Consider the following 71,738-nt stretch of genomic DNA (forward strand, 5'->3'; position numbering starts at 1 on the left):
TGTCTTCAATCTCTCCTCCATTTATTAAAGAAAAAAAAATGTAAAACTTCAATTAAAGTCAATCGCACCAAGGAAAACTATGTTTATAGTCTTGACGCAAATATTTCTAATAGACTTGTCAATTCTTTATTTTCCTCCTCGGTGCGTTGAGATTTATTTATTTTCTGTGATACCTCCATTCTTTTTTGAATCTCACTGGTTTCCATATTTTTATATTTATTCATTCTCTCTATTTCCTCCCTCTCCCTCTCCTCTTTCTCTCTCTTCTCCCTTGCCTCCTTCTCTCTCTTTCCTCCTCTCTCTTCTTGCTCTCCTCCTTCTCTCTCTTCCCCTTCTCCTCCTTTGCCTCAGTTTCTTCAACTACTTCCTCGTCCCTTACTATCGTTGAATCACTGACACCCCATAGAATATCATACATATATTCATCAGCATTTCTTGTTATTCCTTGACCCAAAATATTTTTTTTTACAACAGGAAACCAATAAAATTTATTCTGAATTTCTAAAAGAGCCTTGCGTTTTCTTAACTTTATAATTTTTTCATTATTTAATCAATTAAATCCAAAGTTGTTGGTTTATTAACTAGAGTATAAAGCCAATCTTTTATTGAAAATACCTCATTCTTATGTTGCAGAACATATTTATTAAAATACCTAATACCCTTTTCCTGAAGGTATGCTTGGACACAGAAATGATTATTTTCTTGAAGCTTTCTTGCTGTCATTTATGTATTAGAAATATATGACAGATTAATATAATGACAGGAAACACCTCCCCATCTTCCCATAGTTAAATCATTTTGTATTTCCTTACTTATTATATATAATTCTGTTCTTTGTGTTTTCATGAAATAAACTATGGCAAAACCATTATTGATTTTACCCTTATTAAATTCTTTTATTTGTTGTTTGCTAATCGTGCTTCCAGAAAACTCATTCTCGGCATCAAGTGGATAATATTCTTCCTCACGAGACTGATTTAATTGTTCCAGGTCCTCTCGGTTAATTTTAAATGACCAATTATACCCTAAATCATTCATATCATATCCCCATTCTTCTATTCTCATACAAACGATACGCCCTTCTTTATAAAAATTTATTTTAATTGGAACTGTGAATTCTGTATGACCCGGAGATAACATCAACACTTCTGTATCTTTGGAATACACAGCCGTTTTATTTAAGGATATATATATATATATATATATATATATATATATATATATTGTGATCAATCACTTAATCTCACCAAGTCATTCACGTCAATCAGGCTTGGATAATTAATTAATTTATAAGCATTTTTCATATTAATATTTTTTGGTATACTATATTTCTGTCGTTCAGCCTGTGCCTTTGTGTAAAAACTTGATAAATCAATATCCATTTATTGGGATACATGAAAGACAGAACCATCTTTACCAACATAAGTCATTTATATTTGACGAGTGCGTGCCCGTACGTGCGTGCCCGTACGTGCGTGCCTGTACGTGCGTGGCTGTACATGCAAAAAACAAACAAACTTAAAAACAGCGTGCCAGAAACAACAACCACATAGGCCGTTCCTTTGCTCTCGCGTGCCCATACGTGCCTGGCCATAAGTGCGTGGCCGTACGTGCAAAAAAAAAAAAAACACTTTCAAACAACCATACAGGCCGTTCCTTTGCTCTCGTAAACGACGACTGGATTGGGGCATTGTGTTTATCTATAAATGCGCACAAGAAATCGAGAAATTATTAGAATACAGTCAGTCATCACTATCCGGAAGTCCGTACATTGTAACCCGTAATGGGTAACGCGCTCTAACTTGGCCATAACTTGCGAACCACTTGTCCGATTAATTTCAACCTTTTGAAAGGCAAACAAACAGAGATTGCTGGAATTATAGATAGATAGAAGATAGATACTGTGGGTGCAAAACGCCAAGCAACGTGTCCTGTCATTGGTAACTAAGGCGCCCTTTCCCTGTCGGCCACGCCGACACAGCAACGTGTCCTGTCATTGGTTTGGTAAATAAATGGCCATAACTTGGGAACCACTTGGCCGATTAATATCAAACCTTGAAAAGGCACATACTCAGGTCCCCAGCAATATACCCGGCAAGTTTCAATTAGATCGGACCAGTGGTTGGCGAGAAACAGCGGTCACAGACAGACAGACAGACACACAGAGATTGCTGGAATTATAGATAGATAAAAATAATGTCATTAAAAAATTTGTTTTTGTTGAGTTGAAATAACACATATAGACATAATTGACCACAACACATGGAATTTAATTATTGGACTTGAAATGTTTTATAAACACCATTCTGAAAGAATTTTATTACTTCAACAGGTGGTGGAAGACCAAAACTCTCAAATAATATTTGTCTTGACTATTAAAAATACAAACCAAATGAGAACCATTCCCATTATTATCTTCTAAGTTCATAATAATATTCTTTGTATGTTGAGGAAAGTTTGTTAATTCATCTCATACAAATAACCACATTATTAATTTTTAATTTCTTACAATATTTGATAAGTTCTAAATTTGATGTTGTATTCTTTCCAAATTATTTCAACCACTCATCAATGCTCATTTATTTATTAGAAAAATATAATCTATTACCCCTTTCAGTTAATTTTACACCTGCTTGTGCGATAGAAGAAAGCATATCTCCAACGAACAATCTCGCTTTATCAGGCAGACTTTCAAATTTTTCAGCAAAATCTACAATTACACCACTTCCACTAATTTGTTTCTCCAACTCTTTGTTACGTCTTTCCAATTATTTTTGAGGCCAGAGTTGAGCCTTCCATTCTTTGGCAGTTTTCACCGCTGCTAAAATACCACCCGTTAATGTTCCAGCTGCACTGAAACCAGCAAAGAAAGGAATTAGAAATGGGGGAAATCCTCCACTCGTCTCTCTTATTGAATATTTCTTCAACATTGGTTTTGACATTTTAATTTTAAGTGAGCCAGTATCGTTCAAGATTTTCACCTGTTCTCTTGTGAGCAAAACATCAATTCTTACTGCTCCTTTTCTCTGAAATGTATTAATGCTAATCAGTCAAGGCTTTTGATTTTGAATACAAGATGATAGTTCATGAAGATTGATTTGATTAACATATACCCCAGTTGGTACTTTACTACTCATTTATTTATCAAAAAGTTATGTGAGACTAATCATAACACCATTATCTCTATTAATCTGTAATTCTGTTTCTTCCAAAAGCAAACAATATGTATCAACTTCTTAACTCTCTCCTCTTTCAATGAAAAGGGAAGTATCCACTCGATTAGACTTTATAGTTTCCTTTTGAGCACTCAGGTCAATCCCATGGATTGTTTACAGACTTTTAAATGCTGTCATATCCAAAATAGGTTCTTTATTTCCATTGCTTTCACACACCTTTTGGTAAGACTTGTATGCTTCAGCATATTCATTTTTTTCCCAATTCATTTCCAATCTATCTCGTGGATAAAACGTTCCATCTCGAGAAACGCGAAGTTGTTTCACCTTCTCATTATCACTCAATGCATTATTCTTATCAGAAGCATTATCACCATCTGGTTTTAAAAAAAAAATGAGCCACAGATATCATGGCTTTCCTTCCAGAACACCCAAATTCCATGTGTAAGTGGTGAGGATCAGTTTACCGTGTTGACATCTTCTTTTAAGGTATGATACATTGAGTGGCTTCTTTGAGTTGTCTTCTATTCAACATCTCTTTTCTTTTAAGATGAGGAGTATATTCACTAATATACCAACTAATTTCATCAACAACAAATTTATTCTGAGCAGCAAAAGTATTAGCCACACCAAAAAGCAATCTATTTTCATTGTCATTCCTTTGCAGTTGAAATCTAATTTTAAGACCATGCAGAACTTTATCATGATCACAAAATCCAAATATACCTTGAGGAGGAACTGCCACAGTAAAACTATTATCTGCTTTTGTATCATCATTATACATTCCTTTGACTATATCCAGGGTATGTGTTTGTTCCTGTTGACATATCAGGAATATAACCTTCAACAGCCCCCTTTCCCATTCTATCACGAAATGAAAATAGTGTAAATTTCATCATTTCAGATGTAGCAAAGACATAATCAACCGCTTCAACTTCTTGAGTTCCAATGTACAAATGAACACAATCAAACATTTTCCAGAAGAAATCATTTACGAGTGTCGCGTTTGTGTTAGTCGCAGCCTTAATGAATGCTCTTCTGCTCTTGCTCACCCTCTCTCTGTTCTATTCACCCTCTCATTTGCTCAAGGTCATCTGCCATCTGCTTGGAAATCAGAAAACATTACTCCCCTGCATAAAAAGGTGCAAAAACAGATCCCTGCAGCTTCAGACCAATCAGCCTTCTCCCAATCATCAGCAAGGTTATGGAATCCATCATTGGTTCAGACATTAAATCCTTCCTCTTCTCCAATGGCTTGATTTCCGATCATCAATTTGGTTTCAGACCAGGTCACTCTCCCCTGGATATACTGCTTCTGCTCTCCCAACTATGGATGGAGGTCCTCAATGCCAGACAGGAAATCCGAGTCGTATCCCTGGACATATCATGTGCGTTTGACACGGTCTGGCACCCTGCCCTGCTCACCAAACTCTCTTCCTATTGTATCCAAGGCCATCTCAACTCATGGCTCGCAGACTTCTTCTCCTGTCACAGTCAACGTGTGGCCCTAAATGGAGTTTTTTTCAATCCCTCTTCCTGTCCAGGCTGGAGTTCCTCGAGGTAGTGTTCTGGGCCCTGTTCTTTTTCTGGTTTTCATCAATGATCTCTCCGACTCTCTGCAAAATCCTCTATATCTCTTTGCTGATGACTCCATCCTCTGCCGTCCTATCGGTCATCCCTCAGACCGGCAAGCAGCAGCTTCCTTGCTCACTGCAGATCTGGATAAAATCACAAACTGGTCCAACACGTAGAACATGTCTTTCAATCCGGACAAATCTCACACTCTCACTTTGTCTCTCCGAAAGGACCGTTTAGAAAACCCCCCCATCCACTTTCTCAACAATCCTCTGGAAGAAGTCCATTCTTTCAAGCTTCTGGGTCTCACTATCTGCCATGACCTTTCCGGGGAAAGCCACATTTCAAACCTCGCCTCCAAAGCCGTCGCCGACTGGGAATCCTCCATCGTGTAAAGTCCTTCCTCTGCCCATCTGAACTCCTGACCACTTACAAAGCTTTCGTCCACAGCCTGATGGAGTACTGCTCTCCCCTCTCGGCTGGTGCTTCTGCCTCTCACCTTTCTCGGCTTCACGCTGTGGAAACCAAGGCATTTCGGATCATTGGCATCTCTCGCAATGAGGCCGAGTCTTTGGCCTCTCTCTCTCCCTCTCTCTCACCGCAGGCTGGTCGGTGGTGTTTTTGTCTTCTACCGTCTCCTCTCCAGTCTCTCCCCTCCTGCTCTCTCTGCGATTTGTCCCAACCACATTTCCGTAGGGCTCTCAAGGTCCACCAACAACCCCCTTCTGGTAAAACTACCAAAATCACGAATCACTGTTCACCTTCACTCTTTCATTCCTCTTTTTTCCCACCTTTGAAATAAACTCCCTCACTCGATTCAATCCCATTCTTCCCTCCAGACCTTCAAAACAGCTGTTCACCACCACCTCTCATCATCCCCCATCCAAATCCTCGATCTTTTCGACCCCCAATAATCCACCCAGCCCACCTCCCTCAAATTCCCTGCTTTCCTTCCTGAAAGTCCCTTTTATGTCCATCTTGTATTCCCCATGTTCCCCGCCCCGTCCCTCTCCCTTCCACACATCTCCGAATCTCTCTGTTCCCCACTGTTTTGTCCTTCCCACTCCCGCGCCTCTTGTCTCATGCCCTCCTTCCTGTGTGTCGTGTGTTTGCTCTCACACGAGCCTTGACAAGGTCGACAAAAAAAAGAAAAAAAGAAGATGAAACTTTCGGCTAGATTCAAATAAGTTTGTTGATTATTTATTTCAAAACTTTTTGTTCCATTTGCATTGCAGTCTGTTCCAGTTATTGCATTTACCTTGAAGTAGTCTTCTTTTTTAGTATAGTTTGAGATGACAATTGTATCATCCAAATCATCGATACTATCAATTGCTTCCATACTTGTATTTATTTTGGAAAAAAGATGTTAACTTTTGAAACCCTGATCCAAGTGTTTGAAATCTTTTCTGTCGTTCTTGGGGAGACAACTGAGTTTTGTCTTTCTTAATTTCTTTTATTGCTTGTAATTTATGAGATTCCTTTTGGGTATCTTTTATACTCTTGAAAGCACCCGATACATTTCCCACAGCAGAAGCAGTTGAACCAATTAGGTCTTTATGTTTAAGAATAGTTAAACCTCTACCCATTGGAGTATCAATTATCCCATCTCCTTTTTTTCTAAATTGATGTCCCACACCCCTTTGTCTCTTAGGTTTATAGTATCCTCTACCAAGATACATACCCTCACCCTTGTAGTATGGGGAAAGGAATATCCCATCCCCTATAATTATTTTATATTTTCTCAACTCGTGTTTCCTCACAATAACCATCATATTTATTTATTTATTGGAAAAACTTCACGTCGGTGAATTCTGATGGATATAACTTCTCCATTGAAATAAATCATACGATTATCTTGGTCGGTTATCATAAAATTTACTCTGTATATGGTTTTTCCTGACACAGGGAGATAAACCAGATTTTTGGGTTCCATATTGAATTTATAACCAATTGGGGTTGAGTATGCGCTGAATGAAAATATTGTATTTGTTCTTATTCCATCATTCTAAGCGCCATCAATCAAATCACAGTGAATTAATCCCGAATTTATTCCTGAGGATATTTGAATGACATTATCACTGTAAAACGTCCCATTAGTTTCAATCTTTTTTGAGGAGAAACCCAATCACTCTCTAAATGAATCATCAATTGTGAAATCAACCTTGTCGTTATTATTAAGTGTAATCGTTGATTTTGAAGTATGTTTTTGAATGTCGATAACAATTTTTTTGGTTCATCGCCCTGTTCTTTCATTAGACGAGCAATTTCGTAAGATATTTGAGAAATCTCATATGCTCCGGGTGAAACTGTTATCGTTTTGTATCCACTTCCCGGATTATAACTAAACTTGTCATTTTTCTCGGTGATATTAAACAAGGTATTATCAGTTTCCATGGACAATAAAGAAGCTTCATATTCTTTTGTTGCGTCAGGTTGTAGTGGGGATGGAAATGAAGATGTGTGGTCACTTGTTGTGAAATTAAAACTCAGGATTGTGCTTCTCATCTTATTTAATATGAGATAAAATGTCTTTGTATTGACATTTATTAATTATTTTCATGTTCATTAACTGGTCTGAAATGGCTGATGCTTCATCAAAACAATTGTTATTTCCAGCCTTCTTACTACCTAACCGCAATAACAGTCTATAACCTAATTGTGAAGGGTCATTTGGAAGAAAACTAACACCTGAACCAAGGATACTTAAAGCCTGAATAATGTGTTTCTCCTTCTCATTCTTCCTACTTTTACCAGACAGACTAACCCTATAATTAAGAGAGTTCAGCAGATCAATATATACTCCATCATCATTATTTTTCATATCCAATGTTTTTTCAAAATACTTCGATTCATCCCTCACAGTTGAACGTTGTCTTCCATCTTTTGTGAGAAGAAACATTAATCTGGGGGTTAATTTACCAGGGGGTTGAGCAGAACTCAAGAACCTTAATTCATCATTAAATATCAATACCTTTTCTTGAACAAGATGAAATATTGCTGGTTGTTCGGTTGGAATGAGTCCTGCTATGGTTTTTGAATCCGCTGAATATTCATTGTTTTGAAGAGCATTCACAACATAATCAGGGGGTTGATTAATCTCTTCCAGTTGTTGAAATAATCCTTCATCATCATATTCTAATTCTCCTATATGCTCTAATTCTTCCTCCTTCTTTTGACTGAAATATTTTAACATTTTAAGTTTTTTTCAGAGTATATTTTATTGTGGGAACTGTGGAAGCATCTATAATTTTTTCTTGGGAAGTTTTTAAAAGTGGTTTAAAAATTTTCTCTTGTTTTCTTTCAAGTGTTTCTTCACCCGTTAGTTTCTGTCTGCGTTTCTTCTTTCTGTCTTCCTGTTGTTTTACAACTTTTGAAACCAACTATTGATGTTCCTTAAATCTTCTTGCTCTTTCTTTCGCATCCAGTTATTTATTGGAAAATATCATTTCATGAATTGTAAAGATCAACAGGGAAATTTTCCTTTTCTTCATTATTAAAGTAGATGTGTTCAAATAAATCCTTTTCTTTAAATATTTCATCAAATTCTTTATTAACATTAATACAAGTTGTAATTTCTTCTTCACTAATATTTGTTATCTCTGCTTTTCATACGTTTGCGTTGAGTTTCTTCATCAACATCAAAACCGAATGATAAAATTTTAACCCCATTACCACTCAGATGTTTAATAATTTGTCTCATTCCTTCAGGATTAGTTTCTAATATCCCAGGACCACCAGATTTTAGTTTCTTTTACTCACTCTTACAATGTGAATATTTTGTTGTACCAAGAGAAACCTCCTCAAATATTTGACCTTCATTCCTCAATCGCATATGTTCCTCCACTGAAATATAGTTATAATCTTCACCTTCTACTTCTCCAGGTCTTATTGCTTTAGTTGTTGTAGATATAATGTGTATCACGGGGTGTTTTTAAGCAGATTTAAAATAGTCTCATTTGTACTCGACAAGAACCTTGATTTCTGAAAGTTTTTTTCCAGAAGCAGATTTACCCACAAGATTTATAATAATAGTTGTCATTTATATATGTAATTGTTTATAAAATAAAATAAATATATCCCTTAATTTCTCATCTTGTTTCACAACAATATATTTATATTTTTGAGTCGTGTGCTTTCTATAATCCCCAGATTCCTTTTTACTACATGATGTAGAAAAATTGTCTCTCCAAAAATTGTTTATATCTATTGAATTTGTCATCATCATTTATTTAAGTCAGTATTATCCCCCTTACGGGGGGTTGCTGACTTTCACTCCTTCCATGTCATTACTCCAGCTCTCCACCTTCTTCTATCTTCTGTGTCTTCCACTCCCAATCCTAATATCTGACTTGCTTTCATAACGAACTCCTTCCAACTCAACTTTGGCCTTCCTCTTCCCCTTTTCCACTCCACTTCCAAATTCCATACTCTTTTAACTCCCTCATTGTCTCTCTTTCTTAGCACGTGACCCAACCATCTCAAGCCACTCCTTACCACCTCCACTATTGTATCTTTCAGACCAATCCTTTCCATCAACTCCTTCGTGTTCTTTCTGTCTACCAACTGCACTCCACACATCTTTCTAATCATTGCTCTTTCTGTTCTTCTCAAGAGACCTTCTTCTACCAATCTCACAGTCCATGCCTCTGAACCATAAACCATTACTGCTCTCACACAGGTGGTATAGATTTCCCCTTTCAACTTCAAAGGCACTCTTTTACCACATAACACGAATGCAAGCTCGTTGAACTTCATCCAACCCAATGTTCTTCTTCTTGTAACTGCAAGCTCGCTGCCTCCACTACTGTTGATGGTGTCACCCAGATAACAAAATCTACTTACTCTCTCAAGATCTTTCAATCTTTGCTCTGAATCCGGATTCTGATCCGAGTGGCTTAAATTTCTTCTTCTGATGCAAGCTTTTCAATCAAAACTACCATCCATTCTTTGTATCACTCTTTTCACATTTGTACATCTTCCATGAATCCATTTGTGACAAGAACTGCATGTAATGGCATTACTTTCCACTCTTTTACCACAAACTCCACATGGATCTTTCTTGGCCAATTCAATAACCCCTGTTTCTTTTCCACATTCCATAATTTTCGTTTTCCCCATGTTGATTTTCAAACCTTTGCCTTCAAACGCCCTCTTCCATTTGTTGAACTGTGATTCCAACTCCTCCATTGATTCTGCAATCAAGACTAAATCATCCGCATAAAGTAATTCAAACAACACACCTTTTCTTTCTGACTCTGACAATACGTCGAGTACTGTCACAAACAGGAGCGGCAAAAGCACCGATCCCTGATGAACGCCCACGGCCACATTTAATTTTTCAGAGAAACCACTACCAACTTGAACTCGTGTTGTTGCATCTTCATAAAGTTTCATTACAACCTCCACCAAAGCCTCAGGAACATTTCTTTTGCGTAGCGCCCATTCAATGACTTTCCTGGGGACTCTGTCAAATGCCTTTTCCAGGTCCACAAAACACATGAATAATTTATTTTTCTTTTCTTGATAGCACTCCTGCATGTGCCTGACTATGAAGATCGCATCAACTGTACCTTTTCCTGGCATGAAACCATATTAGTAGGGTAAGAATACTGATTCTGGCTCACTTTGCCCCATGTAAATGAATGGGGGATTTTCAGCGATTTATATTTTTTTTCCCTAAAAATAAATCCCCTTTTTATCCCAAGGTATATTTATTTGTCTCCCCTTTTAACTTGGAGGTTGAACCTCATTGAATTGAACACCTGGGGGTTGAACAGCTCACTCATTGAACCTATAAAGATTTGTTCATTCTCAAATTCCTTCAATAGTTTAATTTTCTTTGCACAATAATCCCCATCTAAAATATTGACAAACAAAACATTTGAATCTTTATATTTTTTAAGATACCCCATTTGTGCCATTACGAAATGATAAACTTCTCTTAATGCTCTTGTTTGACCACCTCCTGAGCCACAGGTTATTTTTTGTTAAGCCCCGCCCACTTTTCTTTAAGCCCCGCCCACTTTCCACAAGGTATTCAATAAGCCCCGCCCACTTTTCTTTAAACCCCGCCCAGTTTTGCTAAGCCCCGCCCACTTTTGCTAAGCTCCGCCCACTTTTCATAAGGTATTTTTCTAAGCCACGCCCACTTTTCCTAAGCCCCGCCCACTTTTGCTAAGCTCCGCCCACTTTTCATGAGGTATTTTTTCTAAGCCACGCCCACTTTTCCTACGCCCCGCCCACTTTTGCTAAGCTCCGCCCACTTTTCATAAGGTATTTTTTCTAAGCCACGCCCACTTTTCCTAAGCTCCGCCTACTTTTGCTAAGCCCCGCCCACTCTCACATCATTTCCAGTTCATCTCTGACTCACAAAGAAATCACTAGAAAATTACAGGATGTTATGGTTTTGAAAAATTTCCCAATGAAGGCTTGCCTAGGCTTGCCCAGGGAATTTCCAAAGGAAACCACACCCACCAGTCTTTCTCTATAAAAGCTTCAAACCCAGGCTCCATTTTAAACATTTGTTTTTGCTGGCAATGGTGTTTTGTGTGCTTGTCTCGAACTCTCTGTCTTCTATGGAACTAAACCTTCAAGTTGATGAACTGGATTCAAACCTCTTATCTATTGAGGTAAGATTTTTTATTTTCCTATTTTCAAACTTTGATTGAAGCATACTCATTTAATAATTAAATAACTTAATTAATACATTATTATTTTCTCTCACAGGAAATTGTGTCTGAAATACGAAATGAAAATACTGCTTTTGCTACAACTTGGGGGAAATTGTTGGCTTGGTTGAAGACCTTATGAGCGACCAAGACCTTGAGTGGGATGACTTTGGTGTTCCTTGGAACTCTCTGTCTTGTATGGAACTAAACCTTCAAGTTGATGAACTGGATTCAAACCTCTTATCTATTGAGGTAAGATTTTTTATTTTCCTATTTTCAAACTTTGATTGAAGCATACTCATTTAATAATTAAATAACTTAATTAATACATTATTATTTTCTCTCACAGGAAATTGTGTCTGAAATACGAAATGAAAATACTGCTTTTGCTACAACTTGGGGCGAAATTGTTGGCTTGGTTGAAGACCCACAGAACGAGTTCGTCCTTGATGACCCAACCAAAGAGTTATACCTTGGAGACCAGCAAAATCCTGAAAAAGAGTTTTACAGCAATAGTACTCATTGTGAGTTATCAAGACAATACCCACTGAACAAGTTATACCTTGATGAGCCAGAATACAAGTTTTACCTTGGAGACTCACAAATTTTGAAAAATCAAGAAATGAGTTCTGCCTTGATGGTTTAAATAACTACCTTGGAGACTCAGGAAAAGGGTTCTGCCAAGATGGTTCTAAATATGGGGCCTACCTTGGAGACTCACAAATTTTGAAAAAATCAGTAAATGAGTTCTGCCTTGATGGTTTAAATAACTACCTTGGAGACTCAGGAAAAGGGTTCTGCCAAGATGGTTCTAAATATGGGGCCTACCTTGGAGACTCACAAATTTTGAAAAAATCAGTAAATGAGTTCTGCCTTGATGGTTTAAATAACTACCTTGGAGACTCAGGAAAAGGGTTCTGCCAAGATGGTTCTAAATATGGGGCCTACCTTGGAGACTCACAAATTTTGAAAAAAATCAGTAAATGAGTTATCCTTAAGAGACTTTGTAAGTTGGTTTTACTTTGAATACTTGAAATGTAGGTTCTGGATTGATAATTCACAATGTGATACATATCTTGGAAACTCAACGGGAATGTGGTTATACCTTGAAGACTTGGAAAGTTGGGTTTATGTTGGACACTTGAAACTTTTTGGGGGCTTTTATTTATTTATTTATTTATTTATTTATTATTATTATTTTATTTATTTATATTTTGGAGACTTTTGGAGTTGCTATCACTCTTTGGGATCTAAACCTATCAATGTAGTTCTTTGTCGGATGGTGCTTGATGGGAGCAAGATCAAGAAAGTTCTGGGAAGAAAGTGCAGGCTTCCTCCCCTTTCTACGTCATCAAACCTGAAAGCCTTAAAAGACAGAATTGGAAGAAGAGAAAAAAACATTAAAAATATACATTGTTCGTTCTGGGAAGAAAGTGCAGGCTTACTCCCCCTTTCTACGTCATCAAACCTGAAAGCCTTAAAAGACAGAATTGGAAGAAGAGAAAAAATATATATATATATAGGTGGAAATCTCATTTTGAAAAAGACATTGTGTTGGGCGAGGATTGAGTTGGGGTTGAGATTTTGAATGTGAGGGTTGGGGTTAAGATTTTGAATGTGAGGGTTGGGACACACACACATACACATCAACAAACAAAAGTTAAGCCTTGACTATTCAGTTGAGGATTCTGTGTTTGGGGTTCACAGATGTAAGAACGTCCACCCCTTGACACACATTATATACTGTTATACACCTCGGACTTGGCCCTCGAGTGTCCACAAAGGTGTATTATCTGCTTAGTTTTGTCTTTTGTAATTCCTGTGAATAAAATGAACCTAAAATCTCTTCCCCTTCCAAATCATATATTTTATAAGTCCAAGGAACTGTATCTATTACATCAACAATTTTAAAAAGTTCTTTCGTCCATCGTTCAGTAAAACCCTTTTCAAAATGAGATTTCCACCTATATATTCTTACGATATCACCAACTTTGAACTTAGGTTTTCTGACATTAATCTCTTTTTCATATTTTAATTTTGTAAATGTTTCTGATGGCTTCATATTCGTTGACGTGTGAATCGTATCATTATACTTATCCACAATATCCTGAATAAAAGATGACCATTGTTGTGAACCGAGTTGTGTGAATTTTTTATATAGTCTCTCTTTTAAGGTACGATTAAAACGTTCAACAACAACTGCCTTCCCTTCATTAAAGGTACTGTATAATGTAATACTGTTATTTTTTAGAAAATTCATAAATGTCTTGTTATAAAACTCTCTACCCTCATCAGTCCACAATTTCTTAGGTTTTCTCTTACTTTTATTAAATATCTGTTGAAAAGCTAACATAAGAGTATTACCTGTTTTGTTTTTAAAGGGACAACCCACGCATATCTACTCCTCAAATCAATAACGGTTAAAGCATACTTGTACCCCTTATCATTATTGAGTTCAATCAAATCAGCAGACCAGATATAATCAACTTCCTTGGAATAAACTTTCCTTCTCTGAAACTTTGTGAATATTGGTTTATGTAATTCATCAGCTAATTGCTCTTCAGTCTTAATAGCATCATTAGAGCCTATGAGTTTTTTGAATTTCCAAGTCCAAGTTTCAATTTAGCACTAATCATCTTCTTCACGATGAACCTATCAACTTTTTCTCTCAAGGTTGGATTTTGTATCAGAGACAAATTATACAACATTTCTCTATCGGCTTCATGCTTTTCTTCCAACGTTGTGGTATTCCCATAATCAATATCGTGTCTCATGCACACTTCATCAACTCTATTGATTGGTTTACTCCAGGATTTAGGATTGTCTGCCTCATCTAATCTTTTATCCAAGTTTGTGCCTGGACCACAGAAAGAATACCCTGGAAGATGTAATTCCCCTGGTATTCCAGTAGTTGTAAATTTACTTCCTGATAAAAACTTTTGTATATCTCCTCCGAGTTTGTGTTTGGAGATAAATTGATTTTTTTTGAACCACACACCGAACATATACCTTTTTGTATAACCCTGTTATTTTTACTTTTAATATATGAAATATTTTTAGTATTAGTTTTCTTTTTACATTTGAGACAATAACTCATTTATTTATGAGAAAAATTTCTGCAGAGTGCAAAAACTTTTTTAGTTTCCAACATGCACATTTGAATCTTAATTTTTAAAACATAAAGAATCCTTAGAAATGCCTTCACTCTCTCCTCCATTTATTTAAGAAAAAACTTGAATTAAAATGAATAGCTTGACGATGCTAATAGTTTTGTTGAAAGTATTGCAAATAGACTTGTTAATTCTTTGTATTCCTCCTTGGTGGGTTGAGTTATTTTCTGTAATACCTCTATTCTTTTTTGAATCTCACTGGTTTCCATACTATAATATTTATTTATTCTCTCTCTTTCCTCCCTCTCCTCCCTCTCTCTCTTCTCTTTTTCCTCCTTCTCTTTCTTCTCCCTCTCCTCCCTCTCTCTCTTCTCTTTTCCTCCTTCTCTTTCTTCTCTCTTTCCTCCTTCTCTCTCTTCTCCTTTTCCTCCTTCTCTTTCTTCTCCCTCTCTCTCTTCTCTCTTTCCTCCCTCTCTCTATTCTCTCTTTCCTCCTTCTCTCTCTCCTCCTTCTCCTTTTCCTCCTCTTCCCTCTCTTCTTCAACTCCTTCCTCATCCCTTACTATACTTGAATCGTTTACACCCCATAGAATATTATACATATATTCATCAGGATTTCTTGTTATTCCTGTATCCAAAATAATTTTTTTTACAACAGGAAACCAATAAAATTTCTTTTGAATTTCTAAAAGAGCCTTACCTTTTCTTAACCTTATAATTTTTTCATTATTTAACATTCTAATTAAATCTAAAGTTGTCGGTTTATCAACATCAGCATAATGCCAATCTTTTATTGAAAATACCTCATTCTTATGTTGTAGAACATATTTATTAAAATACCGAATACCCTTTTCTTGAAGGTATGCTTGGACACAGAAATGATAATTTTCTTGAAGCCTTCTTGCTGTCATTTATGTATTAGAAATATATGTTAGAATAATATTATGTCACGAAACACCTCCCCATCTTCCCATAGTTAAATCATTTTGTATTTCCTTACTTATTATATATAATCCTGTTTTTTCTGTTTTCATGAGATAAACAAGGGCAAAACCATTATTATATTTACCCTTATTAAATTCTTTTATTTGTTGTTTACTAATCGTGGCTCCACAAAACTCATTCTCGATACCAAGTGGATAATATTCTTCCTTACGAGACTGATTTAATTGTTCCAGGTCTTCGAGGTTAATTTTAAATGACCAATTATACCCTAAATCATTCATATCATACCCCCATTGTTCTATTCTCATACAAACGATACGCCCTTCTTTATAAAAATTTATTTTAATTCGAACTGTGAATTCTGTATGACCTGGAGATAATATCAACACTTCTGTATCTTTAGAATACACAGCCGTTTTATTTAAGTATATATATTGTGATAAATCGCTTAATCTCACCAAGTCATTCGCGTCAGTCGGGCTTGGATAATTTTTTAATTTATAAGCATTTTCATGTTAATATTTTTGTTTATATTATATTTATGTCGTTCAGCCTGTGCCTTTGTGTAATAATTTGATAAATCAATATCCAGTTCTTGAGATACACCAAAGATAGAACCATCTTTACCAACATAAGTCATTTATATTAGATTAAAAATAATATCATAAAATTTTTTTATTTTTGTTGAGTTGAAATAACACATATAGACATAATTGACCACAACACTTGGAATTTAATTCTTGGACTTGAAATGTTTGATAAACACCATTCTGTAAGAATTTTATGACTTCAACAGGTGGTGGAAGACCAAAACTATCAAAATAATATTTGTCTTGACTATTAAAAATACAAACCCAATGAGAACCGTTCCCATCATTATCTTCTAAGTTCATAATAATATTCTTTGTATGTTTCGACACATTTGTTAATTCATCTCTCATACAAATAACCACATTATGAATTTTTAATTTCTTACAATATTTGGCAAGTTGTAAATTTGATGTTGTATTCTTTCCAAATTCTTTCAACCACTCATCAATGCTCATTTATTTATTAGAAAGATATAATCCATTACCTCTTTTCGTTAATTTTACACCTGCTTGTGCTATAGAAGAAAGCATATCTCCAACTAACAATCTCGCTTTATTAGGCAGACCTTCAAGTTTTTCAGCAAAATCTACAATTACACCACTTCCACTAATTTGTTTCTCCAACTCTTTGTTATGTCTTTCCAATTCTTTTTGAGCCTGGAGTTGAGCCTTCCTTTCGTTGGCAGTTTTGACCGCTGTTGAAATACCACCCGTCAATGCTCCAACCGCACTTAAACCAGCAAATAAAGGAATTAGAAATGGGAGAAATCCTCCACTCGTCTCTCTTATTGAATATTTTTTTAACATTGGTTTTGTCATTTTAATTTCAAGTGAGCCAGTGTCATTCAAGATTTTAACCTGTTCTCTTGTGAGCAAAACATCAATTCTTACTGCTCCTTTTCTCTGAATTGTATTAACGTTAATCGTACAAGGCTTTTGATTTTGAACACAAGATGATAGTTTATGAAGATTGATTTGATTAACATATACCCCAGTTGGTACTTTGCCACTCATTTATTTAACAAAAAATTATGTGAGACTAATCATCACACCATTATCTGTATTAATCTGCAATTCTGTTTCTTCCAAAAGCAAACAATATGTATCAACTTCTTCACTCTCTCCTCTTTCAATGTATAGGGAAGTATCCACTCGATTAGACTTTATAGTTTCTTTTTGAGCGCTCAGGTCAAACGTATAGATTGTATACAAACTTTTAAATGCTGTCATATCCAAAATAGGTTCTTTATTTCCATTACTTTCACACACCTTTTGGTAAGACTTGTATGCTTCAGCAAAAATCATTTTATTCCCAATTAATTTCCAATCTATCTCGTGGATAAAATATTCCATCTAGAGAAGCGCGAAGTTGTTTCACCTTAGCATTATCACTCAATGCATTATTCTTATCAGTCGCAGTATCACCATCTGGCTTTTTAAAATCATCCACAGATATCGTGGCTTTCCTTCCAGAACACCCAAATTCCACGTGTAAGTAGTTTGATTGTTTTTAACGTGTTGACATCTTCTTTTGAGGTATGATACACTGAGTGGTTTTTTGAGTTAAGTCTTCGATTCAACATCTCTTCTGTTTTAAGATTAGGAGTATATTCACTGATATACCAACTCATCTCCTCAATTACAAATTTATTCTGATCACCAAAAGCATTACCAACACCAAAAAGCAATCTATTTTCATTATCATTCCTTTGTAGTTGAAATCTAATTTTAAGACCATACAGAACTTTATCATAATCACAAAATCCAAATATACCTTTAAGAGGAACTGCCACAGTAAAACTATTTTCTGCTTTTGTATCATCATTATACATTCCTTTCCTTTGAATATATCCAGGGTCTGTGTTTGTTCCCGTTGACATATCAGGAATAAAACCTTCGACAGACCCCTTTCCCATTCTATCACTGAATGTATAGAGTGTAAATTTCATCATTTCAGATACAGCAGAGACATAATCAACCGCTTCAACTTCTTGTGTTCCAATATACAATCGCACACTATCAAACATTTTCCAGAAGAAATCATTTACAAGTGTAGCGTTTGTGTTATACCCAGCCTTATGGAATTTAAATTTACACAACAAGAAACTTTCGGAGAGATTCAAATAGGTTTGTTGATTATTTATTTCAAAACTTTTTGTACCATTTGTATTCCAGTCTGTTCCAGTTATTGCATTTACCTTGAAGTAATCTTCTTTTTTAGTGGAGTTTGAGATAATAATAGTATCATCCAAATCATAGATACTATCAATTGCTTCCATACTTGTATTTATTTAGGAAAAAAAAGATGTTAAAACTTTTGAAACCCTGATCCAAGTATTTGAATTATTTTCTGTTGTTCTTGGGAGGACAACTGAGTTTTACCTTACTTAATTTCTTTTATTGCTTCTAATTTATGATATTCTTTCTGAGCATCTTTTATACTCTTTACAGCTCCTGCTACATTTCCCACAGCAGAAGCAGTTAGACAATTCGGTCTTTATGTTTAAGAATAGTTGAACCAATACCCATGAGAGTATCAATTATCCCATCTCCTCTAAATTGATGTCCAACACCCCTTTGTCTCTTAGGTTTATAGTATCCTCTACCAAGATACATACCTTCACCCTTGTAGTATGGGAAAGAACATCCCATCCCCTGTAATTATTTTATATTTTCCCAACTCGTGCTTCCTCACAATAACCATCGTATTTATTTATTGAAAAACTTCACGTGGGTGAATTCTGATGGATATAACTTCTCCATTAAAAGAGATCACCACGATTATCTTGGTCGGTTATCCTAAAATTTACTCTGTGTATGGTTTTTCCTGACACAGGAAGATAAACCAAATTTTTAGGCTCCATATTGAATTTATAACCAATTGGGGTTGAGTATGCGCTGAATGAAAATATTGTATTTGTTTTTAATCCATCATTATAAGCACCATCAATCAAATCACAGTGAATTAACACCGAATTTATTCCTGAGGATATTTGAATGACATTATCACTGTAAAACGTCCCATTAGTTTCAATCTTTTTTGAGGAGAAACCTAATAACTCTCTAAATGAATTATCAATTGTGAAATCAACCTTGTAGTTATTTTTAACTTTAATCGTTGATTTTGAAGTATGTTTTTGAATGTTTATAATAATATTTTTTGGTTCATCACCCTGTTCTTTCATAAGGCGAGCAATTGCGGAAGATTTTTGAGAAATCTCGTATGCTCAATTGAGACTGTTATCGTTTGTATCCACTTCCCGGATTATAACTAAACTTGTCTTTTTTCTCGGTTATATTAAATAAGGTATTATAAGTCTCCATGGACAATAAAGATGCCTCATATTCTTTTGTTGTGTCAAGTTGTAGTGGGTATGGGAATGAAGATGTGTGGTCGCTTGTTGTGAAATTAAAACTCAGGATTGTGCTTCTCATCTTATTTAATATGAGATAAAATGTCTTTATATTGAGATTTATTAATTATTTTCATGTTCATCAACTGGTCTAAAATGGCTGATGCTTCATTAAAACAATTGTTATTTCCACTCTTCTTACTGCCGAACAACAATAACAGTCTATTAACTAATTGCGATGGGTCATTTGGAAGAAAACTAATACCTGAACCAAGGATACTTAAAGCCTGAATAATGTGTTTCTCCTTCTCATTCTTCCTACTTTTACCAGAAAGAATAACCTTATAATTTAGAGTGTTCAGCAAATCAATATATACTCTATCATCATTATTTTCCATATCCAATGGTTTATCAATATACTTTGATTCATCCCTCACAGTTGAACCTTGCCTTCCATCTTTTGTGAGAAGAAACATTAATCTCGGAGTTAGTTTAACAGGGGTTGAGCAGAACTTAAGAACCTTAATTCATCATTAAATATCAATACCTTTTCTTGAACAAGATGAAATATTGCTGGTTGTTCTGTTGGAATGAGTCCTGCTTTGGTTTTTGAATCCGCTGAATATTCATTGTTTTGAACAGCATTCACAATATAATCAGGGGTTGATTAATCTCTTCCAGTTGTTGAAATAAACCTTCATCATGTTCTAATTCTCCAATATGCTCTAATTCTTCCTCCGTCATTTGACTGAAATCTTTTAACATTTGAAGCTTTCTAGGAGTATATTCTACTGTGGGAACTGTGGAAACATCTTTCATTTTTTCTTGGGAAGTTTTTAAAAGTGGTTTAAAAAATTTCTCTTGTTTTTTTCAAATGCTTCTTCGCCCGTTAGTTTCTGTCTGCGTTTCTTCTTTATGTCTTCCTGTTGTTTTACAACTTTTGAAACCAACTCTTGATGTTCCTTAAATCTTCTTGCTCTTTCTTTTGTATCCATTTATTTATTGTAAAATATCATTTAATGAATTGTAAAGATCAACAGGGAAATTTTCCTTTTCTTCATCATTCAAGAAGATGTGTTCAAATAAATCCTTTTCTTTAAATATTTCATCAAATTCTTTATTAACATTAATGCGAGTTGTAATTTCTTCTTCACTAATCCTTGCATCTCTGCTTTTCATACGTTTGTGTTGAGTTTCTTCATCAACATCAAAACCGAATGATAAAATCTTCACTCCGCTCAGATATTTAATAATTTGTCTCGTTCCTTCTGGATTAGTTTCTAATATCCCAACACCACCAGATTTTAGTTTCTTTAACTCACTCTTACAATGTGAATATTTTGTTGTACCAAGAGAAACCTCCTCAAATATTTGTCCTTCATTCCTCAATCGCATATGTTCCTCCACTGAAATATAGTGATAATCTTCACCTTTTACTTCTCCAGGTCTTATTGCTCTAGTTGTTGTTGATACAATGCGTATCACGGGGTGTTTTTAAGTAAATTTACAATATTCTCATTTGTACTACACAAGAACCTTGATTTATGAAAGTTTTTTCCAGAAGCAGATTTACCCACAAGATTTATAATAATAGTTGTCATTTATATATGTAATTGTTTATAAAACAAAAAATATATCCCTTAATATCTCATCTTGTTTCACAACAATATATTTATATTTTTCAGTCGTGTGCTTCATATAATCCTCAAATTTCTTTTTACTACATAATGTAGAACAATTATCTCTCCAAAAATTATTGATGTCTATTGAATTTAACTTGAATAAAATAAAAGTATTAGCATTGTTTCTGATGGAACGACGAGGAAGTTGAAAGTACGATTGACTAAGATAAATACAATTACAAGAAGAATGTCTCCCTCTTGTGTAGTAGCTGTCCATTACCGTTTGGTTTCTCTCCTTAACACAATCATCAAAGATAACGAGGTTCTTTTTTGATTTATCCAAATCTTGGGGAGACGGTATATCATCCGTATTATCACTAAGAATACAAGTTATAAGATTTGATTTCTTTTTACATCTCTGTGTATCACAAAATAGTTGAATTATATCTTCAATGTTATAATCATTTAGGTTTTTTTGACGTTTAAATAAACCGATTATATCTTCTTTTTGAAGACCAGCATTAAAACCTTGTGAGAGTAGTTGATACTCTGGTTGAAAACTCGACTTTGTGAAAATTATTAAATTATCATAATCTAAAAAGTTGGGAGTGAGGAGCATTTTTAAAAGTAAGCAGGTTTTTCCACATCCACTTGAACCAACTATGAGACATCTTAATGAATTTGGGAGATTTTTATGGTTGTTAAATTTTATCTTATTTTCCCAAATAGGTAAAAAATCATTCATTTATATATTTGAAAAACAGGTTATTTAATTTATTATTGGCTTTTTTAGAAACTCTATATTTTATCCTAAGTTCAGGTTTAATTTCAAGATAATCCATTATTTTATTTATACAATATCTTGTGTTGATATTTCCCTGAAAATTACATCCATGAATAATATACAACAACAATCCTTTGAACATTTCTCTTATACGTTCAGTTTCTTCCCTTGTAAGGAAAGGTGTGTTATCATCCTCATACTTTACATTCATTTCTCTAATCAATCTTGTAAAGTAATTCATTTTTGGTGTAAATCTAAAAGAATTATTTTCCTTTTTATATTTTTTATTATCATTAATTAGAAGATAATCACAGAATATACATTGTTTATAGGCTTTTGACTCTGTGTTTAATCCCCGTCTTTCACACGCAGGACAATTCTCAAATTTGTCATATGGAGAATCAGGAAAGTCTAGCATATTTATAAAGTAAAACTTTACCTAAACTAAAATTCATCTATACTTTCAGTTGTATATTACCATCGATAGCGATATACTTTTTTTCATTATCAGATTCAACGACAACATTTTTTATATTAAAGGTAATTTTAAAATTATCGTTAACTACTATTGAACGAAATGTCATTTCACCTGATATATTAACATCCTTTATTTCATCAAGATTTACATCTTTAGGGTTGTTGAAAAAAATACAAATTTCTCCTTGCATATTACAGATGGTCTTATCTTTTCTTTCTAAAGCTTCATCCATAAGGTTTTTGTTCTTTGATACTTTTTCTTGTTTCATTGCTTTTTCTAGTTTTGAATATATTACTAGAAGGAGAGGAGAAACTTTTGTTAGAGATACTTTAATTGATGTTCTACCAGGTATACTAAAAGCCCTTCCACTGAAGGAAATTGAAGAACTCATATTATTTACCATAATAGTTTTTATCCAATAGTTGTTATATTTATCTTTGTTCAATTTTACATCCTTGACATATTTCTCAGTATCTTTAACAGATGAAGAGATTGATTGAAACTTGTCTTTTGTGTCTTGAAACATTGTATTTATTAAGTGAAAAAGTTGGAGGATAAAATGTTTTTAAGCACAGATTCACCTATAAATTAAACGAAATTTTCATCAAGAAAATTTTAGTTTAAGCAAAGTTTTATTCTATAAATATGGTGAATACAACGTACTGCGATGTTTGTAATCACGAATATAAACATTATAGAAAACACCTCCGAACCAACAAACACACATTTAATCTATTTCATCAAATATCTCCTCTTGAGTTGGAAAGAAAACATTGTGATATCTGTTCAAAGGATGTTTTGAAGAGTAGTTATAATCAACATCTTCAATCACAAAAACACAAGAAAAATGAGTTTAAAGTAAAGGGAGACTATTATATTAAAAACACTGATGAGGCATTTAAAGGGCATATAAAAATAAGGATTTTTCAATTTGGAGAACCCGGTCCATCATCAATAGCTGAATCAATTGAAATAGTGAAACCCGATGTTGAAAAATTTATTAAAAAGACATTAAAAGAAATGAAAACTTTAAAGTTTTATATGGGAGTGAAAATGAATATGAAAAGACAAGATGAAGAACAAACTCCTTATATGAGAACATATCTTCATTTTATAACATCATTTCAAGATTTTTTGAATAGTGGGGTTTATGAAGAACTATCAAGACAAGAGGAGGATGTTGATAATACAGTGGTAGGAAGTGGATTCAATATTAAAAAAATCATCTTTTTAGATATACACATTCTAAAATCAAACCCTCTTAAAGCTTCTTCTTATATTGAATTACCAAAAGAAATAAAACTAAAGAAGGCAGTTGTTAATATTAAGAACAATGATAATAAATGTTTTCTCTGGTCTGTTCTTGCTCACTTACATCCACCAAAATGTAATTCAGAAAGAGTAAAACAATATATGAAATATGAGAATACCTTGGACATTAAAGATTTTAAATTCCCAATGCCATTAACAGATATTCCTAAATTTGAGAAAAAGAATAATCTTTCTATTAATGTATATGGATTAACGGATACAAACAAAGTTCAAATATTAAAAATTTCAAACAACTATAAAAATGAAGAAACACACATTGACCTTTTATATTTTAGTGTTGGAAAGAATTCACATTACACATACATCAATAATTTATCAAGATTAATCTCTTCTCAGGTATTCAGAACAGCAAACAAAATATATCCTTGTAAGCGATGTCTTAATTCATTTCATACAAAAGAACGATTAGAACAACATTCAAAATATTGTAGTAATCATAAATCAGCTGTAATTACAATGCCTAAACCTGGTGAAAAGATTTATTTTGAAGATTATAATAAATCTATCATGCACCCATTTGTGATATACGCTGATTTTGAATGTATCCTTTCTCCTAATCCAAAAGAACCATATACAAATAAATATCAAAAACATATTCCTTGTGGTTTCTGTTATTATATCAAATCATCTGTTGGAGAAAAGTATAACAAACTTGAACATTATCGTGGAAAAAATGCTTCACAAGAGTTTGTAAAACGATTAGAAAAGGATTGTATAAGACTCACTAAATGAATGAAAGAAACAAATGAACCGATGAAATTAACCAAAGAAGAAAAATTAGAATTTAGAATGAACAATATCTGTCATATTTGTGAGGGGAAAATAAGGAGTCTAAAGTTAGAGACCATTGTCATCTTACTGGTAAATATAGAGGTCCCGCTCATTCCTGTTGTAATCTTAATTATAAATTACCTTCTTTTATTCCAGTCTTTCTTCACAACAGCGCCAACTATGATACACATCTATTTATAAATGAACTTTCAAAAACACCAGGGAATATTTCTGCTATAACAAACACAAGTCAAAAGTATATTTCATTTTCAAAAATGATATTCACAAAACCTATAACTCGTATTAGGTTTTTAGATTCTTACAAGTTTATGGGAACACCACTAGCCTACCTCGCATCAAATCTAAGCTCCACGGACTCTTTTCCAAATCTTAATTCATTCTTTCCAAAAGAGGAAATTCTCACTCAAGAGGAAATTCAGATTAAAGAGAGAATTCAAAGTAAAGAGGAAATTCTAACTGAAGATGAAATTCTAATTATAAAGAAAATTCGAACTAAAGAGGAAATTCAGATTAAAGATGAAATTCTGATTAAAGAAGGAATTCTTACGAGAGAGGAAATTCAAACAAGGAATGAAATTCAAAGTAAAGAGAAAATTCTTACAAGTAAGGGAATTTATCCTTATGATTATATGGATTCATTTATGAGATTTAAAGAAACACAACTTCCTTCAAAAGAAAGTTTCTATAATAACCTTTATGAAGAAGAGATAAGTGATAAGGAATATAAACACGCACAAGAAATATGGAAAATATTTAAGATAAAGAACCTTGGAGAATATCACGATTTATATCTAAAAACAGATGTTTTATTGTTAGCTGATGTGTTTGAAGCTTTTAGATCACTCTGTCATCATAAAAATTGTTATGGATTAGATCCTGCCCACTATTTCACAGCTCCTGGTTTTGCTTGGAGTGCAATGTTGAAAATGACAAAACAAGATATAGATTTAATCAGTGATGTGGATATGCTTTTGATGATTGAGAAGTCCAAGAGAGGTGGAATATCACAAGTATGTTCAAAAAGATATGCTAAAGCAAATAATAAATATCTTCCAAATTATGATAGTGAAAAAGATAGTAATTATTTGATGTATTTTGATGCTAATAATTTGTATGGATGGGCAATGTCTCAATCTCTGCCTTATGGTAAATTAGAGTGGGTGGAAGAAAAGGATTATGAAAAGGCTTTGATGAATATTGTTATTTCTTCTCAAGAGGAATTGAATGACGAAGAAGAAGGTTATTATTTTGAAGTTGATTTGAGGTACCCGAGTGATCTTCATAATAAGCATAAAGATCTTCCTTTTGCATGTGAGAAAGAAACTCCAAAGAAAGAATGGTTAAGTGATTATCATAAAAGTTTTAATATTAAAGGTAAATCAACAGAAAAGTTATTAACAACATTCTATGATAAAGAGGGATATGTTTTGCATCAGAGAAGCTTAAAACAGTTTTTGAGAGAAGGATTGAGAGTAGCTAAAATTCATAGAGTTTTAAAATTTAAACAAAGTCCTTGGGTGAAAAAGTATATTCAATTCAATACAGATATGAGAGCAAATACAAAAGTAAAATTTGAAGGGGACTTTTATAAATTAATGAATAATGCTGTATTTGGAAAGACTATGGAAAATGTTAGAAACAGGCAAAACATTAGATTCGCAACATCTTGGAAAGAAGCTTCGAGATTGATAAATAAACCAAGTTTTGAGAGAGAAGAGGTTTTTTCAGAGAACTTTTCTGCAATTCATATGAAAAAGGAAAGTATTGTAATGGATAAACCAATTTATATTGGAACAGCAGTTCTTGATTTATCAAAGATATTGATGTATGATTATTTGTATAATGACTTAAAGAAAGAGTATGGTGAAAATGTTTCATTGTTGTATATGGATACTGATAGTTTTATCCTAGATATAAAAACTGATGATGTTTATGAAGATATGAAGAAAAATATTGGAGTATATGATACAAGTAATTTCAGCAAAAAGAGTGAGTTATTTTCCAAAAAGAATGAAAAGGTTATTGGTAAGTTTAAGGATGAGTTGGGTGGAAAAGTAATGAGTGAGTTTATTGGATTGAGAGCAAAGGCATATGCTTATAAGTATGGTGAACAGATTGATAAGAGGTTAAAGGGAATAAAGAAATATGTAATAAAGAAATCAATAACTTTTAGAAATTATTATAATTGTTTGATGAATAAGAAAGAAGAATATAGGAAAATGAATACAATAAGAAGTTATAAACATAACATATATAGTGAAGAAGTAAATAAAAAGGCATTAGGAGCCTTTGATGATAAGAGATTTATTTTAGATAATGGAATAGATTGTGTTCCATATGGATATTGTATGATAGAGTGTATAAAATAGATTATGTTTTAACGATGGGAAGATGGGTTAGGGTTTTTTAAGGGCTACCGCCGCGTTTTTTCACAATATATAAATGGTTAAACCAAGTATTAATCAAACTAAAGAGTGGAGAAAATCTCAGTCTTGGTATATAAATGGAAAACATAATGAATGTGAAAAATATCAAATAAGTCTTATTGAAAAAATAACTAAAACAAAGGTAAATAAAACAAATAAGCGAATTAATTTAAAAACTAGTAAGTTAGAGGATGTAAAGAAAAAAATGAATATCCTTGAATGGACTGAAAACTTTGATGGTTATCAATTGAACAATGAAAAAACAATTTACTATAATCTCAAAATGATATGTGGCTCAGGAGGTGGTCAGATGAGAGCATTAAGAGAAGTTTATCATTTCGTAATGGCACAAATGGGGTATCTTAAAAAATATAAAGATTCAAATGTTTTGTTTGTCAATATTTTAGATGGGGATTATTGTGCAAAGAAAATTAAACTATTGAAGGAATTTGAGAATGAACAAATCTTTATAGGTTCAATGAGTGAGCTGTTCAACCCCCAGGTGTTCAATTCAATGAGGTTCAACCTCCAAGTTAAAAGGGGAGACAAATAAATATACCTTGGGATAAAAAGGGGATTTATTTTTAGGGAAAAAAATATGAATCGCTGAAAATCCCCCATTCATTTACATGGGGAAAAGTGAGCCAGAATCAGTATTCTTACCCTACTCATATTGCATCTCATCAATCTTCACCACCTCCCTGAGCCGTTTCTCTAACACTCTTTCCACAAGTTTCATTCCATGTTCCAGTGGTTTCACTCCACGATACGATCCACATTCCATGACACTCCCTTTACCTTTGTAGATGGGTACCAAGGTGCGTTGTTTCCAATCGTCTGACATGCTCTTACCTTGCATTATCTCATTTGCAACCTGATGTAATACTTCTAATTCATGAGGAGACGATGTAAAATGCTCCTTTGTAATGCTTGATGGACCACCTGCTTTTCCATTCTTCATACTTTCCAAAGCTTTCTTTATTTCTTCTTTTGAGATTTCTTTCACTGGGTCCTCTGTTATTTCAGCTTCCACTAAACCATCCCACTGATTTTCCTGATTCATGATGGATTCCATATGCTCCTTCCAGATTCTTCTTCTATCTTCATCAACAAAGAAAATCCTCCCATTTTTATCCTTTATGCAGTTGCTTTCAGTGATGTCACGAGATTCCCTCTTCATTATCTTCAGTTTCTGAAAAATTCCTTGTCTGTTCATCTGCAACTGTTCCAGCTCTTATTCAGCTTCTTTCTTCATGGCTTCTACCACCGCCTTCTTCGCCTTCTTCTTTTCTCTCTTGTATCTTGCTTTGTTTTCTTCCGTGTTCTGTTTCTGCATCTTCTTGAAGCTTTCTTTCTTTCTTTCTTTCTTTCAATGGCCACCTTCACCTCTTCGTTCCACGACCAGGTTTCACCATGATGTGGTTTTCCTTTACTAACACCACAAACTTCATTTGCTGCTTGTTGAGCACAATTCCTGTACTTTGTCCAGATATCTCCGTCTTCTTCCTTTTCCTTCCAGAGAATATCCATCGTTTCAGCAAATTTTATTTTTACTTCTCCATCTTTCAGCTTCCAGGTCTTTGTACGCTTACTCTGTTGCTGTTTCTTTTTCTTCACCTCATCTATTTTGTCCACATCCATTACCACTAAGCTGTGCTGGAGTTCACCAGGAATAACTTTCACATTAAGAATTTTCTTTCTCCAACTTTTTCCTACGAACATAAAATCGATCTCTGTTTCTGCTCCACTGGACCTAAAGGCCCGGTCACACCTTGACGTTTTAGCCAACGTATGCCGATTTTTGAATTTTTTTTCTAAAACACTGGCACACGTTAAATACGTTATGGGTAAGTTTTGATAACATTGAGAGCATGCTGAAAAACACTGCCATACGTCGTTGTACGCTGGCTTTAAACGTTGTACTTTTTGGTTGTTCTCAAATTTTTTCTTGCTTGAAATTTCACGACGTATGCCGGCGTATGACTCACACGTTCCGCTACGCTGGCCACAAGTTGTATGCACGGTCTGCGATCGTTGACAGACGTCAACACATGCTACTTGTAAGTTAATCATAAGTTGAGACACGCCGAGGTAATGTTTAGCGTACCCGAAACTTATTTCTAACCTATGATTAACGTGTTGTTGGCACGTTACGCGATCGTTGCCACACGTCGACAGACGTTACTTTTAAGTTACTCATAGGCTGAAAGACATCGGTATAATGGATCGTCCTTGCGTCAGCGTCCACGGCCATGGCCAGGACACTTATTTGCAGCATTCTTCAAACTTTTCTTCGGCATGACGAGGATGTTCACACTTCGATGTCTAGCTTGTCTATGATTCCAATTGTCCATCGGCAGCGTCTATTTAAAATAGTCGAGTTTGAGCGTTTTAACACGTTCAGAAGAAACGCTTCAAATCTCAAAACCCCAGCGTCAAAAAACAAAGGCGAGTGACAGCAATTTAAATCGTTCATTGTAAACAATGAAAATAGCTGAGTGGTACCGTTTAAAAGTCGTTGAGTGTAAAAAAAATCGAATTGTTGAGCGCAAGCATCTACTTTCAATAGTGGGGTTTGAGCGATTTAGCACGTTCAATAGAAACGATTAAAATTTCCGAGCGCCAGCGTCAAAAAACAAAGGCGAGTGACAGCAATTTAAATCGTTCATTGTAAACAATGAAAATAGCTGAGTGGTTCCGTTTAACAGTCGTTGAGTGCAAAAAAAATCCAATTGTTGAGCGCAAGCGTCTACTTTCAATAGTGGAGATGCAGCCATTTAAATCGTTGAGTGGCAGCCTATGAATAGCAAACCCTACGTCACCGGCAAAGATAAACTGCCGCACGATATGGATAAGTTAGGCTATCGTTGGGCATAGTTTGTGAACGCCGGCTTCACGATAATTATTCGTTGGTATATCGTGTCTATAAATAATCAAAGCGCTCTGCACATTATTTGTTCATTGTGCATTTGTCCAACCCGTTATGAATAGACCTAAATCGTAAAAACAAGCTATAGCTCATTGTTGAAAAAGCCCCATAAAAAATTAGCCGCGAAGAACTTCGAACAATGGTGAAAAGATGTCTCCTACCCGTGGACATGCGGACGCAAGGACGATCCATCATAACCCACACCCTCCCCCTCACACTCACCTACTACTGCCAACATGATCAAACTACTACTAATCATAATACTAATACTGATACTGATACTGATACTGACACTGTTACTGCTGACATGGACATCGACTCAAAAAGGACTCGAAAACACTGTTGGGTTCCCCTTTTATGAGCAGCATTTTTATATACCAATTCCCAAAACCGCTGGGAACACGTCTTTACATGGCAGTTGTAAGCTAGAAACACGTTCATTTATTTTTATTTGTCGACCGGAAGACGTCATTGGAATACGTCTACATACGTCGATGTGTGTTGGGACTACGTAAAGAATTGGTTCAAAGCACGTCAAACATAAGTTAGAAATAAGTTTCGCGTAAAAAAGACATTACCGCGACGTGTTTCGACTTATGAGTAGCTTATAAGTAGCATTTGTGGACGTGTGTAAGCGTCCACATATCGTGTGTAAAACTTATCCCCATCGCATGCGGAACGTGTGTCATACGCCGAGTACGTCCAAAAATTTTGAACATGTTTAAAATTTCTTGACGTACTCTACTTACTACGACGTATGATAGCGTACTTTAGCGTTCTACTCAGGTATACCAAACTTACTCATACCGTATTTGACGTGCCCCAACATTTTAGACACATTTTTCTTAGGTCGGCATACGCTGGCAAGATCGCCAAGGTGTGACCGCGATGTTGTCACTTCCGTTTCTACGGCAGTTATGATTCGAATCGTTGTGCGTCAGCCTTTTAATAGGCTACGTCACAACATCGTCGGCGATGCGTGCAACGCGCTATGTCTAAGTTAGACTATCGTTGGGCATCGGTTGTGTAGGCCGACAACAGGTTCAGCATTCGTTGGTACAAGTTATCTATAACACAACGAAACGTTCTGTGTCCGTTACCAATGCGTTATACATAAGACCAAGTCGCTATGAATACGTCCGAATCTTTTAAAAAAAACATCAAAAGTTCAATGTAAGCCAGCGTTTTACATACATTTTAATACGTTGCCATCGCTGGCTAAAACGTCAAGGTGTGACCGGGCCTTAAGTGTTGCCTTTTTCTCATTCTTGAACCAACTGTTCATGACAACCAGATCCGCCTCCACGCAAAATTCTAATAAACTTCTTCCTTCATCATTTCTCCGACCAATACTAAAACCACCATGAACACCTTCATAGCCTTTTAACTTGAATAAAATGAATTTAACTTGAATAAAATAAAAGTATAAGCATTGTTTCTTATTGAGCGACGAGGAAGTTGAAAGTATGATTGACTAAGATAAATACAATTGCAAGAAGAATGTCTCCCTCTTGTGTAGTAGCTATCCATTACCGTTTGGTTTCTCTCATGAACACAATCATCAAAGATAACGAGGTTCTTTTTTGATTTATCCAAATCTTGGGGAGAAGATGCCTGAGAGGAGTTTGTAAGATGATTGGAAAAAGACTGTATAAGACTAAGAGAAATAATGGTAAAAACTGAAAAACAAATGTCATTAACAAAGGGAGAGAAAAAGGAATTTAGAAAGAACAGTATCTGTCATATTTGTGAGGAGAAAATTGAGGGAGAGGTCAAAGTTAGGGATTACTGTCATCTTACTGGTAATCATCTGTATTATCACTGAGAATACAAGTTATCGGCTTTGATTTCTTTTTATATCTCTGTGTATGACAAAATAGTTGTATTATATCTTCAATGTTATTATCATTTAGTTTGTTTTGAAGTTAAAATAAACCGATTATGTCTTCTTTTTGAAGACCAGCATTAAAACCTTGTGAGAGTTGTTGACACTCAGGTTGAAAACTTCACTTTGTATAAATTATCATAATCGAAAAGGAAGGTACTTTGAGGACAGAGGAAGGAAAAAGATGGGAGTAAGGAGCATCTTTAAAAGTAAGCAGGTTTTTCCACATCCGTTTGAACCAACTATGAGACATCTTAATGAATTTTGAAGATTTTTATGGTTGTTAAATTTTTATCATTTTCCCAAATGGGTAAAAAATCATTCATTTATATATTTGGAAAACAGGTTATTTAATTTATTGTTGGCTTTTTTAGAAACTGTATTTTATCCTAAGTTGGGGTTTAATTTCAACATAATCCATTATTTTATTTATACAATATCTTGTGTTAATATTTCCCTGAAAATGGCAATCGTGAATAATATAAAACAACAATCCTTTGAACATTTCTCGAATACGTTCAGTTTCTTCCATTGTAAGGAAAGGTGTGTTATCACCCTCATACTTTACATTCATTTCTCGAATCAATCTTGTAAAGTAATTCATTTTTCGTGTAAATCTAAAAGAATTATATTCCTTTTAATATTTTTTATTATCATTAATTAGAAGATAATCACAGAATATACATTGTTTATAGGCTTTTGACTCTGTTTAATTCCCGTCTTTCACATGCAGGACAATTCTCAAATTTGTCATATGGAGAATCAGGGAATTCAAGGGGCTCAAGATCTAGTATACTATTCATATTTATAAAGTAAAACCTTACTTCAAATAAAATCCATCTTCAGTGTCATCTTCGGTACTTTCACAATCATCTATAAAACGACTTTCATAACTATCGTTTGAACACAAACTCTCAGTATCACAACTGTCGTTTGAACACAAATTCTCGGTATCATAACTGTCATCACTCTCATAATCTTCAAAATCTTCAGTTGAATAATGACTCGTATTTAATTAGCAGAAAAAAACATTACCATCGATATCTATATACTTTTTTTTCATTAACAGATTCAACAACGACATTTTTTATATTGAAGGTAATTTTAAAATGATCCTTAACTACTATTGAACGAAATGGCATTTCACCTGATATATTAACATCCCTTATTTCATCTGGATTTACATCTTTAGGGTTGTTGAAAAAAATACAAATTTCTCCTCGCATATTACAGATGGTCTTATAAGCCTGGTGTTGGTGCAGTGGTTAGGGCAGCGGCTTGGGACCCAAAAGGTCCTGAGTTCAAGCCCCGTTGGGCCACTGAATATATATATATATATATATATATATATATATATATATATATATATATATATATATATATATATATATATATATATATATATATATATATATATATATATATATATATATATATATATATATATATAGTTACGGCTGTGGAAATTCGCAAACCACCATTAAGGGCCCGTGGGTGAGATATCTCTAAGTACATGTGAAGTTAGCCCAAACCCATTGTATAGAGGGAATTTATGCGATTCATTCGGGCTGCGATCTTTTGAGTTAGGTATTTTTCTGTTCTATCATTATTTTGAACCAACCACGTCTCAACCGCCATCACACAACAACCACCTTAACCATCACGCCAGCCATCGTCACCAACTTCAACCACGCTCCAACCCTCATACAACAACAACAACAACAACGCCAACAGCCACGACCTTTACCTTCACAACTCGATCCCGCAAACATCGCATCACCGCCATTCCCAACGGCACCATAACCATCAAACCACCACTGAAAACCCTCCACCACCTTCACCTCTCTCCTTCTACGGCCATTCCCGTACCACCTGTGAACACTGAGCGTCGGGCTGTCTCGGGCCTGCTCGGCGATTGGTGCCGAACACACCGAGCCGCGAGCGCAAATAGCAGCCTTTCCGAGGGAGAATTCGGATCAAGAACGCTACACGCCCACTTCTCCTCCATCCAATGAGCAAGCGCGGAGCGGCTTGGCCCCGCCTCCAGGCGCGTCTGTGTGAAATCGATTTATGCAAATTCTAGGATCAGGGGAGATTCACGCACCCTTTCGTCCGACCAATGGGCGAGCGTGGCTCTGCCCCCGAGGTCATCCTGATCTGGATATTTGCATATTAACTGCTCCTGCCGGCCTATAAGAAGGCGAGCGCAAGGCGAATGAAGTCAGTCGAGTCGGGTGGAGAGTCAGTCGAGTCCGGTGGCGAAGTGATCGGTGTGTCTTCGAGTTGGATTCTGGAGTCGGCTGAGAAGAGTTGCGGGAAGAGGCAAAGGAGCTCGGGTCCGAGGCGAGAAGGACGGCGGTCGGCGACGAGGCCGTGGTGTGGGATCGCTAGTCGCGGGACCCAAGCCAGCCAGCCATCTCCCTCCCCCAGGGCATCAACAATTCCCGCTTTCACCCACGCTGAGATAGTGCAAAAAGGGGGCCCCGTTCCCACCCCACTCCAAACGTCGTGCCAACGAGACCCACCAAGGAGCACCGAGTCGGGGCACAGCCACGCGGCCACATCTGCGGCTCGACCGCAAACGCGTCACGAGGATGCGGGTAGGACCCCCCCGGTCTCGCAGGCCTGGACGCTCCTCCAGGTCATGCTTACAATTGGCCTACAGGCCTGTCTGCCCCCTTCTCTATGAGGGTGGCTTCTTTCCTTTGCTTTTGAGTAAATGTGTGTTGGCGCCGTCTATAAAGTAGAACTGTATAAGTGTTGCTGTGTGTGCGCGTAGTCGGTATTAACTCTGCGTCGTTGTTGCTTTTGTTTTGGTTTCTATGTGCATTTTGACTGTTGGCTGTATATATGTGCTTTCCGTGTGCCAGGAAATAAATGTGCTTTGTGTGAACTGTTTTCCCTTTTCGCTTCGTCTTTTCTTCATTGACCCTCCATACTGCTTCACGTAAAGGGTTCGTAGTGGGCTTAATACGCCCGGTAATTAATCGGAACCGTCGAGGCCGACGATAACACCGCACGGTTATCACTGTAGCACGGACTTCTTCTTCTTCCTCTTTCGGCTTGCTCCCGTTAGGGGTCGCCACAGCGGACCAACCGTCTCCATTTCGATCTATCCTCCACATCTTCCATTGACACTCCAACCACCCGCATATCCGCCCTCACCGCATCCATGAACCTCTTCTTTGGCCTTCCTCTTCTCCTCCTACCTGGCGGCTCCATCTTCAACATCCTTCTCCCGATATACTCCGTTTCCCTCCTGTGCACATGTCCAAACCATCTCAATCTCGCCTCTCTCACTTTGTCTCCAAACCGTCCTACCTGCGCTGTCCCTCTAATATACTCATTTCTTATCCTATCCATCCTCGTCACTCCCAACGAGAATCGCAGCATCTTTAACTCTGCCACCTCCAGCTCCGCTTCCTGTCTTTTTGTCAGTGCCACCGCCTCCAAACCATACAACATAGCTGGTCTCACTACCGTCTTATATACTTTCCCCTTCACTCTTGCAGCTACCCTTCTGTCACAAATCACTCCTGCAACTCTTCTCCACCCACTCCATCCTGCCTGCACTCTCTTTTTCACTTCTCTCCCACACTCTCCGTTACTTTGGACAGTTGATCCCAAGTATTTAAACCAATCCACCTTCCCCACCTCAACTCCTTGCAATCGCACCATACCACCACCCTCCCTCTCATTTACGCACATGTACTCCATCTTACTCCTACTGACTAACATTCCCCTTCTCTCCAGTGCGTACCTCCACCTCTCAAGGCTCGATTCAACCTGCTCCCTACTCTCCCTACAGATCATGATGTCATCCGCGAACATCATAGTCCACGGAGACTCCAGTCTGATCTCGTCCGTCAACCTGTCCATCACCATTGCAAACAGGAAAGGGCTCAGAGTCGATCCTTGGTGCAATCCCACTTTAACCTTAAACCGGTCCGTCATTCCTACCGCACACCTCACCGCTGTCACACTGTCCTCATACATATCCTGCACGATCCTCACATACTTCTCCACCACTCCCGACTTCCTCATACAATGCCACAACTCCTCTCTTGGCACCCTATCATAAGCTTTCTCTAAACCAACAAACACACAATGTAACTCTTTCTGGCCTTCCCTATACTTCTCCATCAACATTCTCAAAGCAAACATCGCATCAGTGGTGCTCTTTCCTGGCATAAACCCATATTGCTGCTCACAGATCGTCACCTCTCCTCTCAACCGAGCTTCCACCACTCTTTCCCACAACTTCATGGTGTGGCTTAACAACTTTATCCCTCTGTAATTTCCACAGCTCTGCACATCACCCTTATTCTTGAAAATCGGAACCAGTACACTTAATCTCCACTCCTCCGGCATCCTCAATCACTGTAGCACGGAACGGACCGCTTAAGCGGTTTGTGTCCGGAGTCGACCTGCGGCGAGGTACGATCGCCCGGTTTACCATCTGCGTGGGTACTTAGGTAGGTCGAGTTTGGCGAACAACCCTATCCTACGCGGGTGGCCGATTGGCACGATTGTGGTGAGGTCGAAAGGCCCACCTGTAACTGGCTCCGGGCGATAGTTCCCAGAGGGTCACGACTGAATTGTCCGTCCGGTGAGCAACGCGGTCGCGATTCGAGTGACGCGGCCGTTAGCACGCCGGCGGGCGCGAATTCACAACAATATATGCCAAGTCGTATAACACCAGGGGGTTGACTCAGCCTGTCATCCTTCCGAGGTCGGCGAAATGAGTACCAGTGCACTGGGCCCGGTGGATGCCCTGGTTAGAATAGGTGTACTATATCCCTGTGTGCCGTAAGAGGCGACCAGGGTTGCGTCAGGAAGGGCATCCGGCGTAAAAACCTATGCCAAATCATTATGCGGACAAGAAAACGAATTTCCATATCGAATGGGTCGAGGCCCGGGTTACCAACGACTGCCACCGGTACCGGTGGTCAGCAGGGTACCAGTGGAAATTGTGCTACTGCTGGGCGAAGAAGGAGACGGGGAAGGCGAGTCCGGAGGCAGTGGGAGAGGGGGAAGGGTAGAAGTGTGGAGGTGAGAGTTGGAACTCTGAATGTTGTGACGATGACTGGCAAAGGACGAGAGTTGGCTGATATGATGGAGAGAAGAAAGGTAGACATACTGTGTGTACAAGAGACCAAGTGGATGGGGAGTAAGGCTAGGAGCATTGGAGGTGGTTTCAAAGTGTTCTACCATGGTGTGGATGGGAGGAGAAATGGTGTCGGGGTAATCCTGAAGGAAGATTTAATTATGTCAAGAGGGTATTGGAGGTGAGGAGAGTGTCTGACCGAGTGATGAGTGTGTAGTTGGAAATTGAAACGGTGATGATGAATGTCATCAGTGGATATGCCCTGCATATGGGGTGTGAGATGGAGGAAAAAGAAGATTTCTGGAGTGAGTTTGATGAAGTGGTGGAGAGTGTATTCAAGGAAGAAAGAGTGGCGATTGGAGCGGATATCAATGGGCATGTTGGGGAAGGGAATAGAGATAATGAGGAGGGGATGGGTAGGTACGGTGTCAACGAGAGGAATGTGGAAGGGCATATGGTGGTGGATTTTGCAAAAAGAATGGAAATGGCGGTGGTAAATATGTATTTTAAGAAGGAGCACAGGGTGACGTACAAGAGTGGAGGAAGGTGCACACAGGTGGACTACGTCTTAGGCACGAGATGCAACCTGAAAGAGATTAGAGACTGTAAGGTGGTGGTGGCGGAGAGTGTAGCTGGACAGCATCGGATGGTGGTTTGTTGGATGATTTTGGTAGTGAGGTTGAGGAAGAGAGTGAGGGCTAAACCAAGGACCAGATGGTGGAAGCTGAAGGAGGAAGACTGTTGCGTGGAATTTACGGAGGAGGCGAGACAGGTGTTGGATCGTGGTAAAGATGGGTGGGATGATTGGGCAACTACAGCAGAAGTGCTGAGGGAGAAAGCGAGGAAGGTACTTGGTGTGACATCTGGACAGAGGAAGGAAGATAAGCAGACTTGGTGGTGGAACGAGGAAGTATAGGAAAGTATAAGGAAGAAGGGGTTGGCAAAAAAGAAGTGGGATAGTCAGAGAGATGAAGAAAGTCGGCAGGAGCACAAGGAGTGGCGGCGAAAGGCAAAGAGAGAGGTGGCAAAGGCTAAGAAAAAGGCATATGACGAGCTGTATGAGAAGTTGGATACAAAAGAAGGGGAAAAGGATTTATACCGATTGGCAAGACAGAGGGACCGAGCTGGGAAGGATGTGCTGCAGGTTAGGGTGATAAAGGACGCAAATGGGAATGTGCTGATGAGCGAGGAGAGTGTGTTGAGAAGGTGGATGGAGTACTTTGAGGAGCTGATGAATGGAGAGAGAGAGAGGGGGGGAGAGAGAGAGAGAAAGAGAAAGAGAAAGAGAGAAAGAGAAAGAGAAAAAGAAAGAGAGAGAGAAAAAGAAAGAGAGAGAGAAAAAGAAAGAGAGAGAGAAAAAGAAAGAGAGAGAGAAAGAGAGAAAGAGAAAGAGAAAGAGAAAGAGAAAGAAAAAGAGAAAGAGAAAAAGAAAAAAAAAGAGAAAGATAAAGAGAAAGAGAAAGAGAAAGAGAAAGAGAAAGAGAAAGAAAAAGAGAAAGATAAAGAGAAAGAGAAAGAGAGAGAGAGAGAGAGAGAGAGAGAGAGAGAGAGAGAGAGAGAGAGAGAGAGAGAGAGAGAGAGAGAGAGAGAGAGAGAGAGAGAGAGAGAAAAGGTTGGAAGAGGTGGAGATGGTGAATCTGGAAGTGGGGTGGATCAGTAAGGATGAAGTGAGGACTGCTATGAAGAAGATGAAAAGTGGAAAGGCGGTTGGCCCAGATGGTATACCAGTGGAGGCATGGAAGTGCTTAGGAGAGATGGCAGTGGGGTTGTTAACCAGATTGTTTAATAAAATCTTGGAAAGTGAGAGGATGCCTGAGGAGTGGAGATTAAGTGTACTGGTACCGATTTTTAAGAACAAGGGTGATGTGCAGAGCTGTGGTAATTACAGAGGTATAAAGTTGTTAAGCCACACAATGAAGTTGTGGGAAAGAGTAGTGGAAGCTCGGTTGAGAGGAGAGGTAATGATTTGTGAGCAGCAATATGGCTTTATGTCAGGAAAGAGCACGACAGATGTGATGTTTGCTTTGAGGGTGTTGATGCAGAAGTATGGGGAAGGCCAGAAGGAGTTGCATTGTGTGTTTGTGGATTTAGAGAAAGCTTATGACAGGGTGCCAAGAGAGGAGTTGTGGTATTGTATGAGGAAGTCGAGAGTGGTAGAGAAGTATGTAAGGATGGTGCAGGATATGCATGAGGACAGTGTGATGGCGGTGAGGTGTGCGGTGGGAATGACGGACCGGTTTAAGGTAAAAGTGGGATTGCACCAAGGATCGGCTCTGAGCCCTTTCCTGTTTGCAATGGTGATGGACAGGTTGACGGACGAGATCAGACTGGAGTCTCCATGGACTATGATGTTCACGGATGACATCATGATCTGCAGGGAGAGTCGGGAGCAGGCTGAGGCGAGCCTTGAGAGGTGGAGGTACGCACTGGAGCGAAGGGGAATGATAGTCAGAAGGAGTAAGACGGAGTACATGTGCGTAAATGAGAGGGAGGGTGGTGGTATGGTGCGGTTGCAAGGAGTTGAGGTTGGGAAGGTGGATGGGTTCAAATACTTGGGATCAACTGTCCAAAGTAACGGAGAGTGTGGGAGAGAAGTGAAAAAGAGAGTGCAGGCAGGATGGAGTTTGTGGAGAAGAGTTGCAGGAGTGATTTGTGACAGAATGGGAGCTGCAACAGTTAAGGGGAAAGTATATAAGACGGTAGTGAGACCAGCTTTGTTGTATGGTTTGGAGGCGGTGGCGCTAACAAAAAGACAGGAAGCGGAGCTGGAGGTGGCAGAGTTAAAGATGCTGCGATTCTCGTTGGGAGTGACGAGGATGGACAGGATAAGGAATGAGTATATTAGAGGGACTGCGCAGGTAGGACGGTTTGGAGACAAAGTGAGAGAGGTGAGATTGAGATTGTTTGGACATGTGCACAGGAGGGAAGCGGAGTATATCGGGAGAAGGATGCTGAAGATGGAGCCGCCAGGCAGGAGGAGAAGAGGAAGGCCAAAGTGGAGGTTCATGGATGCGGTGAGGGCGGACATGCAGGTGGTTGGAGTGTCAATGGAAGATGTGGAGGATAGAGCGAAATGGTGACGGTTGATCTGCCGTGGTGACCCCTAACGGGAGCAACCGAAAGAAGAACAAGATATTACAGATGGTCTTATCTTTTCTTTCTCAAGCTTCATCCATGAGGTTTATCTTTTTTGATACTTTTTCTTGTTTCATCGTTTTTTGTAGTTTTGAATATATTGCCAGAAGGAGAGGAGAAACTTTTGTTCGTGCTACTTTAATTGATGTTCTTCCAGATATATTAAAAGCCCTTCCACTGAAGGAAATTGAAGAACTTATATTATTCACCATAATTGTTTTTATCCAACAGTTGTTATATTTATCTTGATTCAATTTTACATCCTCGACATATTTCTCAGTATCTTTGACAAATGAAGAGATTGATTGAAACTTGTCTTTTGTGTCTTGATACATTGTATTTATGAAGTGAAAAAAGTTGGAGGATAAAATGGTTTTAAGCACAGATTCACTTATAGATTAAACGAAATTTTCATTAAGAACATTTTATTTTAAGCAAAGTTTTATTGTATAAATATGGTGAATACAATGTACTGCGATGTTTGTAATCATGAATATAAATGTTATAAAAAACACGTTCAAACAAACAAACACACATTCAATCTTTTCAGACAAATATCTCCACTTGACCAAGAAACAAAACATTGTGATAGATGTGATAATGATATTCTTTAAAAAGATTATTATAAACACCTTCAATCACGCAAACACAAGAACAATAAAGAAAGGGAAGGTGCCACTAAATTCTCCATTGAAAACACTAATGGGGCATTTAAAGGACATATAAAAATAAGATTGTTTCACTTTCAAGACCCTGGACCATCTTCAATCATGGAAGCTGTTGATATGGTTAAACAAAGTATTGAAACTATAATTAAAAACACATGAAGTGAAATGAAAACTTTTAAGTTTTATATGGGAGTAAAATGAAATATGGAAAGACAAGGTGATGAAACTACTCCCTATATCAGGACAAACCCTCACTTTATCTCATCATTTCAAGATTTTGTAAGATGTGATGTTTACGATGAACTCCAGAAACAAGAACAACATGTTGATAATACTGTAGTAGGTCGTGGATTTACGATTACAAAAATAATCTTTTTAGATATACACATCTTAAAATCAGATCCTCTTCACACTTCTTCTTATATTGATTTACCAAAAGAGATAAAACTAAAGAAAGCGGTTGTTAGTATTCAAAACAAAGATAATAAATGTTTTCTATGGTGTGTTCTTGCTCACCTGCATCTTCCACAATGGAATCCTGAAAGGGTTGAATATTATAAGAAATACAAGAATACATTAAATGTTAAAGATTTAAAGTTTCCAATGTCATTGAGAGATATTCCTAAATTTGAGAAAATAAATAATCGATCTGTTAATGTATATGGATTAAAGGATACAAACAAAGTTCAGATATTAAAAATTTCAAACAACTATAAAAATGATGAAATACACATTGACCTCAACTTTACTTCAAAGGAAAAATCACATGAAACTTTCATCAAAAATTCATCAAGATTGACCAAATCACAACTATGTAAGACAAACTGTAAAACGTATCCTTGAAAGAGATGTCTCAACTCCTTTCACACAAAAGAACGATTAAATCAACATTCGAAATATTGTAGTAATCATAAATCAACCGTAATCAATTTACCAAAAGCAGGTTCAAATATATCATTCAATGATTTTAACAAATCTATAAAACATCCGTTTGTGATACATGCTGATTTTGAAAGTATCCTGGAAAAGATAGATACTGTTTCTCCAAATCCAAATAAACCATACACAAATAAATATCAAAAACATACTGCTTGTGGTTGGTTATTATATCAAATCATCTGTTGGTGATGAATACAACAAGTTCGACCTTTATAGAGGAGAAGATGCCTCAGAGGAGTTTGTAAGACGATTGGAAAAAGACTGTATAAGACGAAGAGAAATAATGGTAAAAACCGAAAAAACAAATGTCATTAACAAAGGGAGAGAAAAAGATATTTAGAAAAAACAGTATCTGTCATATTTGTGAGGAGAAAATTGAGGGAGAGGTCAAGGTTAGGGATCACTGTCATCTTACTGATAAATATCGAGGTCCAGCTCATTCCCGTTGTAATCTTAATTACAAGCCTCCAAACTTTATTCCTGTCTTTCTTCACAACAACGCTCACAATGACATACATCAATTCATAATTGAACTTTCAAAGACATCTGGAGATATTTCTGCCATTCCGAACACAGATAAAAAAATACATCTCATTCACAAAAACAATTCATACATCCACGAAAACCCATATCATATTTCTTGACACATACAAGTTTATGGCAAGTCCATTGTCTTACTTAGCATCAAATATTAAAAACTTACCAAATCTTAAATCATATTTCTCAAATCAAGAAGAGATTGATCTCTTATCACAAAAGGGAATATATCCCTATGACTATCTGGATTCATTTGAGAAGTTTAAAGAAACACAACTTCCTTCAAGGGAAAGTTTCTATGGCAAGTTGAATAAAACTCATATTTCCGATAGAGATTATACACAAGCTGAAAAGGTTTGGGAGAAGTTTAATATAAAGAATCTTGGAGAATATCATGATTTGTATCTTCAAACTGATGTGTTGTTATTGGCTGATGTGTTTGAAACTTTGAGAACAGTCTGTCATATTAAAAATTCTTATGGATGAGAGCCCGTTCACTATTACACAGCCCCGGGTTTGGCTTGGAGTGCTTTGTTAAAAATGACAAAATTTGGAATTAATCAGTGATATAGATATGCTTTTAATGAGAGAGAAGGCTAAAAGAGGAGGAATATCTCAAGTATGTTCCAAGAGATATGCTAAAGCAAATAACAAATATCTTCCTGATTATAATAAGAATGAGAACAACTCTTACCTGATGTATTATGATGCTAACAATTTGTATGGCTGGGCAATGTCTCAATCTTTACCTGATGGAAAACTTAAATGGGTTAAAGAAAAACATTATGAAAAAGTTTTCCAAGACATTGTTGTCTCCTCTGAAAAATAATTGGATGGAGCTGAAGTTGGATCTTATTTTGAGGTTGATTAAAAATATCCAGAAGAACTTCATCACAAACATAAAGACCGGCTTTATGCCCCTGATAAAGAAAGTCCAAGAAAAGAATGGTTAAATGATTACCAACAGTCATTAAATATAAAAGGTAAATCTCCAGAAAAACTACTTATGACATTAAATGATAAAGAAAGTTATGTTTTGCATCAAAGGAACTTGAGACAATATTTATTTGCTGGGTTGAGAGTGAGGAAAATTCATAGGATTTGGAAATTTAAGCCAAGTCATTGGTGAAAGAAGTATATTGATTTTAACACAAAAAGGAGAACAGAAGCAAAAACAGATTTTGAGAAGGACTTTTATAAATTGATGAATAATGCTGTATTTGGAAAGACTATGGAAAATGTTAGGAATCGACAAAACATAAGACTTGCTGTATCTTGGAAACAGGCTTCAAAGTTAATCAACAAAGCAAGTTTTGAATGGGTGGAGGTATTTTCAGAGAACTTTTGTGCTATTCATTTGAAAAAGAGAGTATTGAAATGGATAAACCTATTTATAAAGGAACATCAATTCTTGACTTGTCAAAGTTGCTAATGTATGACTATTACTATAATAATTTAAAATCAAAGTATAAGGATAATGTGTCATTGTTATATATGGATACAGATAGTTTTATATTTGAAATTAAGACGTGATTTATTTGAGGATATGATTGATAATATTGATATATTTGATACAAGTAATTATAAGTCAGGTGATATGTTGCTTTCATCAAAGAATAAAAAAGTTATTGGTAAGTGTAAAGATGAATTGGGTGGGAAGGTCATGAGTGAATTTATGGGATTGAGATCAAAGTCTTATGCTTTTACGTATATTGATAATAATAACATTGAAAGATGTGATAAGAAGCGAAAGGGAATAAAGAAAAATATAATCAAGGAAACAATAAACTTTAAACATTATTACAACTGTTTCACCTTAAAGAAGGAAGAGTGCAGAAAAATCAATACAATAAGAAGTTATAAACATCAATTATATTCAGAAGAGATAAAGAAGAAAGCATTAGGAGCTTTTGATGATAAAAGATATATTTTAGAGAATGGAATAAATAGTCTCCCTTATGGTTAAAAGTATGTGTTAGATATTGGGTTGGGGATTTTAATGGGTTTCCGCCGTCTTTTTACTGATTTATAAATAATAGAACCAAGCAATCACCAAACCAAAGAGTGGAGATGTAATCAGCCTTGGTATTTAAATGGAAAACGCAAAGAATGTGAGAAATATCAAATAAGCCTTATTGAAGAAATAACTGGAGTAAAAGTAGATAAAACAAGTAAGCGGATAAATTTAATTACAAATAAGTTGGAGGATGTAAAGAAAAGAAATTCATATCCTTGAATGGACTGAAAACTTTGATGGTTATCAATTGAACAATGGAAAAACAATTTACTACAATCTCAAAGTTATATGTGGCTCAGGAGGTGGTCAAACAAGAGCATTGAGAGAAGTTTATCATTTCATTTCTGCTCAACAAAAATACTTAAACCAAGAACTAAGTTCCAAAGTTATCTTTGTGAATATACTCGATGGTGATGAATGTCATCGGAAAATTAATTTATTCCCTAAAGGAGAACATGGACAAATATTCATTGGTTGGCTCTTTGAGTGGAAGGAAAATATGAAGGGAAAGAAATGCTTTAATCAGTGAGTCTCAATTTTACATTTGTTTGTGTGGGAGGGGGAGGAAATCAGTCTCCTATTTTGAGCTTTTGGGGCTTGAGTCAGAGAGTTTTTCCCATTCATTTGTATGGGAGGGGAGGAAATCGGTCTCCTATTTTGGGCTTTTTGGACCTTGAGATGGAAAGTTTTTCCCTTTTCTCCATTCATTTGTATGGCTACCTCAGAAGCCCCATTAATCCTCTACTCACATGCATCCAACAGACAATGGTCCCAAGACAGTGGTCCCAAGACAGTTATTCCATTAAATACGTGTAGATAGTCCCTTTCCTTTTGTCTTGCGGGATAACAGGGGCGTGCGTTATGATGATCTCATAGCTAGGTTTGCTTACATCATTTTTTTTCTTCATTTTGTTTCTACTCTACTCTTCTGATTATTCCTGAGGTAAATCTGAGCCACGTGCGTCTTTGTTGTGAGGTGGGCCCTCATAGAGGCCAGCGCGTGCGGCGCCGCTGCAAGGAAACGATAACGCGCGAGCATTAGCGGTGCAGAGCCCTCGTTCCCAAGCGAGCCCTAAACCCAACGTGTGCTGCGAGTCATACAGTGCACTTAGCAGTGCGGGATTATCGACTCGAGCTTCCGATGATTTGGGGAAGATTGCCGGTTGCATTAAAAAGGCATACGAATGAATACCTCTGAAGAGGCTGCACGAATGGTGTTTTTCACAACACAGGAAACACAGCCAGCACGACGCCCACGCTGCATGGAATGTGTACAGAGGCCGATAAAGGCGACCACGCCACGTTGGGCGGGATACGAGTGTGCGAAGTAAAAAGCGGTGTGTTCCTTTTCAACCAAATATTGGTGTTCCCCCGCACACATGCTATCAGTCATGCGAACGCGAGCGCTGGCCACGTGCGTAATGGCCGAACCCCGTGCACCGTTTGGAATGTGCTCGATGGCAGACACGTACGCCGCCCGTGAAACATGCATGGATTTATCCATAACGATGTACCTTCGGCCCTCGCTGGCAGCAGTGGATTCCCCACGGATGGTGAACGTCTTGTCGTCTCTGCGGCCAGCGAAGCTGCGATCGAGCCCGGGAGTGTTGTACAGTACAGGCCACGTTGGTGTGCGTGGAGCAGGCACGTTGCGGGACGATTCGCATGCCAATTTTGGTGTGGGCGATTTGTGTCATGTCGTGGGGTCGGAGCGAAATATGTTTGCTGTCTGGGATGACCTTGCCAGAAATGAAGTGAGGCGGTTTCCGGCCAAAGTTAGCGAGCCATGTGAGGAGTCGGGGCTAATCGGAGCGCCCGATTCATGTGATAACGTTTCGCTCCGGGGTGGCCCTCCCCCCGTGCTGCAAGTCCGATAAAGGTCGGAGTGGTCCCTCCGCCTTCCTCTTTATTTTTCACTCTCTCGCTCTGCCCTCGCCATCGCCTCACTCTGCTCGACATCACCACGACCCGCCTCCTGCTGCCTGGACTCCGCCCCTTCTCCACTCCAGCCCTTCCTTCATGAACATGGTCTCCACACCGTGTTATTTTCGCGTTAAGTCTGCTCTGTGTCCGCTTTTGTAAGTTGCTTGTTTATTTGCTGCACCACACCTCTCTCCCCTATCTCTGCACAACACACCCTAATAAATCCTGATCGTACCACATTCCATTCCTCGACCATTGTTAATAAATTATTATTCAGAATGTTCCCTGCTCGTTTTTGTCTTTTCTTCCATTGATCCAGCATGGTCCGAATCCTAGTTTAGCTGGCACTTTATTCCCAATGATCCGTTCCTTTTTGCTGGTACGTCCTTGGCAGTGTCGCTTGACTGCTTCCGATCCGGTAAAGTGATCGGGTTCGGACAAGGCGTACTGAGGGCGTGTTCCCCGGTAATTAAATCACGTGATTAATTAGGTAACCCGATTAATGCATAGATGGGAGGACCCGAGGTCATGTGATTGAGTTATTAGCGTCCACGGTTGGTTAAGCGACCCGCCACGTCACGGAATTATCCATGTGCGACGGCCTACAATTCCGGGGAGTCTGATGGGAGCCGAGATAGCTTCTCCCACTGAGTGGTCTTCTCACCTGATCCCTGGCCCGCAACAACATGTGTATGTGTGTGTGTGTATATATATATATATATATATATATATATATATATATATATATATATATATATATATATATATATATATATATATATATATATATATATATAGATATCTCGATTGAAAACATGAGGGCAATACCTCTGGGTGTTCACCTGTTAGCGGCTAGTTACGATAACCAGGGAACCACTGAAAGGTATGGATGACCCACAAAATATATAATGGAGAAGAAAGTAAATACCTATGGATTTTAATTTTTATTATTATTTTTCCAATGTAATGAACAAACTTTGGTACACCAAGGATGATGAAGGTTGTAGTTTCATCGGAATTGTTTGTATCATTTCGAGAAGAAAGCAAATATAACTCTTTTGGGTGGCAACCCCTGTAGACCCCGCCTGATCATATATATATATATATATATATATATATATATATATATATATATATATATATATATATATATATATATATATATATATATATATATATATATATATATATATATATATATATATATATGTATTGTTGTGGTTGACGAAATTCACAAACCACCATTCAGGTCCCTTAGGTGAGATATCTCTGTAAGTATATGTGTAGTTAGGCCCAAACCCATTGTTTAGAGGGAATAAATGTCATTCATGCGGGCTGCGACCCTTCTAGATAGCCGTTTTTCTTTTACTATCTTTATTTTGGACCAGCCGCCATTACAACAACCACCAACCACAACGCCGCTTCACAACAACCACCAACCACAACGCCGCTTCACAACAACAGCCACGACCTTTACCGTCACAACTCGCCACCATCGCATCACCACCATTCTTGCGCCACTTGTGGGCACCGATACTGGACTCGTGCAGGGCGCGCACCGAGCAGCGTGTTCAGAAACATCACAGACTTTCCGAAGAAAAACGGATCAAAAACGACTCACGCCCACTTCTGTTCCGTCCTATCGGAGAGCGTGGGGCGATTTGGCCCCGCCTCCAGGGCATTGGAGTGAGGTCGCTATGTGCAAATTCATGGATCAAAAAGCATTCACGCCCACTTTTCCTCGGTCCAATGGGGAGCCAGTTAGAGGTGAAGGGTCGGAGGTAAAGGGTCAAAGGTGAAGGGGCGAAGCCACGGGGCATATAAGGGGCTGCGTTCGTCAGTCAAAGCAGTAAGAGTTCGCAGTTGGCAGTTCGCAGTTCGAGTTCGCGGTTGGGAGTTGTTGGTGGAGCTGGGAAGAAGTGGTACTAGTCAGAGTGAAGAGGACGGAGCTGTGGAGAGGTGGCGGCGGCGAAGGCGATCGAGGGGGTGCTCGCGTCGGAGTCGGGGAGCTGCGGAGGTCGGCGGCGCGACCGAGGTCGAGGTGGAGACGCTCGTCGCGGGACCCGAGACAGGGTGATATCCTCCTCCCCCCCGAGCATCAACAACCCCCTCCTGTTTCCCCCCCGCGCTGAGATAGTGCGACAAGGGGGCCCCTTTCCCACCCCCTACCAGACACTGTCCGCGAGGCCCGCGGAGTTGAGGCGCCACCGCCGCTTTGCGTCTCATCATCAGACGGGTAGGCCCGACACGGTCTCGGCCCCAGGCCTGCCTACCCCCCTCATCCTGGAGGGTGGTTCTTTTTCTTTTGCTTTGGGTATATGTGTTGTCGGCGCCGTCTGTGAAGTAAAATTGTATAAGTGTTGCCGTGTGCTCGGTAGTCGGATAGCTCTGCATTGTCTTCTTCTTTTATATTTGCTTTTTGTGTAATATTGTGTGTTTCTTCTCCTTTTACATTTGCTTTTGATGTAATTGTATATGTGTGCTTCCCGTTCATCGCGAAATAAATGTGAATTATGTTGAACTGTTTTCCCGCTTCGCTTCGTCTTTTCTTTCATTGAATCTCCATCTTGCTTCACGTAAAGGGTTGGTCGTGGGCTAAAACGCCCGATAATTAATCGAACCGTCGAGGCCGACGAATAACACCGCTCGGTTATCCCGATAGTACGGAACGGGTCGCTTTAAGTGGCCCGTGTCCGAAGTCGACCTGCGGCGAGGTGCGATCGCCCGGTCTACCCTCCGTGTGGGTACTTAGGTAGGTCGAATTTGGCGAGCAACCCTATCCCACGCGGGGGCCGATTGGCACGATCGTGGTGAGACCGAAAGGTCCACCCGTGACTAGTTCCCGGCGTTAGTCCGAGAGGGTCACGACTGGATTGTCCGTCCGGTGGGCGACGTGCTGCGATTCGAGTTACGTGGCCGTCCGCACGCCGGCGGGCGCGAATCCGCAACAATATATATACATATATATATATATATATATATATATATATATATATATATATATATATATACATATATATATATATATATATATATGCCAGCGAAGCTGAGATTGAGCCGGGGAGTGTTGTGCAGTGCAGGCCACATTGGTGCGCGTGGAGCAGGCACGTTGCGGGACGATTCGCATGCCAATTTTGGTGTGGGCGATTCGTGTCATGTCGTGGGGTCGGAGCGAAATATGTTTGCTGTCTGGGATGCTTTCGTTTGTGTCATTGCCTCACTCTGACAGTCAGGTCAGGTTCGATCTGTGACCTGCTACAGGTACCATGTAAACCTGTACTAACCTGTTCCATGGTCGGGTTGTCGGCGACTAAACCGTCTCCCCCACCAGGTTTTCTGGTGAGGAGGGTGTTTGGATATGGACACCCAGCAGGATTAAAAACAAAACCTGTCAAAGGGCGGAGGAGCTCCTTGTGAGCCAACGGCCATCCATATCTAGTGCCCAACTGTGTCTGCGGACGTCCTCCTGCAGTTGGGTTACTTCTTATTAGGAGGTTGGTGGCAGGATTTGCACTCCAGCCACCGTAAAACGCTTCATTCCGCAAAACGCAAAAACGCAAAAAAATCTGAAAACCCACTCCGTGGGAGTACCTCCTGTGCAGCTTCCCTTCGCAGGGCAGCTCACCGGATGATGGGATTGGGGCAAAGCCTTCGGGACCCCCAATCTTTGATAGGAGTGAAACCACGGGGTAACATCCCTGGGTCAGATTGCGGGAGAGTGTGTCGGGGTGGTGTTGAGGTGTCGCTCCACCAGACGGCGGTCTCCTTGGGTTAACCTGAGGCGGTCCTTCTGGTGGGTGCCTGGAATGTCCTATCCCTAAGAGAGGATGATCACCTGTCTCTGTTATCATCTGAGCTCAAGCGTTTGGACATCGGGATTGCAGCTCTCTCTGAGGTTCGGAGACCGGATTGCGGCGAGATAATGGTGGGTGGTTACACCTACTATTGGTCTGGTCGCTCTGATGGTTACCATACCCAAGGAGTTGCTGTAGCTGTGTCCAATAAGCTGACCCCAATGATAATTGAGGTAACACCGGTCAACGAGCGTATTATGAGATTAAGGATTCGTCACTCCTTAGGTGTCATTTCCCTGGTCTCTATTTATGCTCCGACTGAGGCGAGTGATCTTACCGTGAAGGATGCATTCTACGCCACACTCGAGTCTGTGGTTGATCAATGCCCCAGACGAGATACACTTCTAGTCTTGGGGGATTTCAATGCATCGACTGGAACTGATAGGGATGGTTATGAGGTGTGTGTTGGTCCCCATGGGTCAGGAACTATGAACCAGAATAGCACTAAGTTCCTTGACTTTGCAAGAAGTCATGGACTTAGGGTGGCTGGTTCATGGTTTCAGCGCCCGCAAGCTCATCGCTGGACTTGGTATTCCAACGCTGGCGGTGTGGCAAAGGAGATTGACCATGTCCTCATTGACGGTCGTTGGAGGATGATCCAGAACTGCAGGGTCTACCGGAGTGCTCAGTTCCTCAATACTGACCACAGGCTTATTGTAGCAACTCTAAAGCTGCACCTTAAATCCTGAGAATGGTACCATCCCAGCCTAGGCTGGATGTTGCCAAGCCTCAGGGATGAGAGAGTAGCTGAGGAGTTTGCGAACAGGCTGAGTGGACACTTGGGGGTCTGGGTGCTTTGGGGGTCCCTGAAGAGTTGTGGAGCACCTTCAAGACCACCGTCCTTGATGTTGCCGTGGATGCCTTGGAGTTCACCGCAGGGGCAAAGAAGAATTTTGTCTCTCAAGGGACACTGGATACCATTGACCAGAGTCGCAGGGCCAGGCTGAATGGCAGAGCTGAGCTGTTCAGGGAGCTGAGGCGTAAAACTGTACGTGCACTGAGGGTGGACAAGGAGGCCTATGTGCGAGGAATCTGTGAGGGGTAGAGCATCACCTGGGACAGGTGATTCTCGTCCCGCTACAGGGAATTCGCGCATTACGCTCATCCAAGCCCATCCCTCGGAGCACTGCAGTCGAGCAGAGAGTGGTAGGCTCTTGACAGAGGAGTCTGAAGTGAAGGCCCGCTGGGCCGGTTACTTTGAGCGGTTGTACCAGGCTGATCCCCCAGCTGTCGAGTTGGACGTCATGGTGTTACAATCCCTGTTGCTGACCTCGAATCAACAACTGTGGTCCACCATCGCTGTGGAAACACGGGCTGCGGTGAACCAGTTGAAACGGGGCAAAGCTCCAGGGATCTGTGGCATCCATGCTGAACTTCTCAAGGCTGGTGGAAATGCTGCACTCAAGGCTGTTGCATGCAGTTTTGTGCTCTGCCTGGAACACAGGCATCATCCCAACTGACTGGAAGAGGGGCCTTGTTGTCCCTCTCTGGAAAGGGAAGGGTGATCGCCAAGACTGCAACAACTACCGAGGGGTGACGCTGCTCTCAGTGCCGGGCAAGGTCTTTGCTCGGATAATTCTTGATAGGGTTCGCCACCATCTGCTTGAGCACCAGCGTCCAGAGCAGTCAGGCTTTACACCAAAGAGGTCAACGATTGACCGTATCCTTGCTCTTCGTGTCCTCACTGAACGAGACGAGAAAGCAGGGGCTGCTTGCAGCCTATGTTGATCTCTGTAAAGCGTTCCGATTCAGTGAATCGGGATGTCCTCTGGAGGATTCTTGGTCTTCGTGGGGTGCCACCGAAACTGATCGATCTGATGTCTGAACTCTACTCTGGTACTGAGAGTGCTGTGAAGTGTGGTGGTACCGCCTCTGACTTATTTCCAGTTGTTACTGGAGTTCGTCAGGGATGTGTACTTGCCCCCACACTTTTCAGCACTTGTATGGACTGGATTTTTGGGAGGATGTCGGAGAGATCAAGTTGCGGTGCATCGTTTGGCAATGTCAAGATCTCGGACCTTGATTTTGCAGATGATGCAGTCATCTTTGCGGAGACTTTAGACATCCTCTTGGGGGCCCTCGAGGTGCTGAATGAGGAGTCGGAGCCGTTGGGATTACGGATTTCTTGGGTCAAAACAAAGATCCAGGCTTTCGGTGACATCTTGGATGCTGCTGTCCTGTCTGTGTCTGTTTGTGGTGAGGATGTTGAGGTCGTGGATAGATTCACTTACCTTGGCAGTGATATTCATGTCTCCGCAGGTTGTGAGCCGGAGGTCAATAGACGTCTGGGTCGGGCCTGGGGAGTCATGGATTCACTGGATCATGGGGTGTGTGGCGCTGCCGGTACCTGTGCGGGAGGACGAAAGTCCGAGTCTTCAGGTCCTTGGTACTTCCAGTCTTGCTCTATGGGTGCGAGACTTGGACTTTGACCAAGGATCTGAGACGGAGACTTAATTCCTTTGGTACCAGGTCTCTTCGGAGAATCCTTGGCTATCGCTGGTCGGATTTTGTGTCCAACGAGCGGTTGCTGAGAGAGACTCGGATGAGATTTGTTACCTGCATAGTCCGTGAGCGTCAGCTGCGGCTGTATGGACATGTGGCTCGTTTTCCTGACGCTGATCCTGCTCACCAGATTCTCTCAGCGAGGGAGTCTCATGAGTGGAGGAGGCCAGTGGGCCGACCACGTGCCTCATGGTTGCAGCAGGTTGACCATCATCTCAAGGAGATGGGGATGGGCCTGGCATCTGCCTGGGGGATGGCCAGACGGAGGCCCCTGGAGTACCGGCGGAAAGTGGACGCAGCGACGCGCTGTTCTGGCACATGCTCCCATACCTGACCTGACCTGACCTGACTCACTCTGCTCGAGTATATATATATATATATGTATATATATATATATATATATATATATATATATATATATATATATATATATATATATATATATATATATATATATATATTAATGCCATGAACAAACTTTGGGACAAACACGGTGATGAACATTGTGTCATAGGTTCATCAAAGCCCTATTTGTAGTTTCAGAGAAGAAGTTGAAAGTATTTGTGGACGGAATCCCACAAGCTGAGCAAGGACGGAAGATGGCGCCATCCCATAAGCTCACCGGAACTCCGTTCCAGGTGAGCTAAAATGGAGTTCATGTGAATGAGGACTTGTTCTGAGCTCTGGAGTTTGTTCACAATCTATGAAGCAAAGTAATGAGAGTCGATCACATCATAAAGGTGAAGTTTGATTACACAAGATTTGTATAAGCAGTTCGAGGTTGAATAAACCGATGAAGTGAGTCAATGAAAATTACATCGTTTTGACAGTACACACCACACACCATTAATCGTGGTTGATTGGTAAGATAAAAGGAAATGTTGAGTTCTTGCTGTTTATTTTAACATGTCATTTTCAAAATACAGCCTCTTTATCACATCATACGACCTCTTCATCACAAATGAGGTCACTTCTCTCATTCTTTGTCCATTTTTTTTGAATGACGTGCTACCTTTTGTTGCTGACATGGTTTATTTTGCCATTGAAAGTGATCTTTTATTGATTTTTTTTGTGCCACATTTGCAATTTTGTTTCTTTTGACGTTGCAATTTCCACCACTTATGTACTTGCCATTTTCCGAGATATCTTGTAACGATACTGAAGGTCTGTCCGAAACTCCTTGATGTGTTTCTGCTGGTGACAGTTGTCCGGTTTCCTCTAAAAGTACAACTTGTGACGCAATGTTTTTGAAGCATTCCAAACAAAATATTTTCAATCATATTTTCAACTCGGTGGCCTAAGTTGGCTGATACGTTCGAAATAACAGATGTTTGTAAAAGCTGGATAGGAAGTTGTCTTCGATTATTTATATAGATTTTGTCATGTCGGCACTTTTTTGTTTTATTTGTTAACCTCCGCCATCGAAGATCGGAGGTTACTGTTTTCACCCCTTTCTGTTTGTTTGTTTGTTTGTTTGTTAACAGTATTACGGAAAAAACTCCTCGACGGATTTCGACGAAACTTGGTGGGGGGGGGGGGGTTAGGTATGGTCCAAGGATCATGCCATTAGATTTTGGACTTTTATTTGTTCCCCCCCCCAAAAAAAATTGTTGGAGAATTTTTTTTTTGCATTTCTACATGTTTTGAGTGATTTCCAACCCCCCTCCCAAAAAAAAAATTGTGAGAGAAAAAAGTTTTTTTTTTGCATTTCTACATGTTTTAAGTGATTTCCACCCCCCCCCCCCGTCCCAAAAAAAATGTTGGAGAAAAGAACTATAACTCTGTCAGCACTGTTGACATCATATTTAATGAATAAGATATAAGGTTCACTTGAGTGACCCAGCAGTATTGGCGGCGGAGGTTTTGCACTCTCCCGAGTGCTCCCCCTCTAGTTTTTCCTGTTTTCCTTTTAAACTGTCCTGTGTTTTCCTCGTTTGGTAAAACATTTTGTTCATGTAAACTATGGACACAACAAAGCTCTTACAGGCCGAGGTTATGTTTTCATCAAATTGTATGAAAAACAAGTCTGAAGACGACAATGGTTCACGAGCGGTATTTGACGATGCAGATTGTTTCAGAAGTCAAGGATGAGACAATGTGATAATGTTTGACCAAGTTATAAAAATGATCAACATGATGTGGTACGAGTGACAGGTTATTAGCTGCAAAATGTCGAAAACCCGGTTTTGTTCAACAACTTTCAAAATTTGACTTTTGCATAACCTTTAAAGGTCACAAAACAATGTTGTGGACATTAAAATAAGGAAACAGGATAGTGCTAGAGCTTATTGGAGTTAGTTTGTCAAAGAAGGTCGAAAACCCGGTTCGATTCCCACAACTTTGAAAATTTGACCTTTGTGAACCTTAAAGGTCAAAGGTCAAGGATTATGACCTTTGGTGCAAAACTTCCTCTGGAACATTCCAGAACAATATAACGTCATATAGGCTATCTGGCATTTCGCACTCCTCGGATTATCCATACTTTGATGAAATCAGCGTAAAAACAAACTTGAAGGGGGCGCCACATGCAAGGTGTTCGAGATGGAGAAAAATGGTTTCAAGACTTGAGGTGGGGAATGACCTCAAGATTATGCATAAAAAATATTGTCATCCGAGCTCTCAAAGTTTGGGCGGTCGTATGATTTTTATTTCAAAATTCGCAATTTTCTAAGTTTTTGACCTTGTGATCTTGACCTTGGGACGAAAATGAAAAATCGATCTCTGTGGGGCTATGCAGGTGCCATTGGGCTAACCAAATACCGAAAACCCCTGCCAGATTCGACAAACCCCCTATAGTGGTGCCGCACAGCTCAAATATTCAAAAGAATTGTGCACTAAGTGATAAAAGCACCAAATTTGGCACACTTGTAGAAAGACCGATTATGAAGCGATTTGGATATTTGGCCACCAAAGATTTAGCCTCTGAGGGCCGTGGCAGCCATTTTACAAAATGGCGGCCAGGTGACATTAAAATGGCTACCAGAGGAATTAAAATGGCTCGGGCTTCTACATTTGTGGAACGATTTCATCGTTTATGGGGTCTATGGATGCGCCTCACAGAGTACTACAAACGTATGGGAGCAGATTTTTGAAATTCGAAATTTTGAAGGGGGGAAAACCCTTTTTTTAGGAAATTTTTCAAATCACTGTGGCTTCTTCATTTATACTTCGGTGACAACTATCACTGTGCCTATATATTCGACTAATGAGGCTCTACAAAATAGCAGTTAACGATTTTCGCGTTTTTTAAGGGGGGGAGGGGGGGAGAAAAATAGAAAAATCGCTCTGGGCCCTACTACATTTATGTTTTTTTTTAAGAAAGTCTGCACCACCACGTAAAGGGTCACCCAACTGGTTGGCCCCCCACATGGCAGCAGGAAGGCCTAACTATAGCTAAGCTGCCCGGGGGGGGGGCTACTCCCCCAACTATCGGTTGGACTAAACGAGCTAACCTAACCTATAGTCCAACCTATAGCCCTGCGGGTGACATAATTACAAAACAAGCGTAAAATAAATGACAATGAAAAACGTGTAAGAATAGACATTCCTGGAAATATATCATCAACAACAACTGACTAAAATATGATCTAAAAATGACCAAACATCCACCCACCCCGAAGCTTCTATTAAATTATTAAAAGTTAAATGCATGTTGTATTTACAAAAGAAATACAAAATAATTTACTCAAGAAATACAAAATTCCACATAATACATTTCAATGACACATGATGTTACAGTGATATGATGAAAAACGCAAAATTAAAAGTAGAAATGTCGAGTTCTGGGTGCACTCCCCCTCACACTGGCACAGAGCAGTACATTCAAGTGCAGCCTTTTTGCACTTGCAATGATTCACACAACCCTTCTTACATTTACATGACAGCAGTTCATGGCAAGTTTTGGCTGCTTGTGGTAATCTTGTCCAGTGGGGGTCTTGCAGCCCCTCCTCACTTTTGGTCCACCCCCAGCTGGTTGCCGGCGGCAGCTCTGGTGCAGGGAGCAACACCTGACCCCATACATGACCTCCCTGGTAGGCTGCCCTCTTAACGTGCTCTTCCAGAGCTGCCTTGGTTGGAGGAATCAATTCCACATTGTTCTTCCTTGTGAAAAGTTTCTTGCGTGCCTTGTCTATGTCTGTGCATGGACTTGTTCTGTCGTACAGGAGGATGACAAATCTCTCAATGGTGTGCATGACCTCTTCTGGTATGTCACTTGGTGCAGATGACAACTTCAACAGTGCTTCGGTCAACTCCGGAAACACATTCCAGACTGCCCACGCAGTCTTCTTCCCATGACTTGCAAAACTTGACACAGTGTCACACCCTGTCAGAGAATGGAACATCGTAAGTGCTTGTGCTTTATCTGGCCCCAGTCCAGCTGCTATTTCATGGGCTGCCAGGTATCGGAACCCTTTTCCAGTTCCGAATGCAATCCCACAGTTCATTTTCTGGCTGCAGATTCTGGACAACCGAGACAGCCAACACCACAACATCTGTGTCAACCGTTCTGATCATGATTTTGTTGTGGCCATGGCGGGCTGCATGAGATACATGAAGCAGCATTCGACTGTCGGCTTCCTCGTGGGTACATGGGGCCAGCGAAGACAGCTCAGACAGTGGAGGCTTGCTGCAGACTTCTTCTCCATCAGTGACGACGAGTTGCTTGTCTTTCAGGTTAAACCACAGGAGGAGAGCTTCTGACAGGAACTTGAACAACTGTGTCTTGTTGGTGTCTACTCGAAGAAAGTTCTGCCAGTTTCTGGGTATGGCTCCTTCTGATACCACACATCTGCGCACTCCTTTACCATGCTTTGCTCTTGCACTAGCTTTGAGTGAGTCAGCTATGTAAGTGTCCTTTACCAGGTCCAGGCATGATGAAGATTGAAGCCTTGTAGACATGTAAGGGATAAAGATCTCTTGTGCATACTCTCTGAAGTTGTTGCATGCAGCAGGCTTTACCATCTGCACAATGGCTGCTCCATCAATGACTATACTGGTGGTGGTAGGAGCCTCTGACCTTGCATCTGAGATCTCTTCAAAGCATGTGAGTAGGTCGCTTTTTGTACTGAAGCGGAGACTCCATCCTTCAGACAGTGCTGGAGGGCATGCCTGATTTTCATGGCGAAAGAACTCGTCCAGGTTTCCATCCCTCGTCTGACAGCTGAGGTAGAGCCGTGAGAAGAGTTGAGCATTGTTCTTGAGGCAAGTGAGCTTATGCTTCTCCTTGCTCACGTTTCTTCTTGGTTGAGCCTTGAACACTTTGAGCTTATTTCGGTGAATTGTGTCAGCAACTGGCTTGGTTATTTCAACAAGGCAATCCCTGGAGAAAGCCTGGAACTGCTTTGGCCAATCTCCCTTACCTTTCTGACTGCCTCAATTGCAGGAGAACCAACAATTTCTTTGGTATCAAGAGCAACGAGATCTGGGCTGTCTTCCTCAAAGGGGTTCCCGAGCTCTTCCATGACTTTGACTAGTGACTGGACATCTTCAGTGAACGAGGCTTGGACACTGGTCGTCTGGTTATGGTGGTGTATGTTGTCTTCTCTTCCAGAGTGCTGGTTTCTATGTTGAAACTCCTCTATGACCCTCGGCACTTCCGGCCCAGCGATCATCCAACGCCTTAAAGCAGCTGGGTTGTCAGTGAGGCCAACTGCCCCACCATCTCCTTTGATGCAGGCATTGTTCTGCTCGTGTGCCTGGTCTATTGGGATTGATGAGAAGATCTTCTTTGTCTTTTGTACCATGAAGCTACCTTCTCGAAACTTTCTGGCTACTTCTGGGTGCCTTTCAGGAAGTTCAGTCATGTCCTTCAAGTGAACTGGAATCCACCTGGCATTGTTCATGTGGTCCATGGCATGGAACCAACAGGCCAATTCTGTCAGGGCATCAAGGTACATAGTGAACGATGCTTGTCGCAGAGAACGTAATACACATTCAACAACAACTCCAATTGCAACACAATTGACCAGTACTGGAACTGGGGAATTTCCTCTCCTCTCTAATAGCACCAATCTTCAAAAGAAAGCTGATGTTCTCCGTCATTATCTTCTCTCTTGCAATAATGGTCATAGGCTCGAAGTTGCAGGATGTGCAGTGCAGCAGCAGTAACCTGATGGGCTCTCCTTGTGCGGGTGACATGAGATGCCCGCAGGAAAGACTCGGCTGTTCCAGGTGTGGTAATCTCGGCTTGCACCAGTGTCTGCACCCACCCACTACCATCCAGCCAGTCTCCCAGTGTTTTGAGGGCAGCCATCTTGATATGGAGACCACCAAACAGCACGACAACCTTATCTTCACCATATTTCTCTGGCCACTTCCACTGAATTTGCTTTGCCAAGGCAAATAGTGGCTGATCGAATGTGACCACTGGTGTTTGTTCTGGATTCAGATGTTCAACAGCAGTCTTCACGACATCTATGGAGTGGCGGATCATGGCCACTGTGTGTGCACTGTCCTGGAACATGGGAAGCAGGGCGGTGGGACAGATTGGTCTAACTTCTGGTGGCTGGCGGCTGGCATGGAAAGCGGCCCAAGATATGTTCTCACCTCCCTCATCATTTCCGTCTACGACCTGCCTTGCATTGTGTAGCCAGAGATATTCTTCCTCTGTATGCTTTTTAGCCTCTCTGTCAAGTGACGTCACCCTAGTAGCAGGGACAGACATTCTTGACACTGCTGGTTACAGAGGCACGTCAGTGTAGCACTGTGGCAGCTGGCGGATGAACGTGCTTGCACCCCCAGATCCTCCAGTTACGACTATGGTTCGATCCACACCTTCTCCCATGAAACTGGGATGTTGGATCAGTGAGATAGTTGTGCCATGAAAGGAGGACTTCGCTGTTGTTGAACTTGGATTGTGATCTATATTGTCGACTGCAGCAGTAGTAAAAACTTTTCCACGCATCTTGGGCGGGCAGACAACTTGCTCCAAGTGAAACTGCTCGCAGACACGGTTCCCCATCTGCGCTGTGAGGCGGAGGACACGATCATACAAGATGCTCATGCCAACGTGTGCCAGCCTATCCACCAGTTCCTTCTTGCGCGTGTGGGCGTGTAACATCATCCCCACATATATTGGAAGAGGCGTTTCTTGCGCAGGGCTGTGCCGTACAGTGTAGGATGGTGAGGTGCTTTGCATACGCTTGTGTTTTATGCTGTTGAACTTCACAATTTGAGCAATGGTAACTGCTGCATTGCTTGTGTCTGTCATCTGGTCCTTGATGCTGGGTCCCTTGAAGACCATGCTGACCAGGCCAAGCAGCATTTGTGGCACAGACTCTTTCTAGCATCCTTCAGGGAACCCAATGAAAGGCTTGGCTTCTCCAAACATGTGGCGGCGCACGACTTTTGCAGCACGTGCAAGATGGATAGCATCATTGTCGCTGTCCATTTCACAAGCTTTAGCAATAGCATCGCCAACATCTTCTCGAAATGCCAACAGGATGTCTCTTCCCTTGCTGTGTGATTGCATGTCAGGGAACTGGGCAAGGAGTCTCTGCTTGAGACGTGTGGAATGTACCCTTGTGTTGCTCCTGATGCCTAGCTGTTCAATTCTTGACTGGTATAGTTGAGCCAGTTCTGCTAACTTGAACACTGGTGCCGTCTCCTCATCCTGTCTGGTCTCTTCAATAAAGAGCACAAGTTCAGCAAAAGCTACTCTTGACAGCTCTTTCTCTGGTTCAGTTTCTCCTGGTGCTTCAGAAGATCGGGCCGCTCTGGCACATTTATATAACCCTGACAAGCATTTCGCATGGTACTTTGCTTCCAGGGCCATCATGTCCCCAGCACTGAGTTTGCCAAGTAGGGCACTGTCTTCAAGGAGGGTCGCACAGTCCCTCACGTGCCTGTCAATTGTGAAGTTCGCTGCCCCATGAAGCCGTTCTGAGCCTGCAGGTTGTTCACAGAAGAAACAGGAGGGGGGCCTTGACTTATCTGTGCTCGATGAGAGGGACCTGGTGCACTTGCATGCATCAGTATTATGGCTGTCATCAGCAGTTGCACGCATTCACTTTTTGGCTCTCTGTACTTTTGTCCTGTTATATTTAATTTGACAGGTTTCGTGATAACCAGCACTGTTCGCAACCATAGCTGCTTCAATTCCGTGACCTTCGTCAAGCCGGCGTAACTGAAGCGTACGTGGAAGCTCCTTTAGCTCATTGAATCTGATCAGATTTTCGGCCAGGGAACTGTAGCCGCTCCCGACATCTGTTCGCTTGGACTTTGAGAGACGAGTCAGTGTCTCTTTCGTGTCGTCTTGACAGATGATACACAGGTTCCAGTTCGTTGTTGGTGGATGTGACGACGTTGAGACAGGTCGCTCTGGGTCGACCAACTTGAAGCTCTTGGACATGGCTGCTATTAAGGGACGACCACCATCACCAACCTGCAATAACAAATAAATATATTTGAGTCCATGTTATGACTATACGAGCATATTAGACAAAATTTTAATTATTTCCCAAAATAAGGTTTTTCCCCCCCACCCCTACCCCCCCCCCCGTTCAGAATTTCGAATTTCGAAAATCTGCTCCCATACGTTTGTAGTACTCGGTGAGGCGCATCCATAGACCCCATAAACGATGAAATCGTTCCATAAATGTAGAAGCCCGAGCCATTTTAATTCCTCTGGTAGCCATTTTAATGTCACCTGGCCGCCATTTTGTAAAATGGCTGCCACGGCCCTCAGAGGCTAAATCTGTGGTGGCCAAATATCCAAATCGCTTCATAATATGTCTTTCTACAAGTGTGCCAAATTTGGTGCTTTTATCACTAAATGCACATTAGGTTAGCTATGCTGCCCCACTACGAGGAGAAGATGTAACTTGAAATCGGCTACCCCCTAAAAACGCATGTTTTTCGGGCGTGGCTCCGCCCATAATGGGCGCAGCATGCCCATTCTCAGGAAAACACAACTAGATCATGATATAAACCTCCCACCCAAATTTTATCAGGATCGGATCAAAACCCACAGAGCTATGCTCGGGACAGACAGACAGACAGAGAGACAGACAGACAGACAGTCCATAATGAATATAGTGGTCACTTACTGACTCGTGAACCAATAAGAATGAATGTGACTCTTTGTTCATCTCTCTGTGGCAGATCCTCACTAACCTCGTGATGTCATTGTTCAATAAAGTGACTTCAACAACCAACTGTGTTTTTAACGAATGTTGGGGATGTTCAGTTAGTGTGTTTGTCCTGCATGAAAGTCCACAGCCCCAACTACAATGAAGGGGAGATCGGGTTGGAAGATCGGGTTGGAAGATTGCGTTCAGAGTTCAGGTTGCTGCATCCCAACGGAGGGCTACCTGCCCGTTTCCACCAACACTAGCCATATGGCATGGAGGGGAGAGAACCACGTAAAGATTATAATTTGCAATCGCGTTAAAAACCTGAGTAAAATGTTCGCTCTGTCTCTGTCTGTCTCTCTTTGTCTCCCTCATCCCTTTTCTCCATTTTAAAACGTTTTGAGGGAATAAGGGAATCAACTTCAAAGACAATATGTGTTGAAGTTCAAAGGATGATGATGCGTCATATCACCGAGCAGGAAGATTCTCATGTCCAGAAAAGCAAACACTTCCCCATTGTTGTGTGGGTGGGAGAAGAGCAAGCCGTGGTCCCCCAAATTGTGGGAAAATGTGTTACTTAACATTTGGACGGCCCTGGGTGTGTGGATTTGTTTACAGTAAAGTTGTTGCCCACAGCAACCACACTGAAATAGCAAGCCGTGTAATCTGGTGTCAAGGAATACCCGAGAAGATGAGACGACCCCTTGCTATCACCAGTTTCGGCAGGGATTTGGTATTTAATCCATGGTGCCAGAGATAAACACAGCCACTCTTCGTCAAAATACATCTTGGGATCCTTAATGTCCATCAACTAATGCGATACAGACGGGACACCTGGCTGAATTGACATCCTTCAGAGGGATGGCACATTTTGTGATGTAAAGCAACAAAGTTCTACCTGTAAGCAGAAATCAGACAGTTTATAGTTGAGACAGAAATCAAATGTAAACTAAGCTCAAAGGCAAGTGTGCTTTCTCTGCACCATCTTCTCGGACTAAGGACAGGGTAACGCCAGTCTTGAAGGTCCAAACCTGTGGTGCTGGCGCTCTCTGCTGGTCGGTTCGAATCACAAGCAGCCCATCCCCAAGCAGCAAGGGATGGGTGCAGGCCACAACATATTTATGTTTGAGCTTTTGTCCAAATTTCAACAAATCTTTATGATGAGAATATGGAGAACAGTGATCATTACGAAAATACACAATTCGGTGTCTGTCTGTCTGTCTGTCTGATCGTAATACATTCGGTCATTACTTATCCAATCTCAACCAAACTTGCCAGGAGGACGATGGGTCAAATGACGGAGATTGTGGCGGCTAAACACGACCCGCTTCCCAAGGGGGATTTCCACATTGGAATAACTCTGTGTTAAGGTGTATAAATAACTCTGCATGGCATTTCATGGAGGTGCAGTGCCTACTGCAAGTCATAATTATTATAACCACAAACTATTCTGTCAATTCTTTCCAACGTACAATATTATCAGTTGCTGTTGTTAGGTTTAAAACAGTCGTATTTGGAGCAAACCAGCGATGGTTGCCATTACCAATAAGCTTGCTATTACTCACCAAGCCAGCCATTTCTTATCAACCATTTCAATGGAGTGCTTGCTTGAGTGCTTATGCCACTTGGCGAGCGCTCTACAAGATGATTGGTATGAAAGGGAACACACCACCGACGTCCTTGAGACTTTCAATGCTTATCATGTTACCCACAGACTAACAGATCCAACTCATCTCAACTTGATTCGACCTCAAGGGAAGGTTCTAAAACGATTCTTTACGTATGAATGATGTATCCCATTACCTGTCCGATTTGTTTTTTGTCCAGCCATAAGATTTTGTGGACTGTTGATGGATTGTTTATAACTTATGTCTTGGGGCCTCATGTTTTTAGATCCTCGTGGAGGATCTCTAAGTCTTACTCACGTTGTTATTTTTGTGGACTTTTTTGTTTCACAGCCTACAGTTTTCATCGAAACTTCCTGAAACTTGGCGTATATATGTAAAAAATACCCTGCGCAGACAGTAACCATCTCCAATTTTGAAAATTCCTCCTCGAAAAAAAGTTATGACATCAAAATAAAATATCTCCGCTAATGGAAATCGCCGAAAAAAGTTATCTCCGAAACTGGGCAAGCTTTTTGAATTCTGTTTGCGGGAATCGAACAGGGCATTAGCAGAGATGAATTACCGCACATATGATACATCACTATGACGTCATATCAATTTTTATGACGTCATTCCTATTTTTTGACATTTTTTGTTTCACAACCCAGAGTTTTCATCGGATCTTCCTGAAACTTGCCATGTATATGCAGAAAGCCCACGCGCAGGCAGTAACCATCTCCGATTTTGGAAATTCTTCCTAGAAAAAAAGGTGCCGTCATAATATCGCCGCGAATGGAAATCGCCTATACCATTATCTCCGAAACTAGGCAAGTTGTTTGAATTTTGTTTTCGGGAATCAAGCCGGTCATGAGCACAGATAATTTATCGCAAACCTGATACATCACAATGACGTGATATTCGTTTTTATGACGTCATCATTAAGAGGACGAGGATCTTAGCTCATTTGAGCTTGTTTGGAAACACCATCTCTTTTCTGGATGTTCATTGGCTCCCGAAAGGAGCTCATTCCCCCTTTAGCAGGTATTGTTTTTAGTTCTGCAAGGTATCACAGTCACCCTCCCCACTGGTGAGCCAGTGATGGTAGTCAGTTTCATCGCCAACTACCCGACCACGCGGCAGGTAGCGTTGGGTTACATGTCAAGAAACCAGTGGCAGTCAAGAAACCTGACTATAATCAGACATCATAAACCTGAGGGCCAAGCTTCCCACAGCCAAGCCACCAACAATAAGGGAATAATTTTGGTCGTTAAATAATATTAATAAAATAACAAGTAAAAAAGACATAAAATGTCATGGCCCCCATTGTTTCAGTAATTTTGCTGCAGGGAGTTAAAGGGCTCGCCCATATTTATGAGCAACTAAAATGGCTGCCAGTCTACCAGTTGGCCCATCTTTGGTCAGATCGGAACATAAAGTGAGGGGCACATCAAGACAGGTCAGGTATGGGAGCATGCACCATAGAAGAGCGTCGCTGCGTCCACTTTCCGCCAGTACTCCATGGGCCTCTGTCTGGCCATCCCCCATGCAGATGCCTGGCCCATCCCCATCTCCTTGAGATGCTGATAAACCTGCTGCAACCACGAGGCACATGGTCAGCCCATTGGCCTCCTTCACTGACGAGCCTCCCTCGCTAAAATAATCTGGTGAGTCTGATCAGCGTCAGGAAAACGAGGCACATGTCCATACAGCCACAGCTGACACTCACGGATTATGCAGGTAACAAATCACATTTGAGAATCACCTTACAGAGATCAACATAGGTTGCAAGCAGCCACTGCCGAAACTCTCGTCTTCATTTGGTGAGGACCCGAAGAGCAAGGACACGGGCAATCGTTGACCTCTTCGGTGTAAAGCCTGACTGCTCTGGATGCTCGTGCTCAAGCAGATGGTGGCAAACCCGATCAAGAATTATCCGAGCAAAGACCTTGCCTGGCAATGAAAGCAGCATCACCCCTCCATAGTTGTTGCAGTCTTGGCAATTACCCTTCCCTTTCCAGAAAGGGACATCAAGGCCCCTCTTCCAGTCAGTTGGGATAGTGCCTGTGTTCCAGGCAGAGCACAGAACTGCATACAATGACATGAGTGCAGCATTTCCACCAGCCTTGAGAAGTTCAGCATGGATGCAAAGATCCCAGGAGCTTTAACCCATTTCAACCGGTTCACCAGAGCCTGTGTTTCCACAAACGAAGGTGGACCACAGTTGATTTGAAGGTCAGCAATCGAGATTGTAACACCACTGACATCAAATTCGACAGCTGGTGGATCAGCCGGGTACAGCCACTCAAAGTAACCGGCCAGGCGGGCCTTCACTTTAGACACCTCTGTCAAGAGCCCACCACCCACTGCTCTAACTGCAGTGCACCGAGGGGACTGGCTTGGAGAAATGCAATGCACAAATTCCCCTGTAAGCAGGAGGAGAATCACTTGACCACAGGTGATGTTCTACCCCCTCACAGATTCCTCGCACATAGGCCTCCTTGTCCACCTTTTGTGTACGTACAGCTCCCTGAACAGCTCAGTTCTGCTATTCAGCCTGGCCCTGCGACTCTGGTCAATTGTATCCAGTGTCCCTTTGGAGACAAGATTCTTCTTCGCCCTTCGGTGAGTTGCAAGACATCAACCGGCAGCATCAAGGACGGTGGTCTTGAAGGCACTCCACAACTCTTCAGGACCTCGCAAAGCACCCAGACCCCCTCCAAATATCCACTCAGCTTGTTTGCAAACTCCTCAGCTACCCTCTCATCCTTGAGCTTGCCAACATCCAGGCGAGGCTGGGATGGTACCATTCTCCTGGATTTAAGGTGCAACTGAAGAGTTGCTACCACAAGCCAGTGGTCAGTATTGAGGAAATGAGCAATCCAGTAGACCCTGCAGTTCTGGCTATTCCTCCAGTGGCTATGAAGGAGCACATGATCAATCTCCTTTGCCACACTACCAGCATTGGAATACCAAGTCCAGCGATGAGCCTGTGGGTGCTGAAACCATGAATCAGCCACCCTAAGTCCATGACTTCTTGCAAAGTCAAGGAACTTAATGCTGTTCTGGTTCACAGTTCCAGATCCATTGGGACCAACACATGTCTCATAACCATCTCTATCAGTTCCAGTTGATGCATTGAAATCCCCCAAGACTAGAAGAGGATCTTACCTGGGGCACTGGTCAACCACAGACTCGAGCGTGGCATAGAATGTGTCCTTCATGGTGAGATCACTCACCTCAGTCGGAGCACATATAGAGACCAGAGAAATGATACCTAAGGAGTGACAAATCCTTAGTCTCATAATACGCTCGTTGACCGGTGTTACTTCATTTATCATTGAAGTCAGCTTATTCGACACAGGTGCAGCAACTTCTTGGGCATGGTAACCATCAGAGCGACCAGACCATTAGTAGGTGGATCCACCCGCCATGATCTCACCGCAATCCGGTCTCTGAACCTTAGAGAGTGCTGCAATATGCATATCCAAACGCTTGAGCTCAGATGATAACAGAGACAGATGATCATCCTCTCTTCGAGATAGGACATTCCAGGCATCCACCTGAAGGGACCACCTCAGGTTAACGCAAGGAAACTGCTGTCTGGTGGGCGACACCTCAGCCCACCCCGACACACTCTCCCGCAATCTGACCCGGGAATGTTACCTCATGGTTTTCCTCCTATCATCAAAGATTGTGGGCCATGAAGGCTTTGCCCCAATTCCGTCATCCGGTGAGCTGCTCTACGAAGGGCAGCTGCACAGAAGGTACTCTCACAGAGTGGGTTTTCAGATTAGAAAAAATGCTTTCGGAATGTTTTGCGGAATGAAGGGTTTTACGGAGTGCAAATCCTGCCACCAACCTCCGAATAAAAAAATAACCCAACTGCAGGACATCCGCAAACACAGTTGGGCACGAGATATGAATGGCCGTTGCCTTACAAGGAGCTCCTCCACCCTTTGACGTGCATGCCACCATGCACTGTGCTTGTGCCAAGTTTGAACAAAATCGGACCATGCATGTTGGAGAAATGGTTGGGGACACGTTTAAGTAACAAAATGGCCGCCAGTCAACCATCTTGGATCTGATTTTGAAAAAAAAAATGACGTGCATATGTAAGCCATCATTTCTGATGTGTTTCAAGTTTGAACAACATCGGTAAATGCATGTCCGAGAGATGGTTGAGGAAGTGTATGACATCAGGTTTATGTTTATTTCTTAACAACTAAAAATGGCTGCAACTCGGCCATCTTGGATCTGACGTCGAAAAAAAATATGACATCCATATGTTTACCGTCATGTGTTGTCTTCTTGCCAAGTATGAATAAAATCGGTCAATACATGTCTGAGATATGGTTGTGGATGCATGCACGCACGCACCGACACGAAAATCGAGAGCAAATTCATAAGCCCCGTTTCGGACTAAGGCCAACGTGGGTTAATAAGAATATTAACCCACCGCCGTCTGCATGACACCGCCATTGCCACTCCCCTCGCCGCTCCCATACTTTCCAGTTAATATAATTTTTCGTGCGTTTTTTGGTTAATAGAATTTACAATTTAATGTTTCGAGTTAACGGGGTGTTTCTCTTCGGTTAATTTTGTTTTTTTCTTTGCTGTTGTTGTCAAGTTTAGTTTGCGTACAAAGTGGATGCAGATGGGCCTTGCATATTGAAATGCTTTTTAATCTTCATTAATTTTGTGTTTCGTTGTTGTTTTTTGTTTCATTTCTTTAACAATGAGGTGGGAGGAGGCAGGGTAAATAATTACCCCAGGTTAGGGGTGATGGTCATCTCTGAAGCTCTGTAGATGTGGATCTCTGATCGGCTTAGAATGGCTTCGATGTCGTCTTGTCTTTTGGTTCAACATACAGACGAAAGCCCGGGAGTAAAAAGGATAGAAAACCTCAGAAATTAAACTACATTTCTGAGTTATCCGGAGATAGATTTGAAAATGGTTGATTTGGAACATTTATGATCAATGTGTCTTCAAAGGGATAGAAACCGGACCTCAGAAATCAAACCGCATTTCTGAGTCATAAATGGCGGATGATATTTTGACAATGGATGATTTCACAAGTTTACAGCTTCGGTGACCTTGACATTGACCTTCAATCAGGTCTAAAGTTATACCGTCGTGTATCCCTAATCGACATCTGCCCACATACCAAATATCAAGAAAATCGGAAGGAAAAAATGGGGACGTACTGACGTACGGACGGACGGACATCGGGACTGGTTTTATTAGGTCATCTCGTTGGAGATGACCTAATAATCACTCATGTCCCTCATCCTCACAAAAGTACTTTTATTTGTAAAAAAGAATAAAATAATAATGACGACGTAACACTGAGCAGGAATCGTTTTGCAATGATGGGGCCCTTCCACCAAGCCACGCTGTTGTCAAGGAACTGGTTGTGTCAACCAGTTCGTCAATGAACAAGATGTAAAACTTTGTAAAACAAGAATGGCAGACATTCTCAAGCTTATGCAAATGCCTCCCCTAAACATTGCACTCGTCAAGAAATATTACGAACAGCCCAAAATGTTTTATTCCAATGTTGAGAGATTATAACTCTGTCCTATCTCAAAGCAAAACTGCCCTCTTGAAAACTTTATAAATCAGAAGTGATACCAATGCATGAAAACAAGGACAGTACTGGATTACGAAGTACTGCACAAGGTTTAAAACACTTGCACATACAAACAGCTGAGATGAATCTCTGTTTTTAGTTTTTCACAATACAGTGCCTTCAGAAAGTATTCACACCACTTGAATGATTCAAATTTTCTTGTGCTACAGCCTGAATTTTTAAAATGGATTAAATATAATTTTTTTTGTCACCGATCTACACAAAATACCCCATAATGACAAAGTGATTATAAAATGCATGCAAGTACACAAAATTGACCCCCAAATAGTCATGCTGATTGACAAAGCAATGATGCTCTGGAACACAATGCTGATACTACCTTCCTTGGAAGGAAAGATATGATGTGGTATCTCAAGGTGAAAGTCTTTCCCCCCTCCTGTTTTGTCGAGATATGACCCACTGAGTAACCTCATCAATGAACAAGGACACTGATACAATCTGACATGCACCAGAAAAATGACCAAAGAAACAAGAAAGGTAACACATCAACTGTACATGGGTGATCTAAAACTCTTGGCACCGAATGATAAGAAATTGGCAGATCAATTGAAACTAGTGAAGCAGTACTCGGAGGACATTAAAATGGAGTTTGGTCTTGACAAATGTGCCAAATGCACATTTCTGCAAGCAAAGACAAAAAGAACACAACATCTCAATTGATCAGGTACAACACAAAAATGTGTAAAATAATCAGCAAAGTTTACCTATGCAGAATAAGACGAATTCTGAAGTCATCCCTCTCTCCAAAAAACAAAACCAAGGCTATAAACCAACTTGCAGTGCTGGTATTCCAATATAGCTGTGTGTTTTATAAACTGGCCACAATTGGAGATCAATGACTGAGACACCAAAACAAGGAAACTTCTAACTATTCACACGATATTCCACAAAAACCAATGCATACTGAGGTTGTACTGACCGAGACGAGAATGAGGATGTGGTTTGATGGAGCTCAACCAAGTGCACAGAACATCGTGTGTAGGACCAGCATGAAAAGATCAACAGACGATCATATTAAATTTGTACACGAGTAAGAAAACAAGACGAGACGAGAAGGGCACTCGGTAGAGCGCATACCTCTGCCACGCAATGTCTGATCCACGAGAACATTTATGGCCTAATGCATTTTTGAAATATCATGCGACATATCGTTTTTGGCCCTCTCAAAGGTGAAGAATCACTTTAAAAAATAAATAATTCTCGTACCCAGATTCAGAATCAGATCTTCACCAAAATTGAATCAATTTGTCCTTGGCACACGCACAACGTGTCCACCAAGTTTTATCCGAATCCGTCTTCAACTTTTTCAGATATCATGCTATATATCGTTTTTGGCCCGATCTTTCAATGGTGAAGAATCACTTAAAAATTCTAGTAGTCGGACAAAGATCCGGATCTTCACCAAAATCTAATCAGTTCGTCGTTGTTACACACCCAACCTGCCACAAAATTTCATCCGGATCCGTCCACAACTTTTAGAGATATCCTGTACACAGACAAACAGACAGAAAGGGGTGAAAACATAACCTCCTTCACCTTTGGTGGTGGAAGTAAAAATGGATCCCTTAATCCATTTCACAATAAACTTCCAAAAACAGGTGCAAACGAGAGGGGGAGCACTCGGGAGAGTGCAAAACCTCCGCCGCCAATACTGCTGGGTCACTCAAGTGAACCTTATATCTCATTCATTAAATATGATGTCAACAGTGCTGAGAGTTATAGTTCTTTTCTCCAACATTTTTTGTGGGGGGGGGGGGTTGGAAATCACTTAAAACATGTAAAAATGCAAAAAAAAAAAAATCGAAATTTTGTTGAAAAAAAAGTTGCAAAAATTTTTTTCTCCAACAATTTTTTTTGGGGGGGGGATTGGAAATCACTTAAAACATGGAGGAATGCCAAAAATTTTTTTCCTTTTTTGTGGGGGGTAACAATTTTTTTGGGTGGGAGGGGTTGGAAATCACTTAAAACATGTAAAAATGCAAAAATATTTTTTTCTCAAACAATTTTTTTTTGGGGGGGGGGTTGGAAATCACTTAAAATATGTAATGCAAAAAAAAAAAAAAAACATTTTTCTCTAACAATTTTTTTTGGGGGGGTTGGAAATCACAAAACATGTAAAAATGCCAAAAAAAATTTCTCTTTTTTATTGGGGGGGTTGGAAATCACTTAAAACATGTAGAAATGCAAAAAAAAATTCTCTATTTTGGGGGGGGGGTAAAAAAAATTGGGGGGGGGGGGTTGGAAATCACTTAAAACATGTAGAAATGCAAAAAAAAAAATTCTCTAACAATTTTTTTTTGGGGGGGGGGGACCAAGTCCAAAATTTTATGGCATGATCCTTGGACCATACCTAACCCCCCCCCACCAAGTTTCGTCGAAATCCGTCGAGGAGTTTTTCTGTGATACTGTTCACAAACAAACAAACAAACAAACAGAAAGGGGTGAAAACAGTAACCTCTATCCATCTTCGAAGATGGTGGAGGTTAATGATGGATTATACACAGAAAAACAAAACAGAAACAACTGGAACGGGCACTCGGTAGAGCGCATATCTTCGCCGCCGCAACTGTTTTCCGGGCACATTTGAAAAGTCATTTTAAAACGTCCATGACGTCACAACCGTCAGTCCGATTGACGACAAATTTGGTGTGTAACCTCCTTGAAGGCAGTCCAACAAAATGGAATGATAAACACTGAAAAATTAAAAAGTTGAAATATGACGTCATCTTTTGACGTCATTTTGACGCACTTCCGGGGACGTCACGTCCAATCGTGGACTACCATTCTGAAAGCTCGTAGTTCACTGAACGTTGTAACGTTGGTTTCATGTCAATAGCTCGATTAGATCTGAAGCTATGCCTTCAAGTATATTTTGACCTTGAGTGTGACCTTGACCTTGACTACAGAGTTAATTGGCAAAACCTGTACATCAATAAACAGATATTTTGGTACTGATCCTAATGCCTGGATTTGGGAGACTTTGCTTTCTAAATTGTATAGATATTTGAATGTAAAATATCAGGACATTTTAGCCACAATTGAAAAATGTCATGTTCAAACGTCAATG

At 40.0% G+C, this 71,738-nt stretch overlaps 1 pseudogene; it reads right to left on the reverse strand.

Moving 5' to 3' along the window:
* Positions 1-56,059: 56,059 nt before the first annotated feature.
* LOC147021002 (uncharacterized) lies at positions 56,060-60,693 on the reverse strand (annotated as a pseudogene).
* Positions 60,694-71,738: the final 11,045 nt, after the last annotated feature.

The sequence above is a fragment of the Eptatretus burgeri genome, chromosome 8, assembly GCF_056783735.1.
Source record: "Eptatretus burgeri isolate ZD-2024b chromosome 8, Ebu_testis_v1, whole genome shotgun sequence".
NCBI lineage: Eukaryota > Metazoa > Chordata > Myxini > Myxiniformes > Myxinidae > Eptatretus > Eptatretus burgeri.